The sequence below is a fragment of the Syngnathus acus genome, chromosome 2 (genome assembly GCF_901709675.1).
Source record: "Syngnathus acus chromosome 2, fSynAcu1.2, whole genome shotgun sequence".
NCBI classification, from domain to species: Eukaryota; Metazoa; Chordata; class Actinopteri; order Syngnathiformes; family Syngnathidae; genus Syngnathus; species Syngnathus acus.
In genome coordinates, this window is record NC_051088.1 from 18,652,288 (window position 1) to 18,724,376 (window position 72,089).

Here is a 72,089-nt window from a genome sequence, read left to right on the forward strand (position 1 = left end):
GCAGTCGTGACTGCGGCCGCCGTGCACAGCTGCGAGCGTGCACGCACCAGCGCGGCCAAACTTAATGAGCCATTCAATACGCCACGAGCTCCGATGTCCCCCGACCCCCGCTGCAAGTACATAATCCCTCTGTCCCCTCACTTGATATACGTCTCATCACTCCTGATTCTAGCATGCATGTGCCTGCACGCTCACGTAAATATGCACACACACCTACACACACGTTATGTCCCACCATTCTCCCTCTTTACCAGCTGTAGTCTACCTAGCGTGTTTACATAGCCTGCTGAACCGAGATGAAGAAAGAGTATTGGAGGCATGGACCAGGGCCGTCTGTCTGAGGGTCTTTCCTGGGAATCACAGGAAATTGACCCCCCCCCCCACTCCAAAAAAGGGAAAGACAGATGAAAATAAGTAACCAAAACCTCAGTCATAAATGATAAAACTGACGGTAAAGACATATGTCCCAAGGGTCCTCACAATTTGGGACGGAAATTGGGTAAAAACATCCTAATGTGACTCCAGTAAAAGCTACGTGTAGATTTGGCGCTCTCAACTGCCGTTTGTTGGATATCACGGGAAAACAGCTTACTTTGTGTGTGTTCTGAAAGAGTTTTGCTGCGTTGTGGGAACGTAAGGTGAGGCTGTGGCCAACATTGTGCCCCTTGGCCATGGACAGGATTACAACTGTCTGGCCTTTGTGCTCAAAATGAGCAAGGTTGAATCGTTAAATATTGATTTAAAACTGCTAATTACTCCTTACATCCTCGGGTGAAGAGTGAAAAAGCAGGTTCTCAGATGGTTTCGTAATATCTTGCTGTCATCCACTCGTTTTAGACTTTTTTGGTCTTCCACTATTTCCTCAAGAGCAGCGTATAGTAATTTAAAGGCTTTATGATTAATTATTTTTTGGGGGGATTGAAGGGCCAAGTGTCATCATATATGTTTTTGTTGTTTAGACGGTTTTTCTTACATATTATGTCATGCTTTCTAGTGTTCCCTCCAGCCACTCGTGTTTAGTTGTCTTGGTGTGACTTGTTTTCTCATCATTTTGATTGTGTTTTGTTCCTTGCTTTCTTTCAGTCTTGGTCATGTCATTGTTGCTGCGGAGCTTAGTCCTGTCATGTTTTTTTCTCTCTCCGTGTTGTGGTGAGCCCATTCCCTGTATTCATTTTGGATTTTGTTCATTCTTTATTTTGAGTCTTCCTGGTGCCTTGCCTGCTGTTTTATGTTTTAAACGAACATTGTTTTAATATTTGTTTTTGTTGTTTTAAGATCCATATACACATCCGCTTCCCTGAATTTCGATCCTGCATCTTCTGGCACAACATTACATGCAAACCCAGGATGAGATTAAATTGTACATAATTAATAGGACGCTTTTATTCATTAGAATTTTTTGCTTGATTTCTTTTTTAGAATCAGTGTAAGTGGCTAATGATGAAGGCTAACTGCAAATGCTCGCTTTTCTTTTTAAGCTCCTTGGTGGTCCCAATCACTCTGATTTACAACCAGGTTCTCTTCTTTTTCTCCACTCGTAGAGAGAAAGCACCAGCTGCTATGTGCCTCTGTGTTATTTGTCTTTAGAACAGACCCCCTTAATTACTTTCTGTTGTGCCCTTTTCTTTTGAACCCTCCCACCCAAATATTGAGCTGGTTTGTCTGGAAAGGGGACTTCAGACAACAGAGGTGCGTGTTTTGGTGTGACTGTGCTGCTTCATATTTAAAGCAGGTGTGTGTCCAAACAGTGAGCATGTGTGGGAATGTGACTTGAGGTCTGCATTTAACTAACAGAGTGGGACTTCTAGCCAAAGAATCTGGCCACAAAAACCAAACCAGCTAACCTCAGTGTCTGGGTGGCAGCTCTGAACCTCGCCACCTAATCAACTAAAGCATTATACAACTTTTGTGGTTCCGACCCATAAGAGAAAGTTCAAGATGGGACAGATTCAACATATGTGTTTACTTTTGTGTCTTCACTTTCTCACACATCCTCCTTTTTTTCTGCATTTGTGCTGTTCAGGAGTATAGACAGGTGAGAGAAGATGTCATGACCCTTGACCTTGCATCATTCTCAGGGTTGCTCTGGGTGGCCAACTGGGTTGACCTGACCTCAACCCTCACAGTGACCCTGGGGTCACTGCCAGTTGCTGCTCTTTAGCCACATGACAGGCCCATGAAAAGAGAAATGTGAAAAGCTGAGAGGGCCTTTCTGTTAATTCGAAGCGGAAAGATATCCCCTGTAAATTTATAATTGTATGTTTTTGCTGCACATACCTGCAATTACACAATGCCTACCACATGATTTGCCCTCTGTGGCAACAGTCATGCTAACCATAATGAAGTTTAATGACTTACAACTGCTCAGCATTAGCAGAAACTGCAATGGCCACAATGACACTATTATTTTGATCGTAAAGTATAATCAAGCCAATCCAAAGGAATAGTTGTCGCTCATTCAAAGTCAGGGGCCTTGTCCACCTGTGATCCTAATGAGGACATGCACGATAGAAAATGGATAGATGGAAGAAAGAGGAAGTTTTCAGTACTTTCAAGGGGATTGAAGATCGAAATGTCACGACTTTGTTGTAGTATAAATGCCCATTTCTTCTTTAAAGTCAAGTCACCTTTAATTATATAGACCTTAATCACAGAAACAGCCTTAATCAGCTGACAATTATGCAAATCTGCACTGTATTTATTCAAAGTTGTATTAAATTGTTTCAAACATCACATCTGCTGGTTTATGAGGGCCACCATTTTTAATAGCTTTTCACTCTTGTGAAAGTAAAAACTGGTCAAAATGTGATGACTATTTGTCAATTCCAGCTTATTAAGCAGCTTTATTTAAAAATACATTCAAAAGAGCCTCTTGTTTGGGTCAAGTTAGTATTAATTCATACCCAGTCTGTCATTTTGTCATTATTTCAGGTCGGCCCAGTCCGTTAGAGTCGTTGGCGACAGCCACTTGGTGTCGAGAATGTACTTAGCGGTACTAGGTCACACAAAGGCGCAGCACAAGTAGATATTCAGCCATCATCGCATTATGGACGAGTACAAAAATTCTGTAGTCAATCAACAACTGTTAGATCTACACGGCGAGTTTTTATCGCTTCAATTTATTTCCATTTGTACCCACTGTCTCACTATTGTGCAGCCCTCTCAAGGACATAACTTTTTCAAGAGAACGTGTGCTCAAGTGGACTCATTTGCATAAGTAGGCCATTGGTTCCTAATGGAGACGTTTTGTTCTGACGCTAACAAGGTGTCTCGCCGGGGCTCTCGTTCATTCTCGCCTTCCTGTCGTCCGCCGACTCTGACGTCCGGGCAATCAGCGTCATGTTTGGGCGCTCTCTATGTGTGATTTACGAGCTCCTAGGTTCATTTAAAAGCCATTGTTCTCCTCTGACAGATACCACGGGCCCCTCCGCATTCTCACTTGTGGACCGCACACACCGGCTCGCACAGCTGCCGCTTATTCTGCCACGCACTTGCCCATCTATCACCGAGCAAAGCAGGAGAAGATTGTTATCCCAGTTACAAGATTAACTCAGAGATGACCAACGATGGGCAATCCAGAGGTGAGCTCGAAAACACACAGATGAGAGAAACGGAAAAAGGAGAGGAGACCTTGGCTTTTCTGAAACAACTTCATTGTCAATGAAGAATCAGTCAGATGAAAACTGATTCACTGCTTTGTTCAATGAAAAACACGCAATGATTGAGTCATACGACTGAATACATCTTCAGCCTTCGAAATGGAGCAAACAGAGGGCTGTCTTCTATCAACTGATTCTTCACAAACATATAAAACAAGATGAGAAATGTAAAATCCAGTGATATAATACAGTTGTCTAGATTGAAAAACAAACACACAACCACTATTTCAACATCATGTCACCATATGTGAATGCCATTTTCAAACACGGTACTCCGGCGCAGAAAGAGAAATGAAACCAACGTCAGTCAAGTAAAAAAAAAAAGTGAAAGGCAAAGGGCAAAAGGCTCCTTCCTTCCATCTCGCCTCCTTGCGTTTTGCTAAATGCTCCAAGGGTGTCGATCTGTAAATTCATCAAGGAACACCTTTCCTTGATTAAATGTGTTTAGACTGCAAATGGAAGGCAGCAGAGGAGGCAAAAGGAGGGGGTGGTAATTTGGAGAGTAGAGGCTTTATGAGAGCAATCATCTCCAATAAGGGCCGCTCGGGAATCTCAAGCGGTGAGCCCACCACCCCGCACGCTCAAACAAACACAGTTGCACTTTCTCTTGAAAAAAACCTGCGCCTATGTGTTAATTCAGTTGCTTACACTGAGAGCAAAAGAGTTTTTAATCCCAATGCTCATCACTTACTTTAATTTGGGGAGATGAAGAAAAGGAGGCGTCCCACAAAGTGGGCTGGATTGAGTTACAGCCTCTGCTCCGCCTTTGAACGGGAGATTAACTTCTTTCTCTGAGTTCATATTTTCATTTGGGACTGCCTGTGGTCAGACGGAGGCTGGCGGAGAAAGAAAACACAGGACAAGAAGGAGGGGGAGGCTTGGGGAAGATATAATGTTGGGATAATAAATCATATGCACACAATATAAAAAAGTGGGAAGAGTCGCATGAGCGACCAAGTTATCGAGCAGTTGCAAGTTCACACACCACGCTAGTCTGTGATGAGGCACTGAGGAGCAGATGTTGTGTGCTTTTTGTTGTTCCGAATGTGTCTAAAAGAAGAACGCACTTGGCTTTGAACGTTAGCATACAAATAGTACAAATAAACCCAGAATTTTGGGCATTTCTCAGAAAGAAAGATAGACAGCTTGAATGCAGAGTGGTTACCCGTCATGTGGTTAGTGAGCTATCTCTATTGGTTTTGCTTCTTTGATAGTAAAGGGCATTCATGGCAGTATTTTGTCAAAAATATGTGACCAAAGCTAGACTAAAACGTTTTGGAGTTTCCCTCAACTAAAACTATCACATAAAGAAATGATTGAACTGTGACTGAATAAGCATTTTTGTCCAAAACAATAAAATTTGGACAAGTTCAACCAAATCTAAATGGCAAAACTAAATGGCTGCCAAAAACAACATTGTTTAACCAAACACAAGCACCGGCTACTTACTTCAGCAACAACTCAGTTGAAGGACGCATTAATCACTCTTAAACGATTCTATAAAACAAAGTGACAAAACGTGGTATCAAGTTGGACCGTAATTGAATATTTCATAAAGTGACAGATTAAATAATAATAAAGAAATATAATAATAATAATAATAACAAATACTTCTCTGGTAAAAAGTACAACACTCATGGACCTTGGACCATGCTTCCAGTATGCAGAAACATATTTGGCATGATTGATAATAACCTCAATTCTATCATGTATTATCTTTATAATTTAATTCCTTCGTGGATACATGGATAAGCATTATCGATACTGGTATCAGAATAGCTAGATTCTTGTAAATATCCGTCCCTAGGGTTCGAACTAGCTTTTTCTCCTCAGCACTCTTAAGTCCTTTAACCTGATCAAAAGTGAGCCCCACAATACAAAATCTGATCAAAAAGTGTCAACTACTTCACTGGTTCTTCTATATCAAACAAATTGTTTTTAGGTTCATTTACCTGACATGTTTCGGCGGGTTCTTCCGCCTTCATCAGAGTGTCACTGAGGTGATTGTGACGCGTCTTTATCAGCTGATGGATGAAGGCGTGGCTCACCTGTCAGATTTGACAGATGAGCCACGCCCTCTGCTGTCCGTTCACCTCTCCAAAATGCTGTTCCAGGTTGTAGAGAGCATGTAGGCTCCCTCGTCCCTGTTGATGGTCCTCGGGCCCCGCTTGCGGATCTCAATGGCCTCCCTGATCCAACGCTGATGTTTCTTGTCTTCAGTGCGGATGACTCTGGCCTTTTTCCAGTCCATGATGTGGTTTTCTCTTTTACAGTGGTCGGTGATGGCTGACTTGTAGTGTTCCTGTTCTGCTTGTAGTTTTATTGCTCTTGTTTGTCTTGTTGCTGTCTCCTTCTCACATTCCTTCTTGTGTTCCATTTTTCTTGTGATGAAGTTCCTCCCTGTCTCCCCGATATATGATTTATTGCATGATTTGCATGGAATCTCCTATATGGAATTGCATTTATTTTCTGGATTAACTCTGTCTTTTGGGTGGACCAGTATCTGACGGAGTGTTGTATGTGGTTTGATAAGCGTGCTTATGTTGTATTTTATCATGGCTCTTTTGATGCGTTCCGTAATGCCTCTTACATACGGCAACGTCACCATTCCGCTGGGTTCTTGTTTCCGTGTTTGTTTCTTTCTTTTCTCCTGTGTTTTGTATTTTTTGTTTTTTACCTGTTCTGCACCTTTGGTTATTGCCCATTGTGGATACTGACATTTTTTTGAGTGCGTGTTGTATGTATTTTTCTTCCTGTGTTATGTCTTCCGGATCCGTGATTATTGTTGTGCGTTCGTATAGTGTTCTGACTACTGACAGTTTGTGTATAGTGGGATGTTCTGATGTCCAGAGGAGGTATTGGTCGGTGTGTGTGGGTTTTCTGTGTACTTTTGTTTTTATGTCACCGTTGTCTGTGTGGTGTATGTTGATATCTAAAAAAGCTATGGTTCGATCTGTTTCTTCTTCATGAGTGAATCTGATGTTACCGGTGGTGTCTATGGTGTTGAGATGGTCTGTGAGGTGTTGTGTATGTCCTGTTTTTGTTGTTGAGGGCGTGGCTCATCTGTCAAATCTGACAGGTGAGCCACGCCTTCATCCATCAGCTGATAAAGACGCGTCACAATCACATCAGTGACACTCTGATGAAGGCGGAAGAACCCGCCGAAACATGTCAGGTAAATGAACCTAAAAACAATTTGTTTGATATAGAAGAACCAGTGAAGTAATTGAAAAAGAAAAAACAAGATGAACCTAGTACAACTAAAAAGTGTCAACGTTCATAGTAACAATTTCCTTCAAGTGCATCCTTCACCCTTTTCACATACTTAAAGTTTAGTTTTTGCTTTACTGTACATTCAAATGAAACTCATCTCATGGGAATTGGTAAATCTAAATACAGTATGTAATGTAAATTTAGCTCCATGGGAAAACCATCTATCCCTTTACTTTCCTCTTTACCACTGATTTAAATTAAAAATGCCTTGATGCAACACCAATTGCAGTTACGGCCAGTTGAAATGATATCAATGGACGAAAAACATTGTCAGCGTATCCAGAAAACTGCCGGCAAAGATCCCGTAAGTGCAGTCGTATAAGTGGGATGCTGACAGCTTTTTGGAGAGCTTCTTCTCTGCTTTAACGGGCCAAGTGTTATTATCAAACCTGAGACAGCCCATTGGCATTGAGTTTCATTTGTGTGTGTGTGTCGTGTGTGTGCTTGTACGCGTGGTATGATGAGAAGGGCAGAGAGCGACTCGTCGGGTAGATTAGCTGCAGGAAAGCAGCTGTGTTTGTACGCATTGGCCGGAGGCTTTGACTTGTCAGTCACGCGTAAGAATACACACACTACCGTACACTCCTCTCATATTCTCATCTTCCTCTCACGTAAAAAGTCAGAGCAAAGTCAGTCTTGTCTTGTTGGAAACAATCCACCTGGAGGAACACTCCGTGTATTCTTTACAGTATTTTCAGATGGTTATACTAAACTTTAACTACCCAACTCAAATGTTTTGGACCGTTGGTTTACCGATCTAAAATATTAACCCCAATTTATCGGACTGAGACAAAAGAAAAAAACGCCACTAGAGGAGAGCGAGGATCCCTGGGGTATATAAGAAGCCTCTGTTTGTCTGAAAACAACATTTTGCTGGAATCTGTTCAAAAAGTAACTGCTGCAAAGAGTAGAGTCGAACTTTCTTTATAGAAAAATGCATCCTATATTATAACATTCATGAAAATAATGAGCCATGTGTCCAATTTCAACATAGCATTTTCATACTTTTGGTATCCTACAAAATTCTGAGAACATGCTCGTCTAGAATACTTTATTTGTACTCAAACTTGGTTTGGCTGACAGGGCGGAGGAACTCACTAAGTTTGGAATTCTTTTGTGGTTTTGGGGCTGTGGATAATGGGAGAGCGAGCATTACATTGAATCCACACTGGATACTAAATTTATCTGTGCATGATGAGCTGAAATGATGGAATAGCATAATGATCCTACTGTATTACCCAGCCCACCTGAATCAGTCCCAATGCTTCCCAGACATCAATTTCTGCACCAACATCTACTGGCGCTACAGCAGGACTCACTGACCTTTTGAAACTGATGTGGGGTCATGTCAAGGACTACCAGTTTGATATGCACTTTTGAAATAAGGGGATCTGATACTAAATTTTATTGTTCAATACCCTAACCCTAACACTTGTTTTCAATAAAAAAAATAGATATACTTTTTCAACAGCTCGGTTTTACGGCATCCCTGGGAAATCTCTGGTTTACTATTTTGTAGAAATCCAGCCTTTGTCCAGTGTGGAAGAAATAGGAATTGATGTAACCCTCAAAAGAAATAGTGAAGGCTGCATTGGGGTCTTATGTACTTACAAATATATGTAATATGTTGTATTTAGTAATATTTCTGAATGAAGAGTTTGTTTCAGCAACAGGTAGATTTTTTTTATTAAAAAAGTCAAAGCTATAAATTAGAGCACATGGTAAAATCTGTGTCGCGCAAGCTTTTATAGGTCAAATGTAAAACAAAAAAAATTACGATATCACACAAAGCTTATATGCTAAAAATAGTCATGCTATTTTTTTAAATAAGTATCAAAAATACATTTAGGGACACAAGTAATCTATGATTATTTTTTAATTTCTCCTATTCAGGGTGTGTGTGTGTATATGTGTGTGCGCGTGTTACTCAAATCTATAGGTCCCCAGCTCGTGGCTCTCCCTGGGGCTAACGTTTAAATAAACAGCCAGATGTCAAGCATGCTGTGGGAACAGTCAGAGGGGTATGGGACTGTGTCTGTGTTGCTCGGCACACCTCTGCACAAATATTGGTCACGGTGTCATGGCCCGCAAGTTGTGTGATGGACGCAGTCTGACAGAGAGACAGGCAGCAGTGGAGAGGGTCAGACAGTCCAGGGAAGTCGTTAACTGTTTCTTGCCCAGGTTCCGTGTCAAATAGAAGCATGGATAAATGCAAATCAAAGGTCTTCTGTCATATGTTCCTTTCCTTGTCAATGTTTTTAGGCAATGGAGAACAAATTCTCAATTGCAATACTGACATCGCTGCAGACTGCTGAGTAAAACAATGCTAAAGAAAAGCAAAGACAAAATAACGTATTCAAGACGTTAACAAGGCCTGCCTTTGCTATTTTGATTTGTTCTTGAGAATTTGTTCGATATTTTTGGTTTGGTTGTCATCCTCGTATAATTTAATACAAGTGGCTGCTGGTAAGCAATCACAATTCGCATTCCTGTTTCTCCACCAATCAGGACGCTGTATTCACCAGCTCATCCATTGTGCACCAGTTGTCTACAGTTTCCCTCATAAACCTTTTAATGACATATGATATTGAAATGACTGAGATAAGGTTTTGTTTTATATTTGTTGGTGAGTTTTCCAGTCATTGGGCAGAAACCTAACTAAAAATAGTGACGACTTTGGGAATGAAACGGTTAATAATACTGCAGGAACAGAAACTGGGAGTGGTGGTATGCACGGTGGTGAGCAGGGAGCAAAGTTTTGGTGGGGTTTGCCAAGAGTTTTATAGATACTGCAAACATGGATCAGTGAATTTGCTGGTACAATGAATTTTAGTAAAAAAAAATATATAGGACAATATCTCTTTCTGCAACATACAGGATCAGGACTCACAAATATTTCAGGAAGCTTTTCTTGCCTGAGATTGAATGATGTGCTTGAGACTGAGTGTGAAAGAGAAAGTGGGGGACGGGACAAGAGGGTTAAGTAGGCCATGACTGAATGGTGGTAGTGTCATGTGTTTGATGTCCATTTGGGTCCATATCACATCCGCCTGATTGGGCGGCTCCAAACAAACCGACGGAAGTGCCGTTCCACACTTTGAGCACGCAAAGTCATAAAACCAAAAAAGGGGGGCAGGGGGAATGTAATATTTATGAATGAACCCTTTAAGTCTTATTAATTGAGAGGGTTAATAATGTTCTCTTGTTACTATTTGATACATTTCACCAAAGTTTCTGTATTTCTTAAGATTTTGCTTGAGGGAAGTGACAACACACACAACATGCACATGCATTACTTGTACATGATGTTGTTACACAGAAAAACAAACTGAGTGAAAGTCTCCTCTTGAGATTTCGTGTTCAAATGTGTAAAGAAAAATACACGCGCACGCACGACGCACGCCTCTCCGGGCATGATGTTTACAAATGTTGCTCCCCAGTGGCACGGCTCGCTGGCCTAATAAACAGCCGTCCGTGGGGATATTCTACAAATAAATCTGCAGATCCATTTTAAAATGCCTGTGTGGCAGTAAGAGAATGGTGAAAAAAAAATGATAGAAAAAAAATGAGCTTCAATTTGCCTCACCAGAACTTTATGCAACTCAATTGGAGCGTGTGAATATTAATTTCCCTTAAGTGTATGTTCTTTTTACGTTTGTATGTAGGAGTTCAACCAAGACTGTGAGCTGGACACTATCCCAGCTGAAGCAAGGCACCACTTTATATCTTTTTGTGACGCTAATCCTGGACCTTTACTGACACACCTCATATGTGCCCTGTGAATGGCTGGCGACCTGACCTTCTCTCATCCAAATTTAGCTAGGAAAGGCTCCAGTTTAATCGTGATCCTATTGACGACAAGAGCTATTTTTTTCTGTAGCAAATCAGGTTTTCATAATTGTCGTAATAATTTAACATCCATAATATATCTAGCAGTGTGGCATTTTTTTGCTAATATTTATGATTTTTTTTCCTGTACTGTTGAAAATTGACAAAGGTATTTGTTGATGCAGCAGGCCAACCTTTACACGTTGCTTCTTGCAGAGACTGCTTATACAGCATAGCACAACACAAAACAGCACATTTTGTGTTAGTGATGTTGGTGAAAATGCGATTTATTGACGGGTGTGGCACAATAAGGCGAGGCCATGAACAACCGTTCTTGTTGTTTTATTGGCAGTGTTAATACGCTACCTCCTGTTAAGAAAGCTCCAGGAACGCATGGAGGTGCATACACATGCACGTACTTACAAGACCCACAAGAAAGCGCACACACACACACCCACTCTAACACAGATCCCAATTAAAAGAACATGTCTACATGTGCACTTTTGGAGATGTGTTAAACTGTGAGACATGTTTTACATTGACTCACATTTTGAATCAGGAAAAAGATGTTTCAAACCGTACACTATCAAACCATAAAACAAGGAGAAAACCTTGTGTATTGAAAGCAACCTCAGCTTTGCCTTAGGGAAGTCAGCAAACTATGCAAAATGCCAATGGCGTGCACTGAATTTTAATTGTGTAAAAGATATTTGAACACAAATGATAATATAAGCACACCTGAATTAAAGCCACAACAGCTACATTTAGACAATGTAAAATGTAAATGTAAAATAATAAATATCTGCTGCTTCACCTTTTAACGTGGGTTGCACAACATTGCATATTTGCAAAGAAAGTTGTAAAACAGGTTAAAAAAAAAAACACTGGCTAGTCATTGATTGCTGTTTTTATCTGCCTGCTCTTGTGCACTATATTCACCAAAGCCCTTTTCTTCAGTGTTAGAAAGGAACAGCCGCACAACTCCTTCAACATAAACTTTCTCAGCCTCTCTGGTTGTTGCTGAGTTTTTGCTGTGTCACGCTTTATATGTGGCCAGTTTTGGTGAACAATTTGTCACTTCTCGTGATCCAACGGTGCATTTGTAAAGATACTCCGAGCTTGTGAGCTTGCTCTGCTTCACTGCGACTGTGCTGTAGTGCACTCTGACTAGACACACTAGAAACTGCTGTTCGTTTAATAACATAAGCCGCGTTTGGAATTGAATGGGAGGGGAGTATGGTCTGCCTTCTGAACCACACGCTCACAAGGTCACGTCAGAGTATATTTTCGATCACAACCCACTGAACTGGAATGCCACTTTTACATTTGCTGCAAATTCTTTGCTTAATATGTCCTGACTGATGAGCATTTCAATAGCTGCATAAAGCTCTTTAGTAAAACTCTATCGTGTAGCGGTAGTTAGAAAGACATTGATATCTACAACGCTAATTCGGGAAAGTACAATTTTGCTTTAAAAAGTTAAATCTGCTTGCAACACCACTACTTTGTTTTACTGCATGTTTTTTACTTCATTTAAAATAAGTACCTCTCCAGAATTCGGCACTGCCACCACCTCCCCCAAAGAAAGCAATGGTGCTGGTTATAGAAAACAACTGTTGAATCAAAACTAAGCCACACAAACCATTCATAGTGTTCCATTGTAATTTGAATTGAGTGCTAAACCTGATCAAATTGTCCCTGCTGCCACTTTCAGCACACTGACACAAATACAAGCTAGGAGGCAAAGGGAACGACAGGCAGGCTCCAGAGCATAATTGAACATGTAGCTGCACCACCGCAGGGACTTGGCAGGCGCTCGGGGGAGAAGACTTAGCTCTCAGGGAGAAGCCTGCAGGCCAAGCAGGCTGAGCTGTGCCAGGCCCACAGCGCTCCCCTGTTTCCCTTTTTCATTTCAAATACCCCTCTGCCATCAAGCCTTTTCCTCTACGACACTTTTCACAATACCTTTCCTTTAGCTCGTTTGAGTCATTTGTACTCCAGTTAAACCCAGTCTTGTTTTGGTAAGATTCAAGTTGTATCCAGTAATAAAATTCAAGCTTGTACTGTCTGTAAAGACGCATACACACAATTAAACCAGCATGGATGCCATTGCATCCATGTAAAAATAAATATGCACAGAATGCACTGGCAAGTTTTTTCCTGTGAAGCTGTGGTCAGTATGCAAGAAAAAGGAGGGTCAATCTAATTTGGGATGCAAGTCAAACAGCATCACATCGACGGCGAAACACTCCAAGAATTTCAGCGTTCATGACTGCGTCTTTGAGAGCGGCCGTGGAACAACAAACGACATAGATCTTTGTTTTGTCGGCCTCTATGTAAAGATGTGTAAGAGCTACATGTATATTTGTAAGGCTTTGTGCAAGCCGCATGTAACTGATGTGTGGTTTGAGCATGTGTTATGCTAACACCCGTCTGGTATTTACACATCCCTTCCCTTGTACAGTACGCTCTTTTACTAACTCACTTTGAAGAGGCTTACCTAAACAAGCCTCTGTGGCATAGACCCAACTTGACCCGGGCCTGACCACACCAGAGGCCTTGAATTGAGAGGGAAAGAGGATGGTGACGTTTGTGCCTGTCTGTAGGATAAATATTGGGTGGCAGAGAAAGAAAGAGAGGGAAATGGAAGGGAATATATGGATGCTTCCTTTGCTAAAAGAGTTAAGTCAACTTCCGCGAACTGAAGTACTCCTCAAAGTTTTAGAGGCGCTGAATTCCCGCCTGGAGAAGATCAATTTCACTATTTTCCAAGTATTTATGGAACCACAGTGGTCCGATTATGAAAGACAGGCATGACGTCAAGGAGGCTATGACAAAAAACATCAAATCCGACTACATGTAAAATCTTCTCTCTCTGTTTTCCAATACAAATTCAAGCTGGAGCTGAGATTCAATTTACAAGGTGTTCTTGAGTACCCTCCTAAAAATGTGCAAGAAAGCCGATGTCCTTACTTCTCTCTGGAGTTTTATTTCAGTCTTGCGAGGCTATATAATGAAGCTCAGACTGTAATTGGGCCAGCTGCGTTATTTTAGGTCTCAAGCACAAAGTAATTACTGAGGCTGTACCCGACTCAGAGCGTGCTGTGCATCTACTTGGGACCCAACAACAAACATGCTTTCACTATAATAATTACTCAAAACGAGTCAGAGACCATCCATCTATTTACTTGCTTTTTTTCCAGGGTCGGGTGGCGGGGGGCACCACCTTATGCAGAGAACCTGACTTTCACTTCTTCCAGCTCTTCTGGGGGAATGAATGCCTCATTCGGAAGACGTCCAAAAGACATCCTAATCAGATGCCCAGGCCATCTCATTTGGCTCCTCTGAATGTGATCGGTGCAACCTTGAACAAACCCTGACGTAAAAACATTTGCCACCTGTGCACTTCAGTGAGATAAGAACGTGATAGTAGAACTGCCTCCTGCTATAAGCAGAGGCTGCTGTAAAAATAAAAGTAGTGCAGCTCAACCTCTGGATAGTGTACTCAATGTATCAAACATGGACCCAACAGTGACCTTAAAACCAAGTGGCGATTTTTGCCGTCGCACCCCTAATATGTTTCTACTGTATTGAAGTACCATATTGGCCCGAATATAAGATGACCCCGATTATAACACGACCCCCTCTTTTTCAAGACTCAAGTTTGAAAAAAGCCTTTGTCTAGACCCCGAATGTCAGACGACCCCCCCTTTTTCAGTTTTATTTCAATGAAAAAAAACCTCGTCTTATATTCGGGCCAATACGGTAATAGTTTTATTTAGTTTTGGCAAAGTCTCATTCATCCTTATTCACAACTCCCACACAACTCCCTGGTATCTATAGCACAATGCATTTTCGGGCTCCAAAGCACTGGATGGACAAAGGAGCAGACATTTTGAAATAAATTTCAAGGCTTTGGTTGAAGAACAAATCATCATCACCAGGCAATTTGTGGTGCTGTCATTCCACCACTGAGCTAAACACCCACACATGGCGGGCAATAGAAAAAAATTGAGAGTAGCACCGTCTGTTTGTTGCCATCATTGTTCTGCATTTAGTTACTTTTATGACAAGATTGTGCAAACCGTTATCTGCCTGTTATGCAGCCAATTTGCATTAGTGTGTGGACACTGATGCAGCCAAAGCAGCAGCCATTTCACTGACAAGTTGGCTTTGACAGACAGATAAAATGCAAGTCGAGGCGGTTGCTGGGACGATAATGATTAAAATCAACGAGCGTTTGCGTCATGTGTGAACAAGACCCGCCCTCTCCTATGCTCAGAGAGAGCAATGGGAGGAGAATGTACTGAACAAATCCGCATTCAGCGTTTGCCAAGCCACCACAGCACTGGATTTGCAAGACTATCTGAACATTTGTCTTCCACTCAAATGGGAAGTTGCCCAGCGCTCCAGCAATCTGGAGAGTTGCGAAACACTGATCCTTTTTGACTTCTGCATCGGCTGCATCCTGTTGACGAGTCAACTCAAACAACGTGACTATGACTTGAGCTGAGTTAACCTGTAAAAGAGAAAAAGGGAAAGGCTGGAAGTGCAACTATTGACATCGGATGGATTCAGCACATCTGAATTGTTGCAGAGTTGAAAGGCTACTGTACACGTGCGCTTTCTCGGATCGTGACTCAGCTAAAATCCAGGAGGCTGCTGTGCCGGGGATCAGCACAATGCAGTGCTTGTGTTCGCTGACCTCCTCATGCAGAACGTTTGAAAAGGTGTTTGGGCAAAGAACTTAATTTAGCAACAGAACCAGTGAAGAAAAACAATAGTATGAGAATACAAATGCATTCTATGCACCATTACACAATACTGTAATGAACAAATGGAACAGTTCTTTCAGTGAGGGCCAATAATGGTCAATGGTTCAAATGTTTTATTTCCAGTTATTCAGTTGGATAAAACTCTCTGGTCACTGTGATTCTTTGTAAGGTTGAGCAAAATAAAATTCACTTGTAACAAATGAGACGTGTTGTGTTGTGTGAGTGCTGTTTAACAGGCCACATTTATTTGTTTCTAAAAATATTTATTTTTGCTTTATCGTTCATTTACTTCTATTTCGCTACAATTTTATTCATTTATCTAAAACTCCTATAAAGTGAAAATATATGTCCATGGACAAGTGGTTGGCAAGCCTGTCCAAATCGAGTAATGAAAGAAATTGCCACGTGTATAAAATAGGGCTTCAAAAATCATGCAAAATTAAGCACCTCTCAAATGCTGTGGGCAGGAAACCACGCCTCACTGGAAAATGAATGCTAATTTCTTATGCTTTTATATCCCTGATTATATGTTGACATGCAACCAGATAGCTCTCAAACTCACTTCAAGATTCAGGGGTTCAAGTTTCAAGGGTTCTTTTTTCACATAAAGTCCTCATTTTAAATAACACAGAAAGCCTGAAGGTCATTTACACCCAAAGTTTGAAAGATGAAATTATCAGACTCAAAATTTGGGGTCTAACTTTCATCTGATCCATCGCAAGTGCATCTTTCATGGCATAACATTATTAGGTCGACAGGGGTGGGGGGCGTCCTCCGGACAACATGCTCTGACATTGCATCCCCTTGCTAAAAGAGGCGTCCACGTACTAGTGCCAACTACTTCAGTTAAATACACGCAAATACCACTGACACACCGAGACGTATTCTGCTTGGCATCCTACTTTGTGACACTTTTCACCATCTGTGCATGCTTTGTGAATAAGTTGCTATCTGGTTGCTCCATTTTTACCAGTTAGCAGCACGCAAAAGTCACACAATCCTTTAGTGAATTTGGCACTGAGCTGTCTGGAATGGTGTGGCCTTCAAGGAAAGTGTTATTTCATGGTGTAGTCGTAGCTCGCTAGCTGACTAATTAGAATATTAGTGAGCTGCGTACCAATTAAATTTGACTTGATTCATCACATTTTAAAAAAGTGAATGTTAACTTTTTAAAAGGTGTGTTGAAAAGGTTCATTTTTACTTTCAATTGATTCTCTCCTTTTGTTTCTAAACATTTATTCCAAATTATGATCCAACATTTGCACGGCTTTTGTTGTTGTAAATGGTGTGGAGTTTTGGCAGTCTATAACTTCAGATGATAAGATTAAAGGCATTTAAAGACATTCCTAGTCACGCAGATATGAAAAGATGGAACCGCTTCTGAAAACAGATGTGACTGGAGACACAAAGTCTGACCTGAACTGCATACATTGTCAACATGTATGTTATTTTTCTTCATTACAGGAAGCGCATTTCCAACATGTAAAAGATTTACAATCATTACTTTCTGAATTATGGTCTGCAAAAGTGACTTGAAACCAAATGTGCCGTGACTCTATAAAGACACCCATTCAACGCTTTTAATCGGAACTGAGAAAAGGCACACTCAGTCATCTGCCTCTCTTCATCTTCCTTTTCATGCCTCCAACTGACCTCTTCCTCATTCCAAGCCTGAGTCACTTGGAGACGGTCGGTTTACGAATCTTACGCCATCGAAACTATATACTGATGGCTGTCACATCACACTTTCAGTGGAAAATTTAGAAATTTCACTCAGCACTTTTGTTGCAACCGGCTCTCACCAGACGGACCCTAAGAGGAGTCACATTGTCAGAACCAGAACAGGAAAAGAAGTGCGTGAACTAATGGAAACAATGACAAAGGTTATGATGAGCAAAGGAGAGGCAAGCTCAGGGAAAGGTTAAAAACAATTAAAAATACACAACGGGGGAGCTTGGAGCAATATGGCTAGAACAATTTGGAGATCCTTAAGATACTTTGATTTTCGCATGAATGTGCCCACTTGCAGACAATGTATACACCATGCAGCAAATCATTACCAAAAAATCTGCTGACGCAATGTTCAAAAATAAAGCAACGGGAATATGTGCAGATGAAATAATCTAGAAAAGCTAAAACAGCGCCAACAAATGAGCCAATATATTATTCCCACACATATTACATTATCGGCCCCTCCTGCGCCTACAATGGTGGTCTGTACACTGGGTATTGGATTTTAAATGAAAGGAAGATGTGCTTTAACTGCAGAATTTCTGCTTTTATTTGAGAGGATTTACAACTAATTCAGGTGAACAGAATGGGACTTGCAATAGTTTGTGTTCCTCCCATTTTAAGGGTACAAAAGTAATGGGACACTTGGCTGCTCAGCTGGCCATGAATCAATCAAACTACTGCCTACTGACAAAATCAGCAGGAGAAATTCTGATTTGAGCAATGAGATCATCATGCGTCAGAATTCATTGGACAGACTGTGCTGATCAAGGACAATGTCTCTAGCTACTGTGAAAGCAGCCCAACAGTTTTTGAAAATAAAGCAGTGGAATGTTTTGCAATAGCCAAGTTATTTCCTAGACCTGAATTCAATTGAGAATGCATTTCACTTGCTAAAAACACAATTTCTGTAAAAAATATCCCTAGAACAAGCAGAAACTGAAGACAGCTGCAGTCAAGGTCTGGCAGAGCGACACTGGGGATGAAATTCAGTGTGTGGTGATGCCGTTGACTTCAAGTTGAGTGTGTATGTTTCAATTAGTAAAAATGTACTTAAGAAGTCGATAGGGAAGTTGTAATTTTCATATGTTGCAAAGTGGTGACATAAACTCTATTTTTGAAAGCAAAGTACGTTTCTAAGCAAAGTGCTCAAACCATATTACACAAGAGGCCATTTTTGAAGAAATCAATGCGAAATCAACACTATCAAGAAATGCATGAATACGCCAGGCATACAAGCTCACTTGCATTTCAGTTTGATTGCCGTACTTCTAATGCACAAAAAGGCAGAAGAGGAAGGCCTTATTTCAGTTCCTTCAAATAAATACCGTCTTAACAATGTGTTCGTGAGGATAAGGCAGTTTGCGAGGGTCTATCAGGGTGGGGCGAGTAAATGGTGAGGACTGCGGTTTTCAAAGGAATTTCAGTTTGTGCCTGTCGAAGTTTTCATGCACATATTTGAACATCTCCAGCAGGCAACGCGTGAGACGGCCACAGTATGATGGTTTGTGATTCACGGTTCCTCCTCTTATAGCCAATGCAGTCGGCCGCAGATGATGTCGCAAGCTCTTGTCCGTCACAGCCGTATGAGGATGACAGAGAACGGAACTAACTCCAGATTCAACCAGACAGACCTGGTTGACTCAGGCCTGTGACCTCATGACTCCACGGTAAAGTCAAGAAATGTAGACAAGTTGTTTTAGAGAGCTCTGATCCTCTAAATGGGCCATAATGACTCCGAGGCTCCAGGCACAAACGCCTCAGTGGCTCCACATTCATTTGGCTCCTCTACTCCTGACTTGTGAAAACACTCATTTCATTTGGATGTCAAAATAATCTGGCCTACGAGGCGATGCAGCTGGAAAATTACTAATAACAAAGAGACTCCCCCAACAATATCATAAAACAAACCTGTAAGCAGAGCTGGTGTCATCTTCTCAGGCGAGGCCTAGAAAACACAAGGAAGAAAAAAAATCAGGATGCTAAAATGATGAAGCGTTGGACGGCGTTACATATTCTGAGTTTACAGAATTGAATATCATACGGTGGAAATATATACAGTGGTGCCTCGAGATAGGGTTGAATACATTCTGTGCCCGTTTACGTAACTGTAAACACTCATACCTCAAATCATCTTCCCCATAGAAATGAATGGAAATCCCATTAATTCGTTCCATACTAAAAAACTACACCAAAACCACTACTACTACTACTACTGCTACTACTGCTACTACTACTCCTACTACTACTACTACTACTACGACTACTACTCACAAAGATTTCGCTGTGAGTATTGTTATATGATGTCTTATGTTCCTCCACCATTTTGTATTCAAATATCAGTTTCTTCTAAAAACCACAACCATCTTTTTTTTTTTGTTAATATTAAGCTAATCAGACTTTTTCAAGGCAACGATAGTGTGTGTCTGCTTGCAGGGCTCAAATCTCAAGTCTGTGCTCACAGGTCAATGCAAAACATCAGCTGAGTGACAGTTTCTCGTGTACTGTTGGTTACTCACTAGTGTATTTTAGGTTTACCTAAAAATAAATCTTTGAGATGATCCAGTATGCTGTAACTTTCACTTTGAAATGATGCCATGTTTGTGACCTCATCTTTTGGCTGCACTGTAAGGCATCAGTTGTTGGCAAATACTTTTGTTTGTAATGAATATAGTGCTAAATTTTCATGCTATTTTCCACTAGATTCCCGTGGGAATACAATCAGTAGGCCAGGGTTTTAGACCATTTACGACAACTGTGAAATTAAAGCGTACTATTTGGACAGCTATTTGCAAAAGGTCCATCAGCCATGTCCCAGTATGGGGCCAAGATGATTTCCACCTCTGTGATGACGCCATGCGTACTGACATTTTAGAGAAATATATTTTGCCTTCAACCCGACTGACTCCAGTTCACATATCGATAAAACTAAACTACTTGCACAGATGTGGCTGTAGAAGAGGGTGTGTTTGTACTGGATGGGAGCTTGCATATGTTGCCGTAACTAGGAGATGCAGTAATCACAACACTTCATTGCCCTTCACTGTAGTAAAGCAGACACGGACTGGTTCACCTGAACGAGACAATCCAATCTTGGGTTAGTGAGAGACAATGAAACCCGAAGCGTAACTTGAACCATTAAGTACCGTGATGTCATTTTCCGTCGACAGCAAGTGGCAAAATGGCTGCCCCTTGAGATGGAGAAAAATGAGGGGATTTTGTTCCTTAATTCATATTCCACGCACACAATATTAATCATAATCTCGCGTTTAGATCACTGAGAATGGCTAGAACATATTCTTGTAAAGAACATTTTAACTTTACATCCTCTAGAAAGAGGGCTGCTTTTAAATGCAGGTTTCTGTTTCTTGGAAGTAGACTCTTCTCTTGACATTTGGCCTTTCCCCTTTACGAAGAAAGGGATTGTTCCTATTGTTTTTTCTTCTCATTTTTAGAATTTGTGGGCTTACTTCCACATTCAATTATCAATCATATTTATTTCAGTCGCTCTGTGTGGCTCGGCACAAAATGTCCCAGGACCAGCAGCGGTGGCTGGGGACCGCTGTTTGTAAAAGACACGGGAGAAACAATAAAATATTTATTGTTCAGCCAATAAAATAATTTAATATAAAACCGTTTTTTTTGTGCATAAAATAAAGACACTACAATGGTCCTTGTTTTCTCATAAATATGGCAGATTAATTTGAAAAATACTAAAAATATGGGCCATCATTCTATCACGTGTGTTAGGTCATCTTCGCTGGACCTGCGCCTAGTTTGTATGGAGCTGAGCGTAAGCAAACATTGACCCAAGGTGAGAGTCGCACAGGTACATGAAATGTCATTGAGGTGAGAGCATAAGACAAGAGAGTGAAAGGACGATGGGACAAGATGAGGAATGCTGAGATACTAAGTGAGATAGAGACATATCTCTGCTCTACATTCTTTTATGCAATAAATAGTATGTAATATGTAAAACAAGAGCCACATCGAGGCAGAATGTGACTGTGTGGGTCTTTGTGTACCGATGGGAATCCAGCCTTGCCGTCTCCACGCTAATCCCTGAGTGGTTGAAGTGGATGTGGAGTGGAGGACTTTCACGTGCTGAGTTCCCCAATGAAAGCGAATAAGAGCACAGGAAGCAGAGATGATGCAGACAGGAAACACACACAGACAGACAGGGGGGCACGCAAAGTGTGTTTAGAGGAGCCAGACCCCTGTGTGGCAATAACAAAGTCACAGGTCAGTGACACAGCCAATGAGAGGTCAAGCAGGAAGTCTGAGATAAAGAGGCAGAGGGCTGATGCTCATTAACACGCATCTTGAGCGATTGGGTAAATATATTCGGTCTGACCAAAGGTTAGAAATTATTCAGGGGTGGGCATTAAACATAATTTTAGACAATTAGAGTGTAGGAACATCCGAGTATATTTCTAAAACAGAGAGAGAACTTGAGTGTTGTGATATGTTCACATCCTGAGAAGGGAGGCGGTGGGAGTGGAGCTGCTTGTGGGGGTAGGCACGGATGTCCCCGCATTGGCTGCCATTTAGCGGGACAGCGTGAGGAGGACTGTCCGGTTACCAAAGCATGACATCAGCCAGTTGGCAGAGGAGGTGTCAGAGCAGGTGCTGTATGGGAACGAGGGCTGGACCGAGACATACGGGCAGAGGGTGGAATCGGGGAAGGACAGGCTGAGGGTGGAGGTAGGGGGGCATGGAAGTGCGGGACGGCAGAGCAGCGGGAGGTGCAAGGAGATGCGGCACGAGCCAAGATGAGAGTTCTATTTATAGCTCCCCATCACGGGCCACTCTACCAACTCCTGATCACGACCGGCATTATCCCTCTATTTCCCTTCATCAGCTCCTGTCCAGAGGGAGGGAGGGAGGTGCACATTTGAAGAACGGAAATACAGTCTATTCTTAGACAGCCGCATTTAAACTTTCATCTCTTTGTTTCAACATTTAAAAAATTACACATCTATAGAAGCACTTAGAGTTTAATGTTTATTTTTCTGCTTTGGAAGGCAATTCTCAGCATGACACCTTTGCATTATTGTATTATGAAATCCCTGACCTTAAGCTCACCTCAGGTAGATCTAGCAGAAAAGTGGCCATTGCTTGAGGGGGTTGTCATGGAAACACTAAAATAGCTTTCACCAGCAATCTGGTGGACATACGTAAGCACTCTCTAAAAAAGCCAATGTTGCTATCTAAAAGATGACAGTTCAACTTGCTCAAGTTCGAGTGATGTCCAAACCAGTCCCAGACCAGCCTGGATGGATCTGAAAAGTATCAACTCTTCAGTTCAATACGGAGTTGAGCAAATATTCCTGAACAATACGCTTCCAAACTACACCAAACCTCGGAGGTTATCATGCATTTGACACTTAAGATCCTTGCGCGTATATTTGATACCAAAGCCAAGTAGAGCATTTTTTGTTATAGGTTTAATGCTAGTTAACAAATATTCTAAAGTTTTATTATTGTTCTTTATTATAATAAAAAAACAATCATAAATAACATGTATGAGTATCATTTTTTGTTTTTGCTCTATAAAATGTTGAGAGCACTATGGATTATTTTAATTTATAACTATGACGTTTCAGAAAAAAAAAGCTTTCTCTCGGATTTAAAAAAAAAACTGCATGTTGGTGGTATAATAGATGAACAAAGACCTATTTGTTATTTATATATAATAATTTTCAGCCAAATGTAATTGGATAATTCACTGCAGAGCAATAATCTTTCACCTCAAACTGCGTCTTAAAAACATGCCAACCAAGCCTACAATTGTATCACTCATAAATTGCTCTCATTAACTGTTGCAGCAGAATGACAGTGTGTCCACTCGTAATGTCTCAGGGCCACCGCGCGTTACAATATAATGCTGGCTTTGTCTTCCACTTATCTGGCTGCAGCTCAGCTTGCGGAATTTGATTTCAGCAAAGACTATCCAACTTTCGGAACCGAAGGACACAATCTTGCTCTTTGTCTGAAGGCCTGTTGTCAACCACTCCACACAGACAAAATAATCATCTGAACCAGGCCAGATGAGTCAAACTTAACAGGTCTACGCAGAGGTGTCTGCACACCTTTTACATATTATACACTTTCAAATAAAGAATAATTGGGATCACATGACCAGAGACTGCTCTGTATGCCTAGTAAGTAAATGGATTTTTTGTTTATCTATTTATTTCACAGTGAATCCCAGAATCCACCCACACAGGCTAGACCTGTGGAGACCTTCTGTTCCGCAACCCAGGATACACACGTGAACGCGCAAACAACACACACTATGAAAAGGCAATCAAAAGCAGTTTGTCGCTTCTTTTAAGTTGAATACATATTCCAATTTGGTTGAGTTCATATTGCGCAGATGGTAAATTCAGTACAGCCACTTTGAAATCACATGAAATATCATGAATGATTCCAAAAAAATAAAAACTAGATTAAAGTAGTTTGTCACAATGTGCAAGTGTTAACATCTGCAGGTTTTATGCCTTTTCTAACTTGATGTTTCTTTCGATATACACTCAGTAAAATGAGTTGGGGGGTGGTGAGATTCATTTGATTCAATTGTGTACACTGACACCAGCAAAAACAGTTGGGCTGGCGTGGTTTATGGAGCCAGCAGACAGAAGAGTGCATATGGACATTTCACATTATGGCACATCTCACTATAATGTGATGTGGTAATGGCCGTGAAACCACATGTCACTGCGGATAGGAGAGAGACTCCAGAGAAGAAGCGAGACCCGATGCCAACCGAGTGCGGAAGTTCACCTTCATCCGCTCTTTATCTACATTTTTTTTATTTGGTGTGTTCTAATTCTGTTCTCTCATGCTTAATTCCTTCTCAGACTCACGTTTTTATGATTTTCCTTTCTTCCTGCTGCTTTTTTCCCCTCATTGTTCTCATCTTGGAGAGTTGCTGCACTCAAAAGAATGCCCTGTACCGGCCAAGCCGATACTGTGGTTATTCTTTGAAAGAGTCTATTTTGTGCCACTCCATATAATCAAATGATGTTTAAACCATCCTGGAGGCATAACCTCTGTTTTTTTTCTTCTTGATGTCATTATGCAACAAATCATCTTTGCTGTAAGACTCTAACGTACTTTAATGTTTGTCGTTAGTCCCTTGCATGAATCAGCCTGTGAACAGCTTGGCTCGTGTTCACTCACCATATTGGTTTGATGCTACTGCTTTCAAGGTATAATAGAGAACATGTTCACATTAGGATGCTGGAAGAGACACCAATACATCTGTTATTTATTTGCTAGGGGTGCATACATGTTTTCCAAATCTACCTATATATTCAATCATGAATATCATGGCGGTGTATTGACAAAGATCGGGGGTGGCTACACAGAGTGAATTAGCGGTAGGAATGAATTCACACGCACATATACAGAAAAAAAAAAAAAAGCTGAGTGATTTCTCTGCTTGTGATCCACTTTTCTGGAGCCTTCGGCAATGCAGATGGCAAAAAACTACATTTAAAACAAGATTAAAATTTTCTGGCAAATGTTGGCCCATTAAATCTGAATGGTCGGATTTTGTGGGAACATGTTTTTGGAAGCCAATTAACACTTACTATGTGCCTCCCTGTATCTCAAAGCAGTTTCATTAAGAGTCGAGTCAAGACCTTTAGTGGTTCTCCTGACCAGTCGTCCTTCAAAAGGTATAAATATACAGTAAAGTCAGTGAGCCATGCAAAGACTTACGCACACAAATGCGTGCAGTGACGGAAGGGATATTATACACACACAATTGCCTGCACATGTGCTCTCACACACTACTTATCTAAAGATCATCTGCAGAGCGAGATATGTTATTAAAGAATCCCTCCTAGACATGATGTCACCAAGCACACAAAGGATGGTTTTAAACGGGACGTACATTGAGCTGGGATGGGCAACTGGTCAACCATACTCTTCTTAATTGACCCCCCCAGACATTTTTTGTATTTTGTCCATATTTAAAATGTCATTTTCGTCATACAAAAAAGTATGTGATCTTATGTGGCCTCGAATCGCACTGATAAAAACATTGTGGCTCCCGCCATCATCAAGTTGCCCATCCCTAATCTAGAGTGTGCTTTCCTCGATAAATGTATATGCTAGACTTTGGTTCGAGCATCAACTGACGCCAGGGGACAGTGAGCCTCATTTAGAACAAAGACTCACACTGCTGTAAAATACACTCAACAAGTAGCTACAGTAAGCCTCCTCAAGCTGGCGCTCTGGATAATTATGGGTTTCGTGTGTGTGTGTGTGTGTGTGTGTGTGTGTGTGTGTGTGTGTGTGTGTGTGTGTGTGTGTGTGTGTGTGTGTGTGTGTGTGTGTGTGTGTGTGTGTGTGTGTGTGTGTGTGTGTGTGTGTGTATTTGCCGTTGAGGAGTGAGGCAAGGAAAAAAGTTGTCATTTTTTACAGTGAATTCCAACTTGATAAACAGAAGCAGGTGGGCTTTTCTCTCAGACACAAACACTGAAGTGAAATGGGTTCAAGTTCATGCAAATAAAATAAACAAATACTACGCTGCTATTATGTATTGTACTGACTATATGCTGAATATCCATTTTGCGTGACTGTTTGTAATCATCTGCTTGACAATTCGTTTTTTTGGGGGGAATTGAATTCAGGCATTGATAAATTAGAAGTGCTTAAACTGACATTTCAGTTTAGTGCATGTACATAAAAAGCAGATAAATTCTTTTGAAAGCGATGATTAAGTGTTTATTTCTGCACATTGTCCTTCTGACCGTTTCCTCCCTCCATTACATTTATCTGAGTCACACAAAGGAGCCAAGTTAGGCAACAGAAATCAACAGCAGCTAGATAAAAGTCACAAGTGTGACTTCACCGTAGCCGATCTCGAATTTACCGTCACGGACGTTAGGTTTCTGCCATGCACACCTCAACTGACAGGCTGCTCGACATCTGACATCTTTACTAAGCCACGCTGACCCTTGATGCCTGAGGCGCCCCCTTGTTTTTGTAATGTTTAAAAAGACATGAGGAGCAAATCCGCTCGCTGGGATAACTCGGAGGGAGAACACAGATTAAGTGCGTTTGTGTCAGAATGGAAGCCCGGGGCTTCGCAGGGCAGACAACCGTGCATGAGTGTGTTTGTAGAAACACAGGCGTTCTCACTTTCTTTTGGCGGTCACCCCCACGTGTGTGTGCCCACCTCACCTGGATCTACTTTACCTCTCCGTCGGCCTTTCATGCTGAATGGAGACAAATGCTGTTCTGGCCCGTACTGAAGGCAATGAAAAGAACCATTTCTCTCTACCTACAGATCAATGGGCTCCCATTCAATTAGAAAATCTGAAACCCATTAGCACCAGCTAATGACCCCATTCTGGGGAGCTGCGAAGCGCTGGCCTCGGGGTAGGAGGGTGACGGGTGGGGGAGCTAGAAAAGCATCCCGGAAGGGTGGGGGATTTCTTTAACTGCATTCATTAATGGTGCATTACACTTCTTCAGAGTCGTATTGGCCACATAACACACTTTCTGGCTAGCAGGGTGTTGAATGCTTTGTCCCCTTGGTCCTTTATCAGAAAACGCAATTTTCCACTTCCTTGTGGCCCTGGTAACTGGAATGGAACTCAGTGGAGCAAAGACCTCCACCGAGACTCAACTCCCCGTACAACTGCACACCTCCGGTTACAGCTATTACATGTGGTGTAATTTTGTCACTTAGAAATGAAGGAAACATGCTGCAAATTAAGGGCAAAACACTTAAGCCGCAATTCCATCAAGTTTGCTTGGCCATGAAATGGTTCGGAAATATTTAGCCCAGCGTGTGTTTCCACTGTGTAAGCCGAATGACGACCGCTACATCAAACTCTGAATATTGTGTAGCATCAGAGCAACATTTATTAATAAGCGAACACAGTCATCAATTTGTGTTCTTTCTAATAAAGATCCTGCAAAGTGTATGCTGAGATTTGGTTCTAAATACAGATCTACCCTGTGTAGTACTTCATTGTGGAAATTAAGTTTTAAGGTTGCAGTTCCTTGTCTATACAACTTCATTTGATGACCGATTGTGCATCTGGTCAACATGGTGAGATATATTCCAGCCATCAAGTGGATGCATGTTCTTATGTGTAATGCTATACAAAGTAGTGTCCATTTTTTCCAGGACAAGTAGTGATATTTGACTGACAGGTAACAGTTGAGCAGGGTGTAGTTGCAGCACAGTAGGCAGACACACCCAAAGTGTCTGGGAGAGCAAAGAATTGCTTGATTTTATATTTTCAAGCCTCTTTTTTTTTTTATACAGCACCCAGCTTTTTAAAAAAATCATTCATATTTTGCAGTGCTGTGAACAACTCTGTGTGGCGTGTGTCATATTTAGAAGACATACTTGTATTTTATCTTTCGTAGGGACTGTATAATTAAACTTAACATTGACGTAAGACTTCCCTGTCGACCAATCATTACATAGCAGTATGTTTTAACTACATCCGGTGCTAACATGCATACACACACCCCAAAAAAGGGCGCTGAAAAGCCAAACAGTGCAATTCATCTTGTTTTGCTACCCATCACAACTTTTGACAGGGACAGACCATTTTGAATTCAGTTTGTAACCAAACCAACCGACATGTATGGTTTTCAAAAGGGGGAGGTTGCCAGAGTACCCTGAGAGAAACCCACATCCTGTAAATAGACAGCGGACACAAACGCTTGAGCAGACACAGTATGCAATTCAAATAAATAAATAAATGAACCAATATAAATAAATAAATACTCTTCCAACGCAAAGGTTTGGGTTCAATCCCCACTCCCAAGTATCCTTGAGTAAGATACTGACCCCCCCCAGTTGCTCCGTCATTAGGTAAATGAGAAAGTCAGTGTGAAGCACTTTGAGGGCCATCACTCGTGGAAAAGCGAGACCATTTACCTTTCAGATACTGGATCTCCAAAAAAGAAATGCTACTTTGCCCATGACCCTCTTCACAAACCTTGCGAAGAACAGCAATTAAACCTTATTCTAAAAAAAGTGAAATGGTCCAGCATTGCAACTTTTGTGCTCACCAAAATTGACAGCCATGCATGCACAGGAAAAGAGAGGAAGCGGAGGCATGCAAGCACTTAAACGGATAAAAAGGGGCGGATACCGCAGCGTTTACAGGTAGGAACCATGTGGCTACAAGCAGAGATTGGACGCCATGGTCAGAGTCCATATCCTGTGTCTTAAAGCGAGCTGCAGCCTTAGGCGCTGGAGGGGGGGGCAGCTTTAATGGGGAGGCAGTGTGCCACTGGTAAACACATGCTGAAGTACATCGAAAACACTGCTGGCAAGGAATTAGGTCATTTGTGATAAGCATGAAAGCTGGAAAACCTCACAATCATTTTGGCCCGTGCTAAGACGAAAGAGTCCCCGGAGAGACATTTGTTCAGCTTGATGTTTCGTTTACCTCAATAGCATTGTTAGCTTAGACATCTAAATCAAACTCTGCTTTGGTTTATTGCAGGGAAACATCCGTTTTACAAGTAACTCATAGCACATAACCTAATAGAAGAGCAAAAAAGAAATACTTTTAACACTGAGATCCCTTGTGACTCATGCTGCAGATGTGGAGCCCAATCCAATATAAAGCTATCAATGAAATCATCATATTACATTTCACAGCAACATTCATACGCAGCGAATGAGCCTTGAAAACAGTTGCATGAGCTAATAAGTTGGCCGGGTTTGGCGGTAGCGAGGTTAATGACAAAAGCAGTGGCTGTGTCATTATTCAGAAAGAAAGAAAAACATTTGTCACTATTTCGCTCACTCTGTAGTGAAGATCACGTACTGGCGTGATCATTTGTGCAGATTTGTAGCGAGGGTTTGGTGGATGAGAGCCAGGTCAAGGCGGGAGGGCAGAGGACACTCATGCTGTGTTCTGCATTGCTTCACTGTGTGTTTCGATGAGGAAAAAATAGCACTCTGAGTCATTCTTGATAAAAAACATACAGCAGTGACATAAATGAATATGATTAAAAATACATTTTTGTCACACTTTCTGTCCAGTTTAGACATCAAATGTAGAGGTCCAATAACTAAAGGGTGGATCGAGAGAGCATTACATCTTTTGTGTGTCGACGCGACTGATATAAAGAAATAATACACAATGTATTATTACGAATAGTTATTGTGGTTTGCGGAGAAAGGTTCGAAGCCAATTTTGTTTCTTGTTTTTGGATGTCTATTCATCCATTTGTTTTCTTTCACTTATCCCCTTCAGGGTCATGAGGAAGCTGGAGCGTTCTCCAGCTGATTTTGGGCAGGACACCCCGAACTGATTGCCAGGCAATTGCAGGCCACAGGCAGCCACTCACTCTCAAATACACAAGTGGGCCAACTCAGTTCACCAAACATGCGCATTTTTGGATTGTGGGGGGAAACTCACACAGGGGATTACGTACACAAAAAGCAAAAAACCAAGTCAAGCCTTTAAAATGTATTTAATGTTAAGCGCTGAAAGCATATTCTATTTTGATTTTGGTTAAGTCCATTTCACACACACGCAAAAACACACTGGGGCGCCTCCAACCAAATACTATGCTGAATTCATTTTCGGTGTTACACTGTGATGATGTCACTCTATGTACCACTGAGAGCCATAACACGAGGAGCAGAACCCAACAGCACCGAGTGACAGAAACATGGCTGAAGACAACGCGAGGTTCTTCGAGCACTTGCAAAGAATTTATTCTAGGAAGAGAGATAGACATGAGGCCGTACGGGGAGCACGAGGGAGGAGAGGCAAGGTGAGTAATGCGGGAACGACATGGCATGCGGGTGGAGGGCATACACGGGCTCTTTCCCTAAGAAGTGCTAACTTGGACAGTGGGAGGAATTTCTGTGGTTTATCCAACGAGAGCAGCTCCATCTGTATAAACTGTAGACTGCCAAATTGTAGGATCCATGCGCGCACACACACACACACGCACACACACACACACACACACACACACACACACACACACACACACACACACACACACACACAAAGGTTGCCAGAATGTCGACTCCCTCAGTCAGAGGAGCTGAGAAACTTAACTCCCTCATCACCTCCTCAGATAAGCAGAGCTCATAATATGCTGATAAAAAAAACACAGTTACAAGAAATCAGCACACAGATGAAAAAAGAAGTCACGTGCGTGTGTTTTGAACCGCAAACAAACTTTGAGAATGGAGAAGGTTCCTTGGCCTCCTTTACCTTCAGAGTACTCGAAGTGATTGTTGCACACACCTCTCTAATGACAGTGATGTGGAGACAGAGGTTATGTAAGTGTGAGTTGCAGTCACAATCCACTCCACTTAGACGTGACTCAGCTGGCCCACTGCCTCTTGCCGTAAGTGAGTGCGTGTGTGTGTGTACACGTGTGATGAAGAAGACAAAGGGGTAGAGTTGACGAAAAACACAAAATGCTGTTTGATTTTATTTTCATGCTGGGTAGGTCACAGTGAGCCTAAAGTCAGCCTTTTTTGGATGTCATATTTAAAATGACGCACTCACTGATTACATTCGCATGGTTGCTCAGGTTAATCTGCTCGAAAATGAGAGGATATTCAAGTGTGTGTATGTGTGCATGAGTGTTAATGCGACACACACACACACTGGCCCCTTAGTTTCCCAGCAGTCCTTATGGCAGAGGACTGACATCTTTCCACAGGATGTGAGACCTGTGTGATCATCCATCACTGCTTGCGCGAGTGAGTGAAACTCTACAGCGCCTCCTTTCGTACTTCAGTCAGCATTGCTCGCAAATGCACGTATTCTACACACACACACACACACACACGCACACACACGCACACACACATGCACACGTACTTATTCACAACTTCAATAGCTTGTGTCTCTTTAAAATGTTGCTCTCCTTTCACCATGGGGGCAGGGTTATACTCAGTAAGTCACTGGGCTGTCCCTGGCACAGACTCACTCACACACGCACGCACACACACAAAAACACACACAAACGCACACGCACACACACTTAAAGCGCTCCATGTTTATGAGTGGATCTGGCTTAATTCCCAGAGCCTTGGGGCTGCACGGCCCCAGCACCAAGTCACTTAACCCTTCAGGAGCTCGCAGAGCGCCATATGAATGCCAAACAGGAGCATCAGCTATATATATCAACACTAGGCCTTTGTGGCCAAACGCCAAAAAGAGTCTTTTCACCTAATATCAACAAGTCCACACCAACAAACATTCTTTCCATGAAAGCCTCAACAGCCAAAGTTTAAAACTGAGCTTTTCCTTTAACGCTCTGCCCAACTCTAGCAGTTAACTGTTTCGGAGCACTAAGAGAGCTGATCAACAATAGAGAAATATTCTATAATGTTTATGAGCTTTGAAATTGAATTTGAAATTGAAAATGGAAATATTTATATATGTATTTGATTGATTTATATATATAAAGTAAAATAATCTATAATATATATATGGTCTGTATATATATGTGTGTGTATATACGTATATATACACTATATACATATATACACTGTCGCAAACCTCAAACTGTCAAAATGTCAACATTACAAGAACTACAAAAAATCCCAGCTTCTTTTGAGTTCCCAGGCACCACTTTGTTCAAGTTGTATCACCTTATTTTGCTTTTGCAAACTCGCATCAACATTATACTGCCTAAAAAACGAATATGTGGGGAGAAAAAAAGTACTTGAAAAATACAGCGACGATATACAATGTGGACATAGTGTCTGCAGACATGCTTGAAATCTGACATCAGACAGTCTGACGTAGCCTGACATATTGCAAAGCACACCAGGCAGCAGCAGATAATGACCAGAAAGCACTTTGGACCACCTCGCAGACAGCATGGACGTTTAAGGAATGTAAGGCCACCGAGAGCTGATGTAAAGTGTGTTAAGTGTGATGGGCACCGTGACGGATGCTTTGACCTTATCGGCATCATCTGCAGAATTTGACTGTGAAAGATGATGGACCTGCTCTCTGTTCCCTGCAAAATAGATCCCCAAGGCACTATAGCTGCCTCAATAACCATGTCAACTCGGAGGCAGGGCTATTGCCCTCGCACCTTTACCAGAGCATAACCCTTTAAAACCATCCCGAGAGGGTCCGGCCTAATAATAGGATATGAATGTGATTCTATGGAAATGATAGTGCAGCACAAAATTAAATGGCAGTCAAATGTATGTTAATCACTAAATCCATGGGTTGTATACGCACTAACACAGAGGAAGTGAAAGCAAGACTTTGGGGTATTTCAATTATAAATGTTGCAAACAAAGGAAACCCAGCACCGATGGGTTTGAAAAAAAAACAGCATATACTCACACGAGACAACGTGCACACTCATTGTAAGTACAGTTGCTGAAGGGTGTTCTATAATTCTAGTGTGTGTTAATGACTCTCCCAGGCACGCTGGAGAAGACGTTAAAAACTTAAGCTGTGATTTACTGTGCGGCGATGCAAGCTGGGGCACGACCTAAAGAGTCTCACCATGGCACGGACACGTGTGTCATTCTATAATGTATGGACAGATGTGCTCACACAATCCTAACCACTGAGTCAGAATTTAACAAACACACTATTTCAATTGATTATTGTCACATATATTTCTTAATTTCTTTGCCCTGCAAATAGCTGGAGACCAGTTTAGGATGTAGTCTGCCTTTTGCCCAATGTCAGTAGAGATAGGCTCCAGCATCCCCCGCATCCCTGAATGGGATAAGCGGTGTTGAAAATGAATGGATAAAAATTTTGATCCGATCCGGGCTTTCAGGCAGAACAAATCATTCTGACATGTGCAGATTGATGGAATTTACAGGAAATAGTAGTAGAAGACAAAGAAGCTGTCGCGACTTCCATCGTTTCACTCATCAATGTACCGTACAATTGACAGTAAACTTGAGAAAGGTCCACTGCACTCCTTGTGCAGGTTGAATGGCCTGCAGCCACAAAACAATCCATTTTGCAAAAAAGATCACCAAAGATGCACTTACAAAAGGCCAAAGACTTACCAAAACTACTGCAGGCCTGTATTGAAAGAAAAGAAAACACGTGTTCATGGCATTCAAGTTCCAGAATGCTACATTGCACAAGTTTCACTCAGTCAAGCAAAAATAAATACAAAAGAAGAGCCAGCCACCTGTCATGGTTTGGATACCGTAAAACACGCACAGGCTTCAAATTCAATCACCTGTATTTGTCCTGGATCCACAGACCGAGCCCAGAGATTACTTATGATTTGTATCCTAGGATATTCTCTGACATGAGCTGTGTTATTGATGGAGTATGTCTGGTTTGAGAAGGATTTGATGATTTCAAGTAACCATTCCCAATAGCTTGTGAAGCTTTTAGTCCATTTCCAACAGCGTTGCTCTAGCCCTCCACGGTAACATGCACAGGTTACATTGCCTGTGGAGAAGAACCTCGGAGGAGGACTGGGAATGACAGCTCAGGCACAAAAAAAAGTGGACCAAATGAAATTAAGTTGGCAGTGAGGAAGCGAGAGGAAAAGATAGAGGATATAAGAATTGATGAAAAGAGGAAAAATGAGTGGGTGGAACAGATGCAGTTCTGACAAATGAAAGCGACAGAGAGTTATTCTCCCTATCTTTTTGAAAGTTAGTTGAATCTCTGGAGGTTTAATTGAATTCAAAATAAGTCAGGAGCCAGAAAGTTTCTGCAAGGCTTGACGCCACAGATGAAGAACTGGTGAATGACAGGAGAGACCGTTCCATAAAAGTGTCATCCAGATGAGTCCCGCGTCAGGCAGAAAAGGTTCGACCACATACTCAGGTAAATTGATCTCACGGGAGAGTGAGTACGTTTGGAATAAAAATGGGGAAAAAAAGGAAGGCAAGGAATGAAAATGAAGAGGAATGAGGAAAAAAATGGGAGAAGGGGAAAAGGAACATGGGATGAGGTTTGAGGGTGGACACGGGCACGGCTTCAAAAAACTGGAGAGGTTTTGCTTGGGCCCTGCCTGACGTGCAATGTTGACTCCAGAGCAAACAGAAGTGAACAAAGAGGCCGCTGTCTGGGTCAGGGTGGGTCGGCGAAGGGGACAGCAACACCGACATGTGAAATGTGACAGATCTATTTTAGGGTTGAGCCGCCCATTCAAAATGTGGTGTCAGGGTCAAAGGGTCAAGGGCAGGGCTGGAGGATCCCAAGCACATTTTGAGATTGATTTTACTGTAATGGAATGAAGTAATCTGTTTTTTTCTTTACAGGTCCAACCCCAAGAAGCTATGAAAGGGAAAAAGAAGTAAAAGGGAGAGCTCTGTGGATTGAAAATGATCGTGTCTTTTGCAGGTACACCCTTCTGATTCTTTTTAAATAAACACACGCACCCTTCCACTCCTCCGTCACTCGTTTAAAGGAGTAAGAGGGAAGTCATAGCTGAGTGTTTATTTTCTAATAGTTAATTTTGCAATGATGACAGCTGTGCTTTTGTCAAGATGTCATCCTCATGCCGTGTTTGTGTGGACTTTTGTATTGCTTTGATTAGATTTCATTTTCTGACGTAATGTCTTCTTTTCCTGTATTCCATCTATGTTCATGCCTTGTATGTCTCGTCCTCCTGTTGCTTGCGTCAACCAATCGGGTCCCTCCATCCGTTCATGTCGTTTCCAGGTGTGCCTCGATGGCTCCCCAGCTTGCTTAATACTTTGCTAATTCAGTGTTTTGATACTTTCACGTGCACGTTTTTCAACAAAGGTAAAATTTTCTCATAGAAGTACTAACAAGTATCGTTGGCTATTCTAGAAATTGGTGACGAGAACAAGGTCTTGACAAACCCGTTCTCCGATCTAACCCCTTCTCATGCCCTCACCTGCACTCTGGTTCGGCCCTATCAGCAGCATCCAAGCAGAGGGGCTGATTATGCAGGCAGCTGTCAGCTTTCTCAGGTGAGGCCCCCGCCCCCCAGGCGACAGTTCAACCGCGTCAGACTGAGGTTATGCCGCCGAGCCTGACAGTCGTATGAACAACACAGAGAAAAGAATGCTAATGGCTCAAATCAGATCAGCGCTGAGATGAGAGGCTGGCGCAGAGTAGGCGAAGTGGTGGGCGCTGGCAGGCAATCCCGATCATCTGTCATTCAGGCGCGGCCTCGTGATTGCGTCTATTTGTTGTGCATGTCGGAGACGGAAACGCCGGCCGCCCAGGATGATACCCCCAGTCTCTGACATGTTTTCCCTCCTCGCCGCCTTGAAGTTTGAGAGATGAAGGTGCGGGCTGGCACAATGCGATGGATGGATGTGCGAGGCTATATACAGTGCCGCGCATGGTTCCTTTATTCTTCCAGTGAGCACGCCTTGCGCATCTTTTATCAAGCTGCCGTAACTCCACCTCCATCTTTGACTCTCTGTCTGCCTGGGAGCCATACCTTCGTGCAGAAAAAGGCAAAAAACTGAGCGCCGTTTCCTTTTCTGAATAATGCTGAGTTCAATATTATTTTGTTTTGAACTTCAGCTCAGCGCTTGCCTCCTCTCTGCTGCGGGGCAACTCCTTCATGATGAGAGACGAAAAGCTTTAGCGCCATCACTTACGGGCAGTCAAACAGCCTCGTGTGTGGTGAGAACCGGGAATCTGCGATTGAGCCGAAGACTGCCGCTCGCTCGCCTTCCTTCCCTTGGTTGCCGCGGTTCGTCTTTAAACGTCTCATTGCGCTCGCTTTCGCAGGACTACAGACAGAACGTTAAAGCCTACATGTGCATGTGTTCCCGCCATGACTGAATAATGTATCCTGACAGCAGAGACAGATGGATATATGATCACCAGCTAAAGAGGATTGCTGTGACACCGAACCAGGAAGTGCTTGTCAAACTACGTTACGACTGTCGGCCTTGAATCCAATGTAGATCTCTTTCAGCCTCGGCTCCATTGTCAGACATCATCAGTGAGCGAGAAAGTTTTACCTTTCAAATGAGAAGAAAATTAGCTGAACTGGTTGAACTGTCATGTTCCCTAAACTTCAGCTCAAATACCTTCAAACCCAAACAGCTTGACACGCCAACTTCCTTCTCACTCCGTCCCGGCAGATGGCTTTAATTAATATAGACATGATAATGAGATTCCCCGCGATTAATACACACAGCATTTATGGATTTAAGTGCAACAGATTCCACATAATGTGATTAGCAGCAGTTGGAGTGGGGGCATCTGGCACAGGAGTTGAAATGCAGGAGGGCTTGGGCAAAATACGGACATGTGTGTCATGCGGGCAGGGTTTATTTAGTATGTGTGTGTGTGAGTGCCATGGAATGCTGAGATGTTCTGTAGGACCCTGTTTATTTGATGATGGAGGATTGGTGGTTGACTTCAAATATGCAATCTTAGCCAAATGCATTAAGGAAACGGGAGCAGCTATTAATATCATGATGAACGCTGACTTTCTGACCTTTATTTTCATGTGACTTTCTGTTTCACAAGAGTAAAAAAAAAATAATTGATCAAGCAAAAGGACTTGAGGAAGTAAAATGGGACATACACTATATTTTATTGGTTTCTCTCAAAGAAAGTTAATTTTGGTACATTTTCTAGTGACTAGTATTTAATGGACTCGTATTGTAATGTATAATCTTTTCTGCTCTCTTTTGTTGCCTTTGTGTCGACACTAAGCTGGATAAATTAAAGACATATGGTCCGCACTCTGTCCAAACCTTCTGTCTCTTGTTTACTCACACAGCTACAGGGCTGATAATTAATTATATTTGTATTCAATTATATATATGCGTGTATCTATAATCTGATCAAAAACCTACCAAAAATAACACGACTAGAAAAATGGCCGCTTCGGTCAATGTTATTCCGCTTCTGAAGACCTTGCTGATGATCTGATCGCTTGAATCAGGTGTGTTGCAGCAGGGAGACAGAAAACAATGGACCCCGAGGACCAGGATTGAAGACCCCGGTTATAGCGCCTCCAAAGAATCAGGAGTCTTGTAAGATATTGTGACGTCTTGTGATTTCACACAATAACAATCAGAGCTGCAACTATAACTTGTATTCATATTTTCCTGAAGATTTTAGTTGAATTCCAGATTGTACAGATGGATCAGAGGAATGGAAGTAGTAGCATAGAGGGGAGTTGACCAAAGTAGAGTGAGTGGAAAATACTACAGCTAGCTCATCATTCCAAATGAGTTTTCACTCTAAGCCTCTCCTGCTGACCGGCAGACACGGTAACTGACAAAAAAAAAAAGTCCAAAAGTTGGCAATGAAAGTGAATCAAGGGAGCAAAAGCAAACAGAGGAAGGAAAGCGTGGGATGGGGGAGGGAGAAAGTGGAGGGGGGGAAGTTGACGGAAGAGGAAAGGTAATGGGAGAAGCGACGAGGAGGTGAAACGCCGAGAAGAGTTCGGACGCTCTCCAATAAAAACACAACGTCAGTTGCAACATGTTTGCGGAAAAGTGGGGAGCGCTTTCTATCATCCTCTTCCACTCGTTGACCAAGAGTACCCCGACCTTCTGGTTCATGCCCTGTAAAACCATTTTACAAAGGCAAGAAAAAGGGATGTATGGAACATGACTAAGAGCAGCAACATCAGCAAGAAGGAGAGCTCACACCAAGAACACTAACCTTGTGACATGCAGCAACGCACAAACATGGACAAACACACATGTACAGTACATCAATGCACATCCAGGGTCACATTAACTTCAGCTGCTGGGACAGAAGTGCAAGACAACCATCCCTGCTTCCTGTTTTTCTGCAAATGAAACTATGTCAAAGGCTATAAGGCTGGCACTACACAAAGTCGAAGCAGGACTGAAACGCGTGCTCACAATACATTCAAAATCAAAGACCTACACACAACATGCAGTTGTCCTGTATTTAATATGACATTAGATTACAAGAAAAATCTGAAGAATTATTGTCTTCTTTACAACAAAGCACGCATCTTTAGAGATTGTTTATCTGTGACCTCACGCATGAAGATAAAAAAAAAGGCATTTAACAATTTTGGCTGTACTGTTTGTTGTGTGCTTTGATAACCTCAACAAACAACAACACTCTTACAGATTCTGTTACCGCACCAATTTTGAAACAAATCATTCCAAATAAAAAAAAAACACTTGTTATAAAAAACACTTCCAACCTTAGAAACGTATTTACTTGCTTCCTTATAGTTCTTTGATTGGCTGTCGTCCATTGCACACCACAGCTCATGGATTTGTGACTGCCGGCTTTCTCCACACACAAAGCTTTTTGGTCGTAAACATAATATTTATGATTGTCAGATCAAAAAATAATTTTATAGGACAATCTTATAAGACAAAAAATTGTCATTGAAGTTTGTTAATAAGGCAAACTAAATTCATCTTCCCATAAATATTATAATGTTGCAGAGCCTAACTGAAAATATTACTCATGATCCATGCTGCCGAGCCTAACCGTAAACATTACTCATGATCCATGCAATGTGTTCCACAGCGTTGTACTCTGCACAAACACAACTTCTGCCTGACCAATCAACATATACAAGCACATCAACGCTTACCAAAGCATTTGTGTGAGATTTTTAGCTAACAAACACAGACTTTGGCATGTAGCTATTTACGTAGTTCCCGCCGCTACGTCCTTTATGTCCTGTTGCACCGACCCGCTCTTGTCTTGCAAGAAATGTTCACTTAAATGTTATTTCACATGTACATCACCTAGCACCATTCAATTGTAAGACCCCCGTGGGCCTCACAATGTTTTGGCCTGCACACGCCCTTAGCTCGTTGACCCCAATGCGTATCCCTCAGCCCCCATAGGCAGTGAAGGATTGTACAGCACGATGGCTGTGAGTGGGAAGAGAGAGGGGGGGTCATCAGCAATAGAGAGGAGCACTTCTTCGGGAAAAAGCATTAAAGAGGCAGGTATTGATTTGGGATTTTAAATGTTTTTCACAGTGATATATCCAATTAGCCTCTGAACCCTCTATGGGTTTAAAGTGCGCTCCCTTGAGGCTGAAGAGAAGGCCACTATAGCGCTTTTTTCTTTCCTGCAGAAAAAAAGATAATACCTGTTCAAGCTGGGGTTCATAACGACTTTGGGAAGGAGTGTCAAAGAAAATATCTATATGCTGATGATAATTTGCTGGAGAAATACATGTGAAATTTGGGGACCCGTGCAGGTTTTCTTTCTCTGCTGTAGACGACAACCGGACTTGTTTAGGCAGCAAGGACAGCTCCTGGATATCGGTGAGTGTTAATACTCTCTGCACATCTACTGTAGGGATAACTCCACCCCCTCCAACCACACACACACACACACGCATACACATTGCCCCCCGCAACCCTGCTCATATTTCTTTGCCTTACCCCGCTCAATCGATGGTAAGTTATTTAGCAGATAAAAGAGTTTGGATCAATCGAGCAGCACATATCAAAGAGCCAGTAACTTGTGTATATCATCCGTGGCGTGTGTGTGTGCGCGTGTGTGTATGCATGTGGGTGCGCGTGAGCGTGTGTGTGCGTGCGTGACAGGAAAGTGAACTTGTGCATGCCAGTGTCAATAGCTTAAACATATGTTTCTGTAAATCTAGCCAGACGTTTGACTGTTTACTGACAATCCAAACCCAGCGTAGCCTAACAAAAGTGTTGGGAGGGTATGCACTACTGTTTTGTCAAAACTGGTGTGAAAGACATACTGAGTGTGTGTCCTTGGCCTTATCACCGATCTTTGTACAGTAACACACTAACAGCAGGGGTGTTCCACCTATCCTTAATTTGATTCCATCTGTTATTAATCGACTGAACTGAGCAAATTCAGCTGAAAAGGTAAAAATGACTCAGACTTAGAGAAATAGTGGACAGGCCAAGTGCTGCTTAAAAAAAACAAAAGTCTGTGACGCAGAGAGAGAAGGTGCAACACGAATGCCGGAGGGACAATGATGGAAGGATCCCAAAGGCAGAGGAGCAACGGCTACGTTGGTGTTTTTAAATTACGGAGCAAGGACACAAAATGTTGTTTCATGCCAAAGCAGAAATTGATTTGAATGCTTTGACAACTCAGAGGAAATGTCGATCCGTCCAGGGACAAGCTGCAGTGGTGAATGCAAAGCAGAGGGGGAAAAAGTATTTTACATCCTGGGAGAGCAAGATGACGTTAGGAAGGTCAAAGGGGAACATCTTGTAAATATTATAGATCATCAGACAAATGCAAGCAAAAATATTTGTATCCTTCCAATAAAGGGGAAAAAAACATTCCTTGAAATTATTTACAACAGCGAAAATAATAACAACAAATACGAGATAACTGAAAAATAACTCAGAATTAGGCATTGCTTTTTGGTGATTGAGGAGAATTATTTCAAAAAGCCAGATAATGAAACTGGACTAGAAAAAAAATATTATATACGCTTAATTGAAACCTTTGTTTTCAGCCTTTTGAGTCCAAGCTCTGTCACTGGTCGGCATATTTTCCTCCTGATTACTTTGATGACTTGAGCAGCCCCACAGCAATACTGACGATTGCACGTGTTTCATCGTAGGTACAGTGCAGTGTTCTTATCTGTGTTTGGCTCATTTTTGGGTGACCTGCAAAAAAAGTTCCAGTTTTCTCTCAACTGGACAAGGGCATTGGAGCACATGTTTATTGGTTGCCAGTAAGCAAGATGGGGAAATTCCAGTATGGTTGCTTTGAAGTTATTTCTGTAACCTGTGGCTTTGTCTTTCTTTAATGGACATGAATAGAATTGAAAGTCAGCTTTGACTTTTTGCGGCTTTAAAAGCATGTTTGTGGTATGCTGAATGAGTGTTTAGGACATTGACTTTACAATTCAGAAATTGAGGGTTCAAATCCTGGCCTGGTCAAGTCGAGTCAAGTTTATTTGTATATCCCTTACTCACAAAGGCATCTAAAGCCCACAGATAACAAATATTAGTGACATACCCTGATCTAAATCCCCCATACAAGCCAAGGAAAAACTCATGGGGAAAAGAAGAAACCTTCAAAAGGGACCACAGATCACCCAAAGTCAGCTGGCGTGGACTCCAGCTCAAAACTGACCTCATATGCAATAGGCCAGAGCAAATGGATGGACAGACGTGTACACTTGCAGCAATGGCTGTGGAAAAAATATGTCCACAATTGGGGTACTAAAATTAAACAGGAGCACAGATTGGGGTTTATTTATATAAAATACTTGGCATACAGCGATAATATGCAGGATTTGAATTCACTGTTTGGTTCAGGTCCAAATCAGAACTGCTTGCAATTTTCTGAATAGCCTATGCACACTCTACCAAACTGCACGGTGTTCACACCCACAGGTGCATGCATGCACACAAGATCCCTCATTTAAAATGATCAGTTAGTCACTGTGTTGCCCAGTAGGGCCTGAGGAGCTGGGGATTTCCAGTCAGGCAAAAACAGGTGGCATCCACTTGCAGTGCACAGCTGCACTAGCTGCAGTAAAACTTTCAGTAAACTACAGCACAGGTAGAACAGCCTCAAATACTTGATGTATAGGACACAAAGTTTGGAGGTGAGAAGTCAGAGGTCATGAAAGACCACAACCTCAACAGCTGACACACATCTGAAAATGTGATTAACACACACACGGGCGTGCAAGCACACAATGCAGAAGTCCCCCTCCGATGGGATCGGCCTTCGCACTGCTTACCTATACACAAAGAGGAGAGTGCCACGCATGGCCTGTTTTCACCGCAAATAAAGTTCACAGAAACCATACACAAATCAATAAACACCACCCGAGCTTAGCATCAAACACAATTTGGCCCACTCTTTCCATGTTCGTGCTTAGGTTCCAAACATGCTTCCTTTCTAGGGACATGTCGAGATGTAAGCCCAGCTTTGTGGGTGCTTTTAGAGCCATCATGTCAAGGACAGTTGATTTACATGGGGAAAGTCCCTTTGCACAAATACTCAGGTGTTATGGTGAGGTCAGTTTTTTGTTGCAATGACTCATCATGACGGCACAGTGAGATGGTTTGAGCACTCAGAGAATCCTTTCAGGAACTTATTTGGCTTTTTTTATTTACACAGGGCAGTGTGTGCAAAGAGTTTTAGCAGGGCAGGTGAAAGGGGGCCACTTTTTTAATTATTATGTGTATACAACACACCCACACACACACATTCACACAGTGAGAGCGAGAGAGACAGAGAGCAATGCAAATGTTGGGTTCCAGCTGTCAACATATCATGGAAAAAATTGTCTGTGTCTCCCACATGGCGAAATGGCCCCAGACTGTTCACAATGACTATAAGTATTATTTGAACATATCACCTTTATCTGTCAGTAAGTAAGATTATTTGTAAAACTGTTATCCATCCGTGCATGCTCTTTTTCAAATTCCTTCTGACCATTCAGTCCCCTGTAGGCAAATAGTTACACCAAGACAAAGCATCGATTTATGTGTCCACAGCAGGCAGAGCGATCTACAGCACGGAAATGGCTATTGGGGGTATTTGACAGGGACCGATATTCTTTATCCTGAACAATATCCTAAAATGGCTAATTATACGGGATAATTAGCAGACTAATTAGACAATTATCTAAGTAGACAATCTATTAGAATGAGGAAATCAATGTAAGGGAGCTGGCACATAGCAGCAGCGATTGGGACTGGCTTTTTATCACGTCTACCTGTTTGCCTGGATTAAACATTGCTGCTTTTGGGTAACGGGATAAATAGGGCACAATCATCTGGCCTGGAAAGTCAAATAAATAAATGCTAAAAGAGTATACCCACTTCGACAATTGATTTATTAGAATCATTGCATGTTCTCTTTATTAGGAAGCAACCGAATTGTAATTTTTGTTTGTCGAAAAAGAGTGACAAAATTGTGTCTTCAAACCTGAATTATTGGTAGGACTGAATTTTAAATCTCGGATAGTATTTTGTTGTCTTGAAAAAAGAACAGTTACAAACCGTACAAAAAGGTGATTGTGGCACCTACAAAGATGACAAGGGCAGAAATGTGGTTGCAATATGCTGGATGGAGAATTAATTTAAGAAAATTAGCCCAAGCGAGAGAGAACGCAGGGAGAATGTCGTCGGAAAGAATCAAAACGTGTTTCCCACAGGACACAGTGAGGCAGTCAGGTCCCACTGCAGATCTTATCTGGAGATCTTGTCAACTATTACTGGTGTCCTTGCCGGTTATTCTCCTGATTCACGCCGTCTGCTTTCATGGCCAAATCACACAAAGGATGTGTCTTTCACCTACAATTACACCCCTAACACAACTCTTCATTATGCTTGCACACACAGATGCACAAAGCTCGTCTTACGTACACACACCACTGGCATCCCGTCAAAGTGGTGCTAAATTCTATTAAAAATAGTGCAGTGCTCGTCGCAAATTTACATTCGAATTAGGGCGAGGAGAAGTAATTACTCCAGGCGAGCGCCACTAATTGAATGAGGGTGCAGCCTTTTTGCTCCTCTCTCATTGTATATTAGCAATGCTGTGCAGTTCTCTTCAATGTCATTGTGCCACGTACTGGGATGCCCTCTTCAAGGGTCCGCCACCACATGCTAGACTGTATGTATGTGTCTACAGTATTTCTATTTTGAGCTACAGTGGTACCTTGAGATACGAGCCGGCATTCAGACATGGTTGTGCTTTGACGTGCAAGCACAAACTTAAGATACAAGTGTGGTATAGTTGCTGTCTGCTTTTTAAATGCTAACAATCAATGCAAAATGCAAATTACATGCTAATGATTAGACTCAACAGCCAGAGTTTGAGAAGCAACGGATATTTGAACACAAATGGTGGTGCAACACATATAGACAGGTAAAAAAAAAGTACTTAATTTGATCATCATTTTGATACATTAGAATGTGCTAAATTGATACAAATGTCCCCTCTTTGTACTATAAAACAATAAAATGATATATATCATTTTAACACATTTCAATCATGTGCAAGTGATGTACATATTAAAGTTAGAAAATATCAAGGTTTTTTCAGTGTACTTACATTCATATACTTTTTATCATCTGTAAAAAAATTACAGCATCTTACTCAGAGAAGTATAGATATACATGCAAAATTGATTTTTATAGATATGGATACACAATTTATTTTTTAAAATTCTATTCCATTGATATTACTTAATGTTCATAAAGTGCAAGGACAGTGTTTCTTTTTTCCTTCAACACATGCAACAAAATTCTTTGTTGTGTGTGTGGGAGGTTCATCTGCAATTAATTAATGGCATTTCCTTTCATTTCAATGACAATGATTTTAGAAACATCTGAATTACAAGCGTGGTTACAGCACTAATTAATCCTGTATCTCAGGGGCGTAGATACAAATGTGATAAGTTTCTGAGCTTTAAGGGTAATTAGGTGGATATAATCTGAATGTTACCCTTTGATTACTCTAGTTACTAAATTCTCTGCCTTTTGCTGTGGGAGATGACATCAAGTGGAGAATACAAGATATGAGCAGGGTAGCCACAAATAACCTGAGGCAATGTTTGTGTTAGGCCTCACAGACGCATTTACTGTAACTGTCACACAGGACTGGAGCTTTTCCCACTGGAGAATTTTCAACTGAAACTGCAGCAACAGACATCATCGCAGTTGCAGATAACTGCTAATTTAATTAGAGACGGGGTCATGAAACAAGTCAGCTGGGATATGTGAAGGGCAAAAGGTGGCACTTGTGGCTATCTGCATTTTCTGATGCAAGTCAGTCGTACAGAACAAAGCAGTCTTTGACTCAAACTTAAGTGATTGTTTTTATACACATGTCTTTGTTTAGTTTGACAGTAAACTTCAAGTGGCAGTGGTATTAAACAGCATGATGCGTCTTTTTTATTTTTTTTACAAAATGTTCCCTATTTGCAAAATCGGCACTTGATGTGAGTTGAGTTTACCGCCACCATACAATGTCGTATCTTAAAATTTTCCTTGCAAAAGTGAAAAATCTCATAAATTGGGTCGCTCCTATCTTAGGATGCCCTTGTATATTATCATTGTGGGTAACCCAAACCGATCTGTTATTCTGCAACTGAGAGATCCTGGAAAGCATAAATACGGTATGGCAATGATGTCACAAATGCAAACCCTTACACAGCTTCCATTTAGATGCTCTGATATCATCCTTATAATACATAAAGAGGTTGTGCTTATTGTTTTTGACTTGTGGAGTGGAATAAGCAATAATCAATTCATTCATTCATTTAGTCATTCATTTTCTGCTTTTATAAATTTCCACAGTTAAAAGTGTGTCAAATAAAGAAGAATTGTGCGTCATGGTTATTAACGATGGTCGTCACTCTTACCAAAGTCCAAATGTAACAAGTGATTTGATTTTGAATTTTTTTTTAATACAGAGTCCAAAGACGATACCTCAGCAATGCATTAATAAGAATAAAAGAGAACACACTTGTCTCAACTGTTTTAATTTTTATATACGGTAATTAGATAAACTTATAAATAAAAGCTTTTCTGTTTCATTTGGCAATATCTTTGTACGTCAGAATTATTTTGTGGTTTTATGACCTTTAAAAACTGAGCAATGAAAAAAAAATCATTCAGTACCAATCAGCCAATAATTACCTAATCAGCCTCATTCCTGATTGGATTGAAACATTTTTAAGGACAGTAAAATAAATGTGTGCGCTCTCGCATGCGTGCCAATTCCCTCGTGGCGATATTTTGAGTGACAATACCTGCTGACGCACAACAGCCAAACTCAGAGGTCAAACTCTTTACAGCCTCTGCTCTCATTGATTCATGACCTCGGGGTCCAGTCAAGTGCACACACTCCAATTGAGACACAGACAAAAAGTCAGATTATTAAAGGCATGTTTACATTCTGTTATCCAATGTACCTGCACCCAACCTGCTGCATTTGCCCCAAACAGAACTTTGGGCTAGTCTCTGTTTCCTGGCCTGAGGGCACAGTCGGTGTTCAGGGTGTTAACATGAGGCACACAGAGTGAAGGAACAAAAGATATGCCTCCAGGTAATTCTCAGATGCCTTTGAGAAACAAGGGAAAGTCTCCATGGGGGTATGGGGGCTTGTGAGAAAGCAGCCTTGGATGAGGGATGGCAATGTAACTAGGCAGCAAAGGCACATTTAAGCTTGGGAGGGGTAGGAGGGGTGTTTTTCTGTTTCTCACACAGCCAAAAATGGGGAAGATGTGTCACGAACATGCTTTACAGTAAACAAGAGTCCTTAGCACCCCCCCTATCTCCTCAACTCCCATCAAACAAACAAGGAAGAGTGAGCATGTTTAGAGATAGAGAGATGAAAAGAGGTGAATGACAGAAAGGGGCAGTTAATGAAGTTAAAGCGATGATGGGTGTTTTTCCAGTTTTTCACGATTACAGCAGCTGCTCGCCAGGGATCGTTCATATCTCGACGCAAGCGTGAGTGTATTTGTGGGGCTTTCTTTTAAACATCAAACAAACTTTATTTTGCAAGCACATCATCTGGAAGTATTGTTAGGGTGAGATAATCCAGGTGGGTGAGAAAGAGCCTCTCTGAAGTGTTCTCCATTGATGGAGCTGATTTCTATTTCGAAAACAAGAGGGCTGCAAACAAGGCTGCAGTCACTTGGTAAGTAAACAAAGAACAATTTCTTTAAAGATTAAAGATTAAAGATATTTCTTGATGCGAGGACTGTGGAGGACTTTTGAACAATGAGAAACATGCGCACACTTTTGAACAATGAGAAACATGCGCACACACACACCCCAAGTGTCCAAACTGCTAAAACGTTACCGTATTTTCCGCACTATAAGGCGCACCGGATTATAAGGCGCACCTTCAATGAATGGCCCATTTTAAAACTTTGTCCATATATAAGATATATACATTTGGCCCACGGGCCGGACTTTGGACACGCCTGCAGTGGCTCAATATTGGTCCATATATAAGGCGCACCTGATTATAAGGCGCACTGTTGGCTCTTGAGAAAATTGGAGGTTTTTAGGTGTGCCTTATAGTGTGGAAAATACAGTACATTATCATCATATTATTGTAATATCGCATTGGCCTTGGATAGCGAGCCATAAACAAAAACAAAAAAAACATGATTTATTTTTTTATAATTTCCTTGTCAGTACCATATGAGTTTGCTCTTTTCTTTGGGAGTTGTGTATCTATTTATGACAAAGCCACATATTTTGGGGCTTAAATGCAAAAGTAAATAGTGGTGTGGAAGTCCCTCCATTTCCTGCTGACTTCCTGTCATGAGGATTCATGCACCACCAGATACACACATGCGGTGCGGAGGGGGTGGCCCTTTCCCCGTTTCCCAGCAAAGCCCTGCCTGTCAGCACCACTTTTTCTACACTGACCCATCATAACCACTGCACAAACAGGTGCCTATGGGGTGAAGCGCAAGTCAAAAGAAGTATGGAGGAGTATTTAACCTCAAAATAGGCACGGTGTCGAGGAAGCCGGGAGGATGCTGGGGCAACAAAAGCCGGCATTCATTCAGCTCCTCATCAAGGGAAGGCCAAGACCTCACCTCAGTCGCCAACTTCTTGATTAATCGCAGACCTTCACATAATTTGCACAAGTTATCATACGCCATAAATCCAAGCAGGCAGAGGAAACACTTATTGCAAACCTGTGAAAAACAAATCTAAATCAAGAGGATTCTTGCGCTGCATACCCTGACAGTTCTGTACATGATGTGAAATTAAATGAAACATGCATGGAATTCTACAGAAACTATGTAAGTCACATTGCTTATGTTTGCCCCAAATGTTTGGTAACAGCTCTGTGTATAAAGAACTGGAGAGATGGCAGTTTTTTTTTTTTTTTGAGCAATGTACTGAAACCGCCAACTTCTCATGGGTGCAACAACATACACAATTATCTTCCACTGTAAATATAATTTGTCTTCTCTCATCAGATTCAATAAAATACAGGAAATAAATTCACTGGTAATAAAAGCCACATTGTCCAGCGGAGGCCCCCAAGGATACGTCCTCACTCCACTCAAGTTCTCTCTCTCTCAACAAACAATGCACCTCAATAAACATGGCTGTCCGGCTCCAGAAGGCATTCCAAAAATGAGAAAATTGAGGATGAAATAAAAATAAACAATTGAAGTTGTTTACACAACAATAGAAGAAGTGGATATGCTGTATGCTTTGAATTATGATTGGATTAGAGAGGATATGAAATATTCATCTGACTCCTGAAGGGACGACACGCCGGTAAAAGGGGCATTGATTTGACAAGGCAAACAAACGCTGATGAGGGCTGCTAATCAATGGCCTCATTGATGACGGTGTGCAGTGGCCCTGGGCTCTGAGCGTTTGGACGTTCTCGCTGTGAATAATGAATGAGGAGATTCCCGATTGATCAGCCTGGTTTGTCTCGTTTTACACTCATCTGCCATCTCAATGGGGCTTTTGGCACTAAATGCAAAACGTCCCTGATGCCATATTGTTTTCTTGAAAGATTTGGAAGTATTTTGTACATTTTGGATGAACAAAGAGGAGTCGAGTTGTTGATTCTGGGTTCCAACGTCTGTCTCTTCGTTAGGCCCATGATTGACTGGTGATCGGAACAGGCCGCTGATCAAGCTACAAAACAATGTATAGTATACATGAATGATCAGTTTCTCAAAATGGCCCCTGAAAGTCAGTGTAAAAATCTTCAGTCAGTTTGCCCTTGAGCATTAAATATGTGGACTGTCTAGCAGGTACCCAAGCCTACGTGCACTTAAAAAACATTGGTTGGGGACGCTGTGTTGTGTCATTTTACTGGCTTCCCCACACCAGTGCTGAATGTCAACTCTCGTCTTCTTTTGTACTCGCTGGAGATGGGGAATGATGAGAGGAACAAAAGCGCCACAACAAAAAAGGTTCCCGACAATGCAGCTATCGTCACTGAATCTAGCGCTGCTGTCGCTTCGCCCTCCGCTTCACCCTCTTCCTTTGTGCCCCCTCCCACCCAAGCGCCATCACACATTCACTCCTTCATAGAATATCACTTAGCTCTGCCCTTGAATCCTCCTCCATAAGTGCACACACTGAGGTGCACTGTGAGAAGACTTAAAGAAAGTCAATGCATGCTTTTTGTGCTACGGCGGCTGCAAGGTAATGACGATGACCAATTTGCAAGCAACACTTGGCCCCACTTATTCTCTTCTTCAACCATTTTGCATAATTGTCCATTTTCCAACAAATACTGAACTCAGAGTTCTGTTTATAGTCAGTTCGTATTTACCTGTTGATCAGGATGCTTGTATCATACAATGTTGTCTGTGAGTTCTACAAACAATTATTGAGTTCCACAAACAATTAAAGGTACAAGATGCGGCCAGAGAGGTTGAAGTATGAAAGCCATACAGTATATATTCAGCTACCACAAGGAACATTTTTTATTCCAAAACATATACAGAAGCTACAGAATAAACAATGATCATAACGTTATCATCTGCATGTCCTTGGCAAGTTGTTAGCAGATCTAGTCTTCTGCATTGCACATCAAGAAGTTGATGTACAACAAGGCATTCCCTAATGGTGGCTGGATATTTTCCATGCCAGCCATGGTATAGACAGAATGAATGATCAAATCCATTACTGTCAACGATCTCTCAGATTACGCAATATTAATCAGAGTTCCGCATCCGTACTAGTGCTCAAACATAGTACAATGTGTTCTTGTTTTAAAAATGTGGGAGTTTAGTTCCCCCTTTTAAAAAATGTCTGACATTTCCGTATCACAAACCACACTCAAACGACTGTGACGATAGTGTGATTTACAAGTATCAAGTATTACAAGTATTTACATTATTTACATTTATTTTTTATTTTCTGGCTACAAAAAGTCACAACATGTATTTTCTTTCCGAGCTGCAATTATCACTTTTCCGTATCACAAACCACACTCAAATGACTGTGACGATAGTGTGATTTTCAAATATCTGCTTTTTTTTTTTTTTTACATTACTCACATTTATTTTTTATTTTCTTGCTACAAAAATTCACAACATGTTTTTTTCTGAGCTGCAATTATCACTTTTCACTTAATGTAAACTGTTTCTTAGGCCTCAAGACCTCCAAAGAAGTCTCATTGGATGCGTGTTGGATGCAGGCCAACCCACAGCTCCCTATTTTTAATGTCGATTTTTACAGGCCAAGTCATTGCCATTATAGTTGTGTCATCAGATGGTGAGTTGGGAGTTCTGGCCCACTTTCTCTACCTGGAACAGTTTTGTCCCAGACTCCCTCCGCACTTAACTGCCTTAGCTTTGAGAAAACTAACAAGTGAGCAGAGAGAGAGGGAGAGAGAGAGAGAGGATGGCTAATACCAATGTTTGTTCCTCTCAATTACAGTTTTAAATGGAAATCAATGAAGCAGAGGGAATGAGCAGAGCCCTTATCGTTGGGGTGATAATCACATTAAGACCGAGCTTAAATCAACAGCAGACGCTAGCCTCTTGAGATGGAAGAACAATCCAGAGACTATTCAATCTTCAGTCTCTCTCTTGTAATCTATCTATCACTTGCACACAACAGTTGTCTCCAGTCCCTAAACCGCTGTCTGGTTGCTGGGATACCACCCATAACTTTCACCATGGTAACATCTGGAATAAAGGTGGGTGGGCAAGCAGCCAGAAAGGGCCTGGAGTTTCACTGTGGCTATAAAACTAACTCAAATAAATCTCACCACACAATACACACATATACACACATTTCAGGCGATTTAATCCAAGTTAACCGTTTCTCACCTCTCTTACAAACAGTAAGGAGCTCCGCTTGTGTTGTAGCCTAAACACAGGAAAAGCCACAACTAAAATGATGTATTTCAGAGTTTTTGTTTGACAGTGGCACCTACAACTTCTGTGTTTTTTCTCAACCAAGTGACATGTTCTTGAAGTGAAAGAAGGTTCTTCCCTTGACTGGTGTCGAAATGAAATTATCGATACGTTATTGTAATTCTCTTGCTCAGCTAAATGTTCTAAATGAGTCACATCAAGTATGGATACACGTGGTTAAAACCACACCGTGGCACTAAATAAGCAAGATGATACTCGTGGGGTTGATTCTGTTCCAACTGTCTAACCGATGTCTTTGCGTATGTACCACACAGAGACAGCTTCTGTAATTGATAATGTCAGTGTGAAAAACCGAATATATTAAGCCACAATGTGTGTTTTGATTTGGATGAAATAGACTCTTGTTGGCACAGTCACACATTTAGTGTTTTTCACCATTTTTGAAGCCTCTTTCCACTGCTTATACGACAAACAGAAAGCAAACCGTTTGGATTGCTTGCGACTGCATGCCCCCGCAAACTATTTGGTAGCAGAAAGTAGACTTTAGCCCAGGTGAAGGTATGTGGTGTAATACACTTTTGGTCAATTTGATCCAGGGGCAGGCAGACAGATTCTGATGTGTGGTGGAAGCAAACATGACATCAGACGGGAGGGAGGGATGGATGGATGGATGGATGGATGGATGGATGGATGGATGGATGGATGGATGGATGGATGGATGGATGGATGGATGGATGGATGGATGGATGGATGGATGGATGGATGGATGGATGGATGGATGGATGGATTTTATTTCAATAAAGTAAAGCTAGAAAACAGAGCATGCAACAGATTGCATGTATCAAGATGTTCTTGCTGTGTTAATTTCCTCAGCAAAGGTGTCGGATATCATTACGACTTCCATCCTCACCTAATGCACACTGAAAAAAATATTACACATACCGGAGCTACAAGGATGAAGTTCAGAAGAACTTGAAGAAGTTCTACTCCAAATGAATACAAACAACTTGCAATGAAAGTGACTACCAACCACTTACAGATGAAATACCTGGCATTGAAAAAACAAAAAGTAATATTTCTCAATGCAATCCAGATCATGCATTCAATCTAAATCATTAATAAGGAATTGCTTTCTGTTCAGTTTTTCAGGCTTTAATTAATATTATGCCAATCCCAACGTTACAGTGCCCATGCATTGTCACACATTACAATGCTCTCTCTCTTTCTCTGGCTCTCTCTCGCTCTCACGCACACACACAGGTTCCCCTCCTGTGCACATCCTTTATGGTTGGAGGGTGAAGATATGCAAAGCGTCACTATCATCAAAACAAAAACTGCAAGGGAATATAGGGCAATTGGGTGAATTAAAATGCATCCCCAGAGACATGTCTTTCTTTCTCTTCGCCTCATCTCTCCACTTCTCACACGGCAAATCGTCTCCTGCACATGGTTCACATTACACCACCTCCTAATGGACAAAATCATTGAAACATGCTCTTGTATTGTGGTTAGTTTGTACATAAATTCGTACAGGCACTTTGGCTGCATGCTGGTTCAAACAAGGTCAGGAAAGCAGGTTCTCTAAAGCAAAGACAGTAAATATGCAATAAGGCAAATAAATGGGAATCAGAGAGTCTGTCGTGAGAGATCAATATAGAAAAGCAGTTATTGATGATCATCTAAAAGAAAGAAATGGCCAGCGTATTAAGCTGCCAGACAGATAAGATTCACTTCTCCGGCTTATTTCATCAGTACTTAATTGGACAAAGTGGCATCTTCTCTTCAAATAGTGAATACGAGTGCAAATGGGAATGCGGCTCACACAGATATCCTCGCATCTTACATCTCGGTGCATGGATAAAGGAAAACTGCGGAGAAAGTGGAAAGGCAATCGCTGCCCAGCCAATTCTCAGACAGACTGTGGTCAATAAATCAATGAGGACGTGGTTAGACGATAACTATTGAGAGCTTCAAATGACAGAACATGCATCTCATAACACTAAAGCAACAGTTTGTCCTTCACACTAAACAGGAATCCACCAGAGAATGTTCTCAAGTGTTGGTTTAGTTTTTTTTTATTTTTCTTTTAACGCTAGTCATGAGTGAACACATTCCCGCAGACACTTGAGTTGTTTTGATGTGAATGACTACAGTAAATGTTTTTGTTTGAGATAACAAAGATTCATCTTCACCTCTGTGCCGGCACAGCCAAGTGTCTGCATGCGCCGCTTTCATCCATACTACTTCATCTTTGTGCAAAAAGCCCCCCTTATCTTGTTCCCCCACATGTAAGTCGGTTTTAATCTCCTCCTCTCTCCCTTGCAACATCTCCACAAATGCACTTATGGAGAACTCTCTCTTCCGCACACACATACACGCAGAGACGTGCATCTAATTACCTCATACAAAGTGCCAGGGAGCGTTTACAGCAATGTGTGTGTGTGTATTTAGAGTCTTGTAATTAGCAGAATATATTTAAATACATGGAGATGAAACTCTCCTGGGAGTGTTGTGTCTGCCTCAATCTCTCACTTGCTTTATTCTCACGGCTTGAGCCCCCCCATTCAAAAGCGCCCATCAAACTTGCACAAACACTTTGTTCTCTGCTTTACAGTATGCTCCACCTCAGCAGAAACTCGTATGCTTAATGATAGTCCACTCTGTCGTCTACAAATATCATCCCTGGGGACAATAAGCAAATCCCTAATTTTTTTTCTCCAACATCATTCCATCCAAATGAAAAGGTTTTGTTTTATATGATAACCCACCGACAAAATGGAGTTCCACGTCTGTTTTATGACGGGACACACTCGAGTGTTAAAGAGTAAAAGCCAGCTAGCCTCCCTGTGAGCCCCTCCCCGCTCGTCAAAGCTCTCTTAATTATTCAGCAGGCATCCTGGTGTCTTTCATCTCTCTGTTAATTGCTGTGGTCGACTTCTCACTGGGACCACTGTACCCAATGAAAACCTGCGCTTGCCCTGCATTGTGCCACGAACCAGAATGTGTGTGTGTCTGTTTGTACGCATGTGTGTGTACGCATGTGTGCGTGCGTGTGCGCGACTTATAGGCCGTGAAATACGGTACATCTATAAATGAGAATATCAACTAATTATTTCAAATTTCTTGCAGGTTGTGTAGAGTGTCCATTGTACAACAGCAGTTGGGAAACAGGCAGAATATGACAGAATATGATAAATCACAAACAAAATACATTTTGTCCAAAAGATTTAACATCTCTTTTGACTCTGACAGGACTGTCCATCTCACACACAGTCGGCCTTGGACCTCTCAGATACACACAAACAACAGATGGCATAAACCGCACACGTTTGGATTCCTTAACTAGGATGTTTAGGTACAATAGCAAGAAAGACAAAAGATACCATTTATATCCAATCAATCTATCAATTAGTCAATTCATCTATCCTTCCATTTTCAACACCGCTTATCCTGTTCAGGGTCGTGGGGAATTATTCAATCAACATTTTTTTTTAATTTGTTAAACGCTTGTCATGTACAAGGTCCGTTAAACACTCACTCATGGAATCAAAGAATTGAATAGAAGATTTATTATTGTGTGATAATTCACAAAATGATGACTAACCTATTGATCTGCCTGTAATTTCCTGGTACATTTTTTTAATTCTTATTTTTTGGGGGTGGAGGGTTCACTTTTGTTGACTGATTCCCAAAACATGCATTGAGATATGAGCAGTATATATAGTACACACTTCCCTACCACTATCTATGAAGTAACTCTGTAATGTTTTTTAGTATGGGTTAAATGAAGAGGCCATATTTCATGTGTGTCTGTACAGGTCAATATGAAGGATTCTAATCATAAACATGAAACAAATGCAGAAGATTTATCTTCATGCAGCTGCCAAACTCCGATGATTCACTTCCCGGACTCCTCTCACCCCCTTGTTTACTTTTCTTAACTCCTTCAGTCCTCCCTTCTGCTGCCGGGGGAGTGCTAAGATCTGGTTGAAGTGCAGCTACATGTAATCAGTGTCATGTCCATGTGTTTGTATTGATATCCGTGTTTGCCATTTTTGGTGAAAAGTTTTTTGGGGAGGCTTGCATGTGCAACTGCTGACAACAGAAAGCATCCGTGATGATGATGGGAAAACTCACAGTGCATGAAAACAGCATCGATGGAGAAAAATCACAAAAACACAGCTAAAGAAAAACAGCTGTACGACTCCAATTGCAAACAAAGGGGTGTATGAGGTAATCATCTGTAAGCATCAGTCAGCATAGTTTTTTTTTTTTTTTTTTTAAATGAAAGCACAGCATTGTATCAGATGAGTTGTCTGGTAACTCTGTTGAATGTTATGTAACTGTTTCAGGGGTATTACAGGAAGGACACTTGGGTGTCAGCCCCCTACACGCCAAGCTTTGGGACTAAAGGTCCAAAGGTCTATACAGAGAACTTTAACGATGGAGCTTGGACAAAATCTTTGTTTGTAAAATCCCCCCCAAAATGGAATTGTTAAATCTGACAAGTAAATAAATAATTCAATGCCTTGCAACAGGGCCTTCTAAACCTTTTTCTATCTCGAAAAAAAATTAAAGGATGTTAGGGCCACTTTGAAATTCATTGACTTCAATTCATTAACTAGGGTAAAATCAATTAAGCAAGCAATTATACAATATACCGTTTATACATTTATTTATTCCGAAAAAATGCAATTTCACAACTTTCTGTTGGTGACAAAAAATGAACGGTATTATGATATTTTTTACGATGTGGTTGTAGTTTGCAGTCCTTCGTAAATCTTAATTTCTGATTAGCACTTTGGACAAGAGAGCATACTGACCTAAACGACTATACTGACACTAGATAATTAGAGAAAGGTTTGAAAGGTTTGTTTTATTTTCAAACGGTGAACATTAATGGCATCTTCTTCCTTAATAGCTGGGATATTATTCATTCAGTCAGTTATTCCATAGTGTACTTTGGCACCCACACGTGAACGCCTTACTTGTCATTATACGAGTATACCCTTGAGTAGGCCTCAAGTTCATCTGTAGGGGGTGCAGACTGCCCAGGTGATATTAGGAGATAGGTCACATTGCACCGTAAACATGCTTTGTCTGCTTATTCATTTATTTACTACACTCTCGTCACACTACTCAGCTTGTCAGCAATAAGAGGCTGAAGGGGCGTTGGTGGCCTGGGTGTCGGCAGTCCGTCCGTTGCCCAGTTTAGATGCACTCGAAATGATAAAGTAATAAATGACCATTTAGAAAAATATACTCCTTATCAGAGTTGTTGGAATTTTAAGAATTTGGTTATGCTAAGATTAAACAAAAAAAAACATGAGCACTATTGCATGCGTTTGTGTGCAACCTTGTCCCACTATCGACCTCCCGCTCTTTAATATTCATGAAGTCCATTTCAGCAGCTCCAGTCACCACAATGTTGTGACGCTCCTGCACTCACTCTGAATCCATTCCCATTGATCACCACGGGCTTTCCCAAACATGCATCAATCCCGTTCGAACTTCGGATTCATTTTTACACGTTCACCACACCATGCGCTTCCAACCTAGCATCGAGTTTTATCAAGATGTGATTTTTACCATTGTGCAACAATACAAGACGGGCATCTACATTTAAGGATTTTTGATACTGACATATTTAACTGCTAGCAGTCATAAAATTGGACTTGAATCTCTTTTTTGGGTACTTCTTATAATTATAATTCTTATAATTTTGCAAAATCACAGGAGAGGGAGTGATTATTGTAGAGAATAAATGCTGGCTCGTGACTATAACGAGTCATTATATGTACATATATACAGTACAAAATAATGTATTCTAGAGTGATATTGTTTCTATACAACAGTTCTACAAGCGGAAATTAATGGTAACAGGAAGCGACAGCAATTAAAAAAAAAAATGTAATCAGTTATTTGCTTAACACGTGCTTGTATTATTAGTGCAAATAAATACAAGTGTGTCAAACATTGCTTTGGAAGACTGTGTAGTTCCGATGATGCCGTTTTGTATATATTTTTATGTTTTTAACAGAAACTTGTCAGATAATCGGAGATATTCCACGGGTAGCAAATGAAACACAACAAATTCAATTTCATACAATTTTCAAAATTCTTGGTGGGCTGTAGTCAGGTTGAAGAAGAAATTCTAAGGAGACTCAAAATCTTGAGGGACTGTCATTTTTGGGAAATCCTCTCACGTTGCTACTCTATAAAAGAAATGTCCAATGAAAAAGTTTGCTTGACACTATTTATGTATATTTCTACTTGTGGTATTCCATAAATGTATGTTTTATTCAACAGCTTTGCTTCAACATATCTGCCTCACTTTGTACCACAACCTGATTTCCATGTGATTATGTGTGTGTTGCATATTAAGTGACACACAAATTGTGTTTGTATTTGCGGTTATGACACCAACTATGTTTTTCCAAACCAAGATGCTGTCTACTTCATCTCGGTTTGGCTCACAGGTCGACCCCATCTAGACAGGATTTGACTTTTTCCATCACGACGCATCTCCAGACATCGATGATCTAAGGCAGCGAGATTTGCGGCCGAGAGCGTCACAAAAATAATGCGGAATTATTCATCCGTAATTATTTATTAAAACTGCTCCTACTGTCCACTTCCAAGCAAGCGTGGCTCAGTTTACACCGCGGCAGACAGTCCATCACAAGCGTGACACACTAAAAAGCTCAGTGTGTTTAAGCTGGTAATACAAACCCCAAATCTGTGCTGCACAATTTGGCTCAGTGTGACAAAAACTGCCAGTGGGGGAATAATGTGTCTCCTGGCGGGGCTAAAAGGGATGTGAGACAGATGTAAGATGGTGCTTGAAAATGAACTAAAGACTGCACTGAGACTCCATCTAAGCAGAACAGCACACACAATAAAAGGAGAGAAAAATGCGTTTTATCATTGAAATGATGGTCTCATCAAACTGCCTGTTTGTCTTAAGGGAGCCCGTGGCCACCGGTCTGCATGGCTAATCGTAGCATTGTGTTAATTATGGCATCACAGCTTGCCCCGAGCGCAGACTTGCAACGCATCAAGCCAATGTATACGCTCTCCCTTCATGCGCATTCTCCATATCCTCTTTGGCTGTCACCAAACCTCATCTTGATGCTGTCTGGCGGCTAAAAGAGACACTTGTGTTGTAACGAGCTGAGGAAGGTGGATACACACATTGGCACTGGTGGCCGGGACATCCGCTGCATTATTCATTCTCCCAAATTGGGAACGCCAGTTGTGAGCTCACACACAAACATCTGATAATCTCCCCCATGTTCGGAAAATATAAAACATTTAATCATTCCAAAGGAAAAAAAAGTCGTAGGGAAATGTACAAAATCAATATTTTATGCTACTTACTGTACCTCTTCTTTATTACAAACCTATTCAGGATCCAACATTAAAAATTAAAGGTGGCAAGAAAAGGGAGGAGAAGTGACGGCGTGCAGGGGAGGGAGGTAGTGCAAGGGAGCTAAGAGTTCAAAAGCGACGACGGCGTTTCATTCATGTTTAAAGGCTCTTTTTGGTTTCTCTAAGAGCCACAGAGGCAGTTTTGAAACAGGCGGCAAGGCTTTGATAGATGGAGTGCATTGAGCAGCCAAGGTGCTGTCAACATAAATAGCAATAAAGAAGTGGGGGAAATGTTTTCAACTGGAGTTTTCAAGGTTATGGCCCATGGCAATGATTTGAAGGCGCCACTGCTTGGCTGCACTATTGGTTATGCATGGAGACTTGCGTGTCTGTCCGCCACACATTAATGAAAACAGTTGATTGTGTGTATTCGTGCAGCACCACTCGAGTCTTTGGCAGAAAGCATTGTTTCGTGCATTAGCACTTCATATAGAGCACATGCTTTTTGTGTTTGAGCTTCTTTAATAGCACGTGAACTTCAATAGGTGTTCCTTTGTTTTCAAAATTCAGACAAGCTCTCTTTCTTTGCATTACGGAAGAGGATTAGGGCCAGTGAAGAAAAAAAAAACGAGGGGTGACAGAATTCTGACTTTAAAGTCAGAAAGTGGGAATTCTGACTTTAGTCAGAATTCTGAGAAAAAAGTCAGAATCCTGTCACCCCTCGTTTTTTTCTTCTTCATTGGCCCTAATCCTCTTCCGTATTGCATAGCTCAAACATCCCCTTGTTGCCAAATAAGACTTTAAAGTCAGAATTCTGAGAATAAAGTCAGAATTCCCACTTTAAAGTCAGAATTCTGAGAATAAGGTCAGAATTCTGACTTTAAAGTCAGAAAGTGGGAATTCTGACTTTAAAGTCAGAATTCTGAGAAAAAAGTCAGAATCCGGTCACCCCTCGTTTTTTTCTTCTTCACTGGCCCTAATCCTCTTCCGTATTGCATAGCTCAAACATCCCCTTGTTGCCAAATAATGGACAATTAATAACATATAAGATGAAGCCAAATGCTTGAGCGTTGGAAGAAAGTAAAAGAGTCTGATGAGTGTCTTTCGACCCCGTTCTCTATGTCCATATGGTTTTGGTTAACGGCTGTCAACACAGATGATTTCCCACAATCGGTTTGTCGGCATACATACATAAGCGTTGAGTCTGACACCAAGAGGGTCACCATAATTTATTAATGAGGTGAGATTAAGATTCCATGATTAATAACTCAAGTTGTGACATTAAAATGATGTCATGATCAGTGTTTTCTTACGGACTTTGTTTCGATTAGTTTGTTTGATGTTGTCAAGTTTTCCCTGTGTCCAATTTTTCGTTTCCCTCCAGCCACTTGTGGCTTGTCCGTGCGTGCTTTGCTGTCCGATCAGCTTGCTTGTATTTAGTTCCATTGTTTCTGTCAGTCTTTGTTAGTTCATTGTCGGTGTTGCTGTCATGTTGTTGTTAGTCGCAGTAAATCAGTCAGTTTTGAGTTCATTCTATGAATTTCTTTGAACCTGGAGTTTTACGGATTTTGTTACTTTTGTATTATGGTCCATGTGCCGTGTTTTTTGGGGGGAATACATTCGACCTCCACAGAATCAAATATCTTATTTGAAATATCTTGTAAAATATTGGGGGGTGGGGTCACCATTTTTTTTCTCCATTTCTCCCCTGTTTTATTGTGAAGAAAACTTGTGTTGACTTTGTTTTTGGAAGAATATGGCAGTGTTAGATTTTTTTTCCCACAATGTATTTCATTGGGTATCAAATAAAAGTAGATTTTTAACATTAGTGGCGCGGCCCAATATCCTGCGAATAGGTCAACGAAATAATTTTCCCCCCGCACTTTATCTTATTTATGGTATTTATGAAAGTTAAATATTTTTGTTCTAGGTAATATCTATTCAAAACACCCAAGTGGTTATTGGTCAATAAACCTCCACAATGTATTTGACTTCTTTTCATCTGTACTAGGAAAAAAACCAAGCATAAACAAAAGAGGCAAACAAAAAGACCGTGCATCATTTCTGTTTGTTCTTCTTGTATGTGAAGTGTGTTACAAGGATGCTTCCTGTGGATTACACGGACAAGCAAACATAATACACCATGTTTGTACAAAATACAGGAGAGAAAAAAGTGAGGGGCAATGAGGCAGGAACGAATCCTGTCTGTCTGCGTACACTAATGGAAGAAAGATGTTCAGTTCCAGAGAGACCCTCTCGAGGCTGCTAAGTCCCAACCACGACTATATCCCACTGATTCTGCTATAATATCTCCCTTTGAAGAGAGTCACCATTTGGTTTCAATGATGGATCCTGCATTAATGGACCAAAATAAAACAACCATGCACTATGAATCATCCCACAAAAGTTTGAATGGGCATTTTGCACAGTCTGAAGAGCACAGTTGTCCCCCTTACAGAAGAGTCCCGCCCCTCATCCCTTTGGAAACCTCATATCTTCCTTACCCCCCCTCCCCCTTTTGTCTTTCTCTCTCCCAGTGGAAGTGTAGTGCAGGGCCCAGGGCCCCTGCCTGTAATTGCTGTTGAATGGAGTGTTTTCATGCAGTGTTAGGCTGGGTCCCCCCCCGGATTAGCATCCTTACGTTCACATGCACACACACACACACACACACACACACACTCGTGTGCTCAGATACTCAAATGGATTAGTGTGCTCACTCATGGGGAGAGGAGGTTGATTTGAGCAGACAGCAGCCGCCTTTGGAGAAAGCCCGAGGAGGCCTGGTGGATTTTCAAGCACATACTACACACACTCGTACACACGTACGTGCGTGTGCACCATAAGAATAGAGGGAATACAAGAAACGACATCTAAGTTGCACTTGCTCATGTGAATAAACGCGCGTGCACGCTCAAACTGAGATCCCAAGTGGAGGCCGTGTGCCGCAGAAGACATATGGGGTGAATCATGTGTTAACAGGGAGGACTGATTAACACATCTGGAGAGAACCGGTGGGATGGGAGAGGTAAGGCTTTGGAGGGATTGAATATTTGACGGGACGCAGAGGAGTGTGGAAGTCCGACTAATCCTGATTCATGCGGCCTAATCTGCATTTATAGAAAAGGAACGAGACAAACAAAGCAACAAACACGCACGCTTACTGGAAGGAATGAGGGACTCTCCACTTGTGTGCCCCAGGCCAAGTCTTGTGTGTCATGTTAGAGGCAGTCAGCTGTGTCACAGCACCATGTTTGCCATATGCCCATCATTCACATTTTCTGCCTCAAAACACAAGGCACATTAACAAAACACTTCAAACACACTTATTTCCTTCCACACAGTGTGCAGCTGTGAATGAACCAGATTTCATGGATTGGGTGCATTGGTCATCTCATCAAGTATGTCAAGTTTGGTATCTACTGATTAAGTAATTAATGATATTGTTGATGTTATGTGTCACTATAAATATTCAATGTATGTGCATTGTGTACATATATTTATACTTCCATATCCTGTAAAAAATAAGTCAATTATCTCAGAGACCAACATGATGTGCTGGCAAACTCATATCCTCAACCCTCCCTTTAATGAGAATTTTTACAAGATTCCTTTTTTAAACCTGCACTTTTGTACACGTTGTTTTTTTTACAGCTAGCACAAATCAAAGTGAGTGCTGACTTGTCTGATTTTTGAGGAGGATGCTGGCTTGACGTCAGTGATAAGCAGTGGCAGGCAGTGCATCTGAATAGAATAGAATAGAATAGAATAGAATAGAATAGAATAGAATAGAATAGAATAGAATAGAATAGAATAGATCTTTATTGTCATTGTCACACATGTACAACAAAATCTCAACTCTGGATCTCAAGTTAATCCACCATCTAATATTACTGATATAATGTCATAATTATAGAAACCATCAAATACACTATAACAGTATCTGGGGAAGTTCAGAATCTGTATCTATCTCATAACATGACAAAGAAAAAATGGAAAAAAAATGAGATGCTGATTATGAAATGCATTATGTTGTATAGATCGCTGCAGATGTATTTTCCTGGTGAAGTTCCTCTCAAGTTTTGCTTTGAGCAACAAGTAAGAGGACAGAAGAACGCTGATGTCATTGAGGGCCCAGCCTGCAGAAGCTATTGCTTTCATAGTTTAATCTACATCTGCCTGTGTAGCAAAGATTCAACTATTATCTTGACCTTGTTGTTTCCTGATTTGTGTTACGGGTTTTCATGAGTATGTGCTGTTCTCGGTTGATTTTTTCTCTCTTTTCCCATAGTGCCACAAAAAAACATCTACTCACAGAAACCCCATTACGAATTAAGACCTACAAGGAATTCTGTTGATGTTCTGTGTTGTTACAAGTGGGCAATCAACTGCTCTCATCTTTTCTCATCTATCTGCGGTTTCACTGCCGTCAAAACAGCATAACAGTGCTCAAACCACCGTGAGGCCAAATAAACTGGAACAAATCTGCGGTTACGGGTACTTTGAAACCGAGTTACGAATTGGCACTGGCACTAAAAACGAATCTGTTGCCAACTTGCTTCTAAACACAAAGCAAACATGTTTTCTAGCACCTGTTGTCGACAAAATGCTCACAGTTTATTGTTGTGTCTGCTATTGTTGTTTTACACGTACTGTAATTAAGCGCAGGAAGTCGGTGATTTGGTGAAAAGGTTTGCATAAAGTGTCACAATGCTTTGGCATTGTTTGGAATTAATAAGGCTCGGAAGAGTTATGAAAGTTTTATGGAAATTTCATTATAGCAGTACAGCTGTAACCCAGCTGTTTTTGTTTTCATACGCGGAAATAAACCCACGCATTTTAGCACCATAAGACAGCTAACAATAACTCTCACCTTGCATTGCACACCTGATGACTTCACTTGCTTCCTTCATATTAGCTCAACACGTTATTGTCATAACATTGTTCTTTTCAGCACCTTGTAGTACATTTTCCCTTCTGAAAGATTGTAAAACAAATATCTTTATTTATAAATGAGCCACCAAAAAGAGGCCTGGACATTCTGGAGAGATTACTACTATTCACCAGTTGATCTGGGAATGCTTTGGGGTCTCTCTGGGGGAAAAAAAAATGGTGAAAAGGCTGGGATTGGATGTCTGAGGGATTTACATAATCTATACCAGTGGTGTCCGATGCATTTGGGACCTGGACCTTCAGTGTGAATGTAAGTGACCTAATCCACCTCTTAATACCACCACTATCAAATCACAATTCCACACAATTAAATTAAGAAGTGTAACTGTGAGTGGCATTACAGAAAGGCATTTGAGGATGAAAAACACATTTTGCACTCCTTTCAAACAATCCCAAATCGCTACACGACACTGGACCAATATTTATCTAATATCATGACAAAAACATTAAAGGAATTACACCATACTCACAGAGCTAGCCAGCTGTCACACAGGAAGGAATATCAAGAAGAGTTGGTTCAGATCTCTGTCATTTAATGTACTGTGTAACCTTGTAGGCTCTGTGTTTGCTCAGTAGGGCAAATATTCCTCTCAGCCCCTCCAAGTGCCGCAGCGCTGATTTAGACGCAGCCATCAGCCCTCCCGCCCAGTCGCCCCGAACAGTCAATACTTTTACATTATTCAAACTCCGCCCCACTTAATTAGATATTTAATTGACTACCTGTAGACAGATGAGTGACCCGCTTGCTAGCATAAATTCATGCAAATGACACCACACATTACTTCCCTGAGGTAGATTTACTAGTGCAGTCTGGAAAGGACAGAGGTCAAGCCCAGTCACTGATCACTGGTGAGCTCTCATCTTAAAGCAGGAATATGCTAATATCAAAGGTTAATCATATTTAATTGGTGACTGTGTGGATGTTTCCATCAGGACCTTTGCGTGTTTTCTACCGGTTGATTATGCATTTCAGGCACGGTTCAGCTCTTGCGGAAGAAACATTTCCAACTCCAGAAATGGAATCATGAGTATCAGGGTGTGCTTTTTGTTCATGGCAAGCATCAGACTGATATTTTTGTTTTTTCCACATAAGGGAGTTCGACAAAGTGAACATTAACACAAGCCCGCTCCTGTTAGTGTTGGAGGGAGGTGGTAGACGACGCTGGCTGAAAACGATGTTACATCCACAAACCCACACCTTCCGACTGATACCACACCAGCCGTCGCTCTTATTCTCACCCATACATTTAGGTTGTTCACGCCCCACTCTCTTTCCTGCACTGCTACCCTGATTTATTGTTAGGGGTTTGTCTCCTCCGCATAAACATCCCTCCTGCCTCTTTCTCCTTCTTCTTCAGCGACTTGGTTTGCTTCAATGGACTTTCATGACAATTCATTCCGTAAGGTTCCACCTCTCCCTCTCTTTCTTCTTCACTCTCCCCAGGTGAAATATTGATGGATTTTTTATGAATAGCTATGAAAAATTCATTCAAATTCCAAAATGAAAAAGCGTAAACACTCCGCATCTGCCTATGCCTCCCGCATTCATTATCCTTCACAGCATCCTCGCGCCTTCCCTCTTACTCCGTCCCCCTCCTCCTCTTCCTCCGCTGCATGCCCCGTCTACCTGGAAAAAGACATACCGCTCTGTCTCTTTTTCCGCCACTTGGCCTAATTGCTTAATTTGACCTGCTCCCTCATCAATTAAAAGTCTGTCAGAGGTAGACAGATGGTGGATGGATCAGAGGGCCAGTCGATGGACGGATCAATGCTCAATAAGTAAATGGAGATGGCCAGTGATGGAAAAGGGAAATGAGGAAGGGGAAGTTGTAGAAGAAGAAGAGAACAAATTGAACAGGATGTCATGACAAAAAGGTGCAGCACCAACACTCCTCACCCGGGTGATCCTAATCCCTCACATCCAATATTGTTTCTGTTTTTAAACTACGTCAATTAAAAAATCCTCAGATATTACTGTTCTGGTGTTAGAGTACTATATTTTTAAAGAGAAACAGAGCAAGAAGCGGCTACGGCTATGTACAAAAACAAAACAAACAAAAATAAACAACACATATAGAGGACATTGGATGTATTCCATAGGAAGACCGAGTCACGTTTTGCAGAACAAATAGAGCTTCTGTGAATTCTGCTCTCACGCGAATACGACAAGGAACCTCAAACAGCCGACCACACAAACACACCATCAAGATTATTTGGTTATTTCCTCCTTCAACACCTTGTTTTAATTAGTTTTCTCATGAGACAGTGACTCAGACCAATTAGGGAAAACTATCAAAGAAGGTCTGGACCGGGTGCATGCCCACTATGACGCCTGTCCCCGGGGATAGGCCAGGATGAAAGAGAGCTCACATGCATGGACCTTCAGTACATACACACATTTGTAATTCTCTGAACACCCTCCGCAGCAGTATCACGTCTGTTTGTTTGTGTGTATGTGTGTGCGTGTTTGTCTCTGTGTGTGCTTTGCACGAAATAAACCCAGAACAACACAGCATACATTCATGGTCAATCATTCCGTATTGACCAGTTGCAGATGGATCACTGAGAGAGATACAAAATGTCCGTCCCTCAAGGGGAACTAAAACCACTCCATTGACGCGAGCTCTAATAGAGACACTTGAGAACATTGGGGGAGATTACTGTCTTGGAATTTGGCTATAAAAACACACATTGGATGTTTAGAGAGAGTACAGAAATCACCCCGGCGGATGCCAACACTCGGTTCTGTCTTACCTTATGACAAATCAATGAAAGCTCTTTCGGAGTTATGTTGTGCTGAGAGATTGTGATGTATGACTGAGATGTTTAACCTCGAGGAAAGTGTACCTGTATAATTGGTAGGGTGTCAACATTTATCTTCTTTGCCCTCCGTGCTTTTTGCTAACAAAAAATCACAACGAATATCTGTCCAAGTGCACCCTTAATAATATGTTGGTATTTACCTCAGTTACGTTATGTCGGTAAGCTACAATATTTTGAATGTGTGTTGACGCAAACTAGTCTATACGCTGATGGCAAGTTAATAGCACTTAGTGGTATTATGTGCAACAGCAATTAGATTGGACTGGCTTGATGGCGCATAGTGGTTTCATCCCTGAGGGCCAGCTAAAAGAGTCAGGGATCAGAGGTCAATCACCATGGGATCAATGTCACTCAAAAAGGGCTGTGTTACCTTCCAAATACATATCGTTTGGCTTATATTGACTTCTGATCATGAACATGAAAACTTGTGCAAGCCCAAAAGAGAATGTTGACCTCCTTTTCTCTTCTTCAGTACAATTGGATGCGTGTGAAGGACTGTGCAGGTCTGGCTGGAGAGGTGTGGACTTCATTAAGCTAATCTAGCCACCTATACAAACTGAATTTAGGGGAGGTGGTGAAGAGAAAGCTCTGAAATTAAATTAACACTTATTAGATCACAGCCAGTCTTTCCTTAAAACTCACACACACACATATCAGACCTATCGCACAGTCACTGTCACTATATAGCCACTATGAGCATAATATTTATCTAAGGCTTTGAAATGCACATATTATGAAGAAATGAAGAAATCCAGTGTGTGTAATTAGAATGATAAGAAGAGAAAACTACCAACGCTGCTAAACTGCAATAAAACAACAAGATACAACAACAGGCCAATTTGCCCTAATTAACGGTAACCACACATTTTTGTAGGACACCAACAACCACGGAGAAATCAAACTACTCTATAAACAAACAATCTTGTCTTAACTCGAGTTCCTTCCCTCGGGTGAGGCATCAACAGGTGGTATTTGCAGTCTTTCACCATCTGTCTACACGGCCTGTGGAGACAGGGCATAGCAAGCGTGTGTGAAGCAAAAATGTTTGATTCCAAAAATGTTTCATACTCATAGCAGTTATAGCACAAGGATGCGAAGTTGCACTATTGCTGCCAGAACGGCATAACTTGAGGAGCGCAAATGTTGCCACATCCTGTGTCAGACTCCCAGAAAGCATCTTATGGGGGCAATAAGAGGAAATTGAATGAAGGTTGTATGAATTGTCACGTGACCAAGGAGGAAAACAGGTTGGCAAACTTCCTATGTGCTGATGACTTGATGGTTTGAACGTAAAGTCGTAAGAATATTGTTTTTCTTTACTGCTGGACTCCACATGTTAAAAACATGTATCATTTTTTGATACAATGGTGCCTTGAGTTCAGCTTCATTTAGTTTTTGATTAAGGTTCTTCGAAACCCTGCCAGCCAGCAGTTGGTGTTTGGCACCCCTGGCATAGTATAGAGGCTTATTATAAAGTCAAGTAAATCCCTAAATAGTAATTACAGAAGACCTATGTTGCACTTTATCTATACCATTCGTTGGGCAAAACGTATTAAAACAAATGTATCAATATATTGAAAACGTATCGTTATAATCAGCAGGCAAATTGCTGCTGTTATGTTTCAATTAAGGGTTGCTGTTGTCTTTTTATGTTCCGAATGGCTTATTTTAAGTAGAATCTCACATTGCAGTGTGGCCGATGGTAGAATCGAGATTGGTTATTATTGTACACGTTAGCGGCTGCTGTAAAGAAGTCGAAGAACAAAACAAAGCAGAAGGCGGCGACTGAGAAAATTAAACTTGTAAAAAAAACTTGTACTTGTATCGCGCTTTTCCACCTGTTAAGCGTGTCACACTGTTGTGTGTGTGTGTGTGTGTCATGTAGCTCCGCAGTCACAGACTCGGAGAGCAAAATAGGCAGACAGAAAGGGAGGGAGTGGCACGTCGTTCTTAATCTGGTTTGTCTGTCGTAATCGCATCAATGTCACTCTCAATCAAGCAGCCACAACTATGGCTATACAACTTCAGGTTGATTGGCCCAAACTATGCCTTTAAAATGACCTCTGGAGTGTGTGTGCGTGCGTGTGTGCACGTACAGAGCTCAGCAAGATGAATCTTCTCAAAGCAATATGAGAAAGGGGGAGCGCAAATTAACTTTAAACCTGTTACTCTCCCACCTGTCTGTCAATTTCACTTTAGTCACTTTCTTTGCTCCAATGTTTCTGTGTGACAGTATTGATTGGCCTCTCTTATTACACAAGAGGATACAGCCATGTCTGCATGAGTCTTGCTGCTCTGACGGGCTTGCTCAAATGTCATCTTCCAGCAGCCATCCACAAAGTTTGGACAACTTGCGAGATTCCAAATCCACAACAAGCCTGCATTTCACTAGTTAAAGGCAAAATGCCCAAAGAGCAACCAGAAGCCTGGCAAAGCATCAGAATAAATAAAATGATAATAATAATAATAATGTATATATGGTAAAAATATAATCTTAAAATAAAGAATGGACATCATCAGGCATTTGATGATGTCGTTCCACAATTCAGGCTGTAATTAACTGCAAATTCATTTCAAATCTATTGCTGTGGTGTTTGGACCCAATTAAGATGGGAATTGTTTTGGTGTCCCAATATCTTTCCTTTTCTGTTGTGCACACTATTTTGACAAAACCAAACACAACAGAAACTTGCTTGTACTTCTTCAGTACATAACGAACCACACGTTGGTGTCATCACTGGCAAAGCAAGATACTGCACTGATGGTTTTGATCATATAAAAGCCCTGGACTGAAATCCACAGCTCTCTTAAATTGGTTGTGCCAATTATGGTATGAACAATAATCTGATAACTATTTGTGACCATAAAATGGTGGGTGAGTTTATATTTTGTGTAGCCACTGTTGGTGTTGAAATGCGAGCCCCTAAAGTGTATGGATTAGTGGCTTTTCACGCACCAGTCTGTCTAAGCTTTCCAGAGTTTATGGACACAGGCTATGATTCATATATTCAAAATGATTTCCAGATATGGATTTTAAATTGTTAGTTTCACATCCAAAAGCTATCACTTTTTATAAGTCTGAGTCGTTTAAGCTTGGAGTCGGGGTGGTGCGATGAAGGCAAAGGGTTTCTTGTCGTATTGTTAGCCTTATTTTTTATAAACACACTCGCAATAAATTAACTAGTCAAAGAGGACCGTTTTCCTTTATGCTTAAATTCCAGGGAATGTTTCCAGGACTTTAAATCTGTTTTAAAAGTATATGGGTCACAACCTTGTCTTCTTTTTTTTTTCTTCAACAGTAAACTCTACATTCCATTTGTAAAGGTCATAATAAAGATCCTCATTTGTTGGATATTTATTATGAATCATGCAGGCAGCGGGCTTTTCTTTTCTGCGGCTTTTTAATGTCAGATTGACAAACATTTTGTCAATATTGATGCTGCATAATCGGGAGAATAACGTTGTCTACTGCCCAAGCCGTCTGGATTTTGGGGACATCTCAAGTTTAACTAGCAAGCAGAAGTCAGCAGCAGCCGCAGCAATGAGCTTGCTCGACAGCCTGTCTGGTTAGCAGTGAGCCTTTTTTTCTCGTATGGCTTTTTAAGTTCACCTCGTGATTAAAAAAGAAAACAAGGCAAGGGATGCTCAATAGCAGGCGGCCCTGTCAATGTCATGATATCATCCGTTCCAACATGGCGCCATGCATTAAACGGTAGAGAGGGAGATTATTTTGGCAATAATACAAGGCACAAAAAAAATAATGTCTAAAGTCGCCACTGCTCCAGGAATTAAACTTCCACACAAACACATCACACAGATACACACACGTACACACACACACGGCAGCCTTTCGAAGAAAACATTAAACAAAAGGCAAAACAAGTCACCCTGAGTGACAGGCCAGATGAATAAAATATGCTTTTAGGAGAACCCTATTCCAGTGAGCTCCTCTCTTGCACCATATTGTTCTTTTTTTCCCCATAGACATTCATGAATCATGCCCAAATCCAGGAGACTTGAAAGTAGTTACATTGTCTGGAAATGGTTTGTCTCAACTGTTCCCAGTTGAAGATGGACAGACAACATATGGTGCACTCTGAAGAATCCCTTGAGTTTAATTTTAGCATCAAATTTACAATATCCATTTGATGAAATAAACACGGAAGTATTTGTTTGGTAATAACTAGCATGTGCCCAATTAAGTAAACCAACCGTCACATAAACACAAAATGCAAGTAATCAGAGCCTCACACATAGTCCTCTCCACAATCAGATCTACTTTGCGCTAAATCAAGTCTGGGCCAGCCTAATGCATGGATCCATACCGCTCTGGGTGAATTAACGTTAGTAATGAGATATCATGGCTCTGATTGATTCTCTATTTCCATGTCCACGCCATAAAATGACCCAAGCACGACACCGGTCGCCATCACTCTTAAAGGCTGCATTGATTCCACTCTGGACTTCTGGGAATTTAAGTTGGGCTACTGGAGCTGATGTCACCAAAGTAAGGCTGTCTCCTGATACCAATTGCATCCCTTGAAAATAAAATGCCATGCTCGAAGTAAGTCATTTTGCGTCGCAGCTTGCGAATCAAAACTCGCATTTGTGCCTCAAACATAGTGAAATACACTTCATATACTTTACGAACACTTTGGGATCTTGACAAAGTTCGTGAAAGGCTCATTGACATCAAATTCAAAGAATTTCCTAACATTTCCATCAATACTCAACACAAGTCACTTTGCTTAAAAAGACAACAATAACAACAAAAACGTTTTAGCCATTGTATTGTGCAATAATCCAAAGTGTTACTCTCTCTGACAGAAGAACAATGACAGTTGAACAATGAGCAAAACAAGACTGAGTTCAAGTTTAAGCAAACCGAACACTGAGTATTTATACATCAGCCACAAATGAATCTTCTCAACTACCAGTGAACATTGAATTCTCAATACACCTTCAGAGCCAAAAGGATAGACACAAAGATTGAATAATCCATTTTATATTGTCCAAGCAGCCGTGGGCGATATCATCACACGCCAACTCGCCTGATGACAGAGCAGCAGTCATTGGAACCATATGAATTCTTTTTCTTTTTAAGGGCAGAAGATGGTTCCAGGAAACTGGTAGTCACTGTCAACATGTTTGGTCTGTGCTTGAGAACCTGTGATTGATTTTCAAACCATCAAAGGGCTTGTTACAATTACACCAGGACCAAGGACACACTCAAATTGGCTGGATGGCAATCAGCTGACGAGCTGACACCTACAAACACACACAAACGCACACACACACTAACACACACACAAACGCACGCATATGCTCGCGTACAAAGAAATCGCAACTACACATGAACACAAACACACTAAACGGCCCAAACACATTCCTGGCAGTCTGAAACATGCTGGACACTGTCCCACACTTATTAGAAACAGACTTCTTTGAAGACACACACATGATCTTCCACACGGACAGACACATGTGGACACGTAACTAATGCTTGGAGGCAAACTGTTTGTCTCCAGCGTTATAGTCTGACTGTTCATTCACATGGCTCACAGACTTATCAGACAACACAACTCATGGCTGTTATGATAAAAAAAAAAAAAAGCCCATTGGCGGAAGTATCAGACAGACACAAACACAGACACACATTCTCATCATGAAGTGACTAATACAACGTAATATTAAACAGGAGAAAAATCTTGTGTCGATCAATGTAGTATTTATGTCTGAAAAGGGCAGACAAATACAAAACAAGTCCGACACACACATAAATCAGACAGCGTCTGTGTCTAAATGTTCTTTTTTTTGCCGCCAAAACTCTAGACGGTACATCTGACCGTCTCGCACATGTGTGCAGATAGTGTGCCAGAAAAGATCAGTGGCGTGCAGTCGGAGCCAACAAGGTCTTTTCTAAACACTATTAGAAGCAATGACC

At 41.4% G+C, this 72,089-nt stretch overlaps 1 long non-coding RNA gene across 1 annotated transcript; it reads right to left on the minus strand.

Moving 5' to 3' along the window:
• Window positions 1-5,779: 5,779 nt before the first annotated feature.
• On the minus strand, window positions 5,780-26,687 carry LOC119137351. The gene is made up of 3 exons (XR_005100896.1): window positions 26,676-26,687; window positions 12,542-12,547; window positions 5,780-5,868 (listed from the first exon to the last, which is right to left on the minus strand). It is a non-coding gene; the product is annotated as an uncharacterized LOC119137351 (long non-coding RNA).
• Window positions 26,688-72,089: the final 45,402 nt, after the last annotated feature.